Source organism: Nicotiana tabacum, chromosome 2 (genome assembly GCF_000715075.1).
Source record: "Nicotiana tabacum cultivar K326 chromosome 2, ASM71507v2, whole genome shotgun sequence".
In the NCBI taxonomy this organism is placed as follows: Eukaryota; Viridiplantae; Streptophyta; class Magnoliopsida; order Solanales; family Solanaceae; genus Nicotiana; species Nicotiana tabacum.
Genome location: NC_134081.1, coordinates 20,783,849 through 20,855,937, shown reverse-complemented (window position 1 = coordinate 20,855,937; position 72,089 = coordinate 20,783,849). Strand labels below are relative to the sequence as shown.

The 72,089-nt window shown below is 38.9% G+C and overlaps 2 protein-coding genes and 2 non-coding genes across 6 annotated transcripts; 3 read left to right on the top strand and 1 right to left on the bottom strand.

The window, feature by feature from the left end:
• Positions 1–29,119: 29,119 nt before the first annotated feature.
• Positions 29,120–29,193, top strand: TRNAV-CAC (transfer RNA valine (anticodon CAC)). Its single transcript has one exon. It is a non-coding gene; the product is annotated as a tRNA-Val (tRNA).
• Positions 29,194–29,216: 23 nt separating this feature from the next.
• On the top strand, positions 29,217–36,973 carry LOC107787905 (PRA1 family protein A1). Of its 3 annotated transcripts, XM_016609519.1 has the most exons (9): positions 29,217–29,301; positions 29,421–29,612; positions 33,030–33,070; positions 33,165–33,243; positions 34,664–34,750; positions 34,825–34,913; positions 35,039–35,110; positions 35,209–35,334; positions 36,633–36,973. In XM_016609519.1, exons 2-8 carry the CDS (start codon positions 29,455–29,457, stop codon positions 35,310–35,312), a joined length of 630 nt encoding a protein of 209 aa, XP_016465005.1. In that variant the 5' UTR covers positions 29,217–29,301; positions 29,421–29,454; the 3' UTR covers positions 35,313–35,334; positions 36,633–36,973. The 3 variants fall into 3 exon arrangements, with proteins under 3 accessions (XP_016465005.1, XP_016465006.1, XP_075087674.1); XM_016609520.2 differs by lacking the exon at positions 29,217–29,301 and having other exon boundaries at positions 29,308–29,612; positions 36,639–36,973; XM_075231573.1 differs by lacking the exon at positions 29,217–29,301 and having other exon boundaries at positions 29,308–29,612.
• Positions 34,083–34,200, top strand: LOC142173866 (5S ribosomal RNA). Its single transcript, XR_012703228.1, has one exon. It is a non-coding gene; the product is annotated as a 5S ribosomal RNA (ribosomal RNA).
• A 4,919-nt stretch (positions 36,974–41,892) lies between the features above and the next one.
• On the bottom strand, positions 41,893–53,857 carry LOC107787906 (uracil phosphoribosyltransferase). Its single transcript, NM_001425858.1, has 12 exons — positions 53,594–53,857; positions 53,232–53,315; positions 52,947–53,025; positions 48,626–48,684; positions 48,297–48,374; positions 47,962–48,043; positions 47,553–47,601; positions 47,287–47,348; positions 43,316–43,383; positions 42,691–42,746; positions 42,551–42,598; positions 41,893–42,481 (listed from the first exon to the last, which is right to left on the bottom strand). The coding sequence occupies exons 1-12, from the start codon at positions 53,765–53,767 to the stop codon at positions 42,430–42,432; spliced, it is 891 nt and encodes a 296-aa protein (NP_001412787.1). The 5' UTR covers positions 53,768–53,857; the 3' UTR covers positions 41,893–42,429.
• Between the last annotated feature and the right edge of the window lie 18,232 nt (positions 53,858–72,089).

Here is a 72,089-nt window from a genome sequence, read left to right as displayed (position 1 = left end):
ATTATTCCCAAAAACATTCAAGTCACATTGGTTAGGACCGTACATTATAACAGAAGTGACCCCCTATGGTGCCATTGAAATATAGCGTACAGATGGGGGAGACAAATTTAAAGTAAACGGTCATCGTTTGAAGCCTTATATCAGCAGATTCTTCGACAAACAGGCGTCAACAATCCTTTTTGCCTAATTTTTAAAATAAGTCGAGCTGACGACATTAAACTCAGAATTATTTTCTCTCCCACTCTTTAATCTTTTAAGTAATTATTAGTAGTAACATATAATATTTCCTTTCTAGTAAATATATATAATATTTTTTTTCTTAAAAAAATAATAATTACATGTTTTATATTATATATATGTGTGTATGTAGTATGTGTTAATATATTTTTCCATGATAAAGAAGCACTCCCATGATTTCGACAATGAAAGTTTTCTCTTATCATGAAAAAGAATATTTTCTTTGCCATAATCTTGTCTTTGTTATATGAGAAAAACCTTGAGAAGCCAAGAAAAAGGAAATGAGGCCAGAATCAAAAAAAAATCAGGGAAGCTCCTTTATCTCCTTTTTTCTACTCATCATGAAAACATAATATTATTTAAATTAGGGGGTAGGGGAATATATTTGTTATATATGTGTTTCTTTAAAGTTTTTTTTCTCTGTTAAAAGCAAAAGGTAAAAACAAAAGAGTATATGTTACAACTTAAAATATGTTTTTAGTAAAATTATTTTTAAAAAATGAAAAACTTGATAAAATTTGAGTTGCCTTATTCCTAAGGCGACTTGTTTCATGTACTTTCATGGATTTCTTGTTTGGTTCTTTGTCATGGTCGTAATATTTTGAACCGAACATTTTTTTTAGGACTTTTAGTTATTTAATTTGTTTTGGTAAATAAGTTGGCTAAACTTGATTTGACTTGAAAAGCATGAGACTTAAAAAAAAGACGAAATTGATTAAGTACCATTCATGGGTTTTATGATTACCTTTCTAAGCTCATACTTACTTATTGGTGATTGAAATCATAATTTTCGTTGGTTCCAAGTGTATTGTACGGTTAGCTTATATTATCTAGTTCTCTTTCTTATTTGAAAATTTAGAACTTGCCTTGAATGTGGTTTGAAGCAAAACTCTAGGTATATCTTTGAGTTGAGAAATGAAAGTAGGCCTTCTTTTTTGAGCCACAGCCTAAATTAACCTACCTTGATGATCTTTATCCCTAGTTAGCCAGTTGAGCCTAGATAGATTATTATTATTTTTGTTGGTCGGCAAGCTTTATCCCTTAGCTTGTTTGTTGTTACGACTTATTATTTGTTCGCCCAATTCCCTTTGGTCACTTTAAGAGTTTATCTAAATATAAAAATCTAGGGGCAAGGTGTAATTGTGAAAAGAACTGGCGAAATAATAATTGTTTGAACTTGTCAATCTTTTGAGATGTTGCCATGAGAACTGAAAAAGATAGTTGCTTCTGAAATTCAAAAAAAAGAAAAGAAAAAAAGATAGCAACAAAGAAATGTTGGCATCTCCAAAAAACAATTGTGAAAAGGATGAAACAAAATAGAGGATTATTGTTTAAATGATGAAAAGTTAAAATTAAAATGGTGTATGCAACTTGAGAAATGATGAAATTATTTATGCACAAGAAAAAAATCCAAGCAAATGGCCCACTCGCCGATTTGGAGGATTACTTTTCAGCAGACTTTACAACTACAAGTACATGCAAGATGCCAACTTGGGAAAATATATGTGAGAAATAAGTACTTTTTCATCTATAAATAGTGTTACATTGAGTTTCTCAAAAAAGAGAAAATTGAAAGGAGAGCTTTTTCTTTTCCTTGCTTCTTTCAGTACTTTTTTTTTCTTCTTTTAGCTATTACAATGTCTTCATTTCTAGTTTCGAATAAATTATAATGTTAGAAATTACTCTAACACCTATTTTTAATTAAATAGAGGGAATTATTCTCTTGAATATTTCTTTCTATTTTCTTATTTAACGGGCAAGAATATTTTTGTTGTCAGTACTAACTCCATTATGGAGTAGCTTTTCTTGTATTGGAAGAATGACGGATCTTAATATTTCTATATAATAGTAGAAATTATCCCTCAATTTTACATGTTTGAGCTGAAGTTTTTTCCATTTAAATTTTATCTGCTTTATAGTTAGATGTTATTTAATTTGTTAACATCTATCTATTTCGTACTACATATTAATTTCTTACTAATTCTGTAATTGAAAGAGGTGGAAGAGTAATATAGTTAATTTTGGTATTGATAGATGTTAACTTTTATTTAGTGACATCTAACTCTTATATGTTAAAATTAATTCTACACTTATTTATAATCGAAAGAGGCAAATATTGTAGTAATCAGTTATAACAAGTAGGGTAACGGAAATGGACTTACTAAAAAGAGCAAGTTTTAGTTTAAGCATATATTTCTGGCTCTTTAATATTACTATTTTGACGATTAATTTGTATAACCGAGAGGATTGCAATTAATTATTCAACTTAAATAATAATATATAAATATAATCGTGAGAGGCATTTATACATTTGTGAGAAATAAAAATTGAAGGATAATTTTATCTATTATTATTATATAATAGAAATATTATGTGAAGTTATGATCCCAACACATTTTTATTATATTTGTGAAAAAATATATATTTTCTATTGCTCTACTCATGCATTTTTAATTAGTTAATTCACAATTCAACACTTTCTGGTTTTCTCAAATAGTAATTAAAATAAAAAACGTCTGTAGAATAGATAAATAAATCTCTGTGGGTTCGACATATTTCTATACTACAATTTGACAGAGGGCCGCCGTACGTTCTTTTGTACGAGTCGTTGTGAATGATGTTGTACCTGGATGCTTGCATCCGTAATTTCTTGGCTTCGTTTTTATCAACTGGAGTGTCACGACCCAAAATTCATTAAAGGTCGTGATGGTACCGGACACCCATGTCAGGCAAGCCAAAAATAAATACTTAATTTGGTTCTCATTTTAATATTTTTGAAATCATATTTCCTTCAATTAAATGGTAAAAGATGAAATTTATAAAATAAATAATAATATTGTTAACAATTCCAATACAGCGCAACCCACAATCGCCCAAAATCCAGTGTCACAAGTGCATGAGCATCAACTAGGAATATAAAATAAAATACAACATCTGTCCGGAATACAAATTGGACAAAAAAATATAAATACTTTGAAGGAGACTCTGTTGGCTGCGGACTCATAATATGGAATGGAGCTCACCTTAATCCCCGTAATAACCGCGCCTCTGCACCTATAAGGCCACTAGATATATATGCACCTGCATAAAAATATACAGCAAGTGTAGTATGAGTACGTAAATCAACGCGTATCCAGTAAGTATCTCGCCTAACCTCGAAGAAGTAGTGACGAGGGGTCGACTCCGACACTTACTAAGGGCCAACAATATGATAATATAAAATTCTAATTAAGCAAGATATATATAACAATAAAACTCAGAACAAGAGATAACTGAACAATTCATCACCATATTTAAGAACCCATATCACTTCCTTCATTTTTAAAACAAATGATCTTTCAAATAAATAATTTATACCAATTAAAAAAAAGGACTTCCAGTACTATTATCACGCACAAAATTCCACCGAGGACGTTCGGCCCAATCCAACATAAATATAAAATGTGCACTGTCGATGGTCGAACGGCACGAACCATAGATGTATCTATTAACCTGCCGAGGCGAACGGCCCGCTACCATGAGAGTAGTAGAAAGAAATACCCCGCTCGCGGATCTTACTTGTGACGCGGTCAAATATAAATTATCAATAAATCATAACTCTTTCATGATTCTTTTCAAAATAAAGACAATTCAACTTGAAGCTTTTAAATCCTTAAAATCCTTGGCTTAGTTCCATTTAATACAATTAATAAATATAATCAAATAACGGTGTCTACAAAGCATGGTGTAAGCCTAAAACTATCCGGGCATAAACAAGAATAGTAGCTACGTACGGACTCTCGTTACTTCATGCGTACGTAGCCCCCCACAAATAACAACACATATTAATTAAGTTCACCTATGGGGTAAATTCCCTCTTACAAGGTTAGAAAATAGATTTACCTCGCTCTGAAGTTCCATCATCGGCTCCCAAGCCCTTCCAATAACTCAAACAGATGCTCAACGCTCCAAAACTAGTCAATAAACATACAAATCCATAAATACACACTCTAATACTTATTATAATCCAATTTATAATGATTCTTAACTCCGCTTGAAAAGTCGATAAAATCACCCTCGGGCCCACGTGCCCGGATTCCGAAAATTTTCGAAGATAAACCTTACCCATATCACCACAAACTCAAATACATAATTTATTCCAAGTTCCACCTCCAATTTCGTGGTCAAAATCTAAAAATAAAATTTCTAGATTTTCTACCAAAAACTCCATAATTTCTACCAAATTTTCGTGCTTAAATCTTCATAGAATCCATGTATTTGACTCAAAATAGGTGGGAGTTACTTACCTCATAATAGATAATGAAATTCCCTCTTCAAAAGCTCCAAAAATCGCCCAACCAAAATGAAAAATGGGTGAAATGAACCCAAACCCCGCTTAAAAGCATTCTGCCTAGCCCGACTTTCGCACCTGCGGCCTTTTTGTCGCATCTGTGGTTTCGTTGGTGTGGCCAAAACCTCGCACATGCGCATTCCCTCTGCCTAGCACGACTCCGCACCTGCGCCTTTCCTTCCACATCTGCGCCTTCGTAGGTGCGGACATACCCTCGCACCTGCGCTCCCAGACTCTTCTCTCACTCTCGCACCTGCGACGCACCTCTGCATCTGCTACCTCGCATGTGCGGATAACCCTTCACACTTGTGGTCACTGCCCAGCTTCACCCAAACCGCACCTGTGACCATTGGCTCGCACCTGCGGCCCTTTTTGCGCAGGTGCGATCACACTAGATATCAACTGCCTCATCTTTTCTTCCAAGTCCAAACTCGATCCGTTAACCATCCAGAATCCAGCCGAGGCCCTCAAGATCTCAACCAATATTACCAACACGTCCCAAAATATATTACGAACTTAGTCGAGCCTTTAAATCACATCCAACAACATCGAAACTACGAATCACCCTCCAATTCAAACTCAATGAATGTTAGAACTTCAAACTCTTACAATTGATGTTGAAACCTACCAAATCACATCCGATTGACCTCAAATTTTGCACACAAGTCATAATTGGCATTACAGACCTATTCTAACTTCCGGAATCGAAATCCGACCCTGATATCAAAAAGTCCACTCCCTGTCAAACTCTCCAAAAACCTTCAAATTTCTAACTTACACAAAATAACGCCGAAATGACCTACGGACCTCCAAATCCACTTCCGGACACACTCCCGATACCGGAATCAACAGACGGAGCTATTCCCAGATCAGAATCCCAAGCGGACATTGATAACATTGAAATGCACTTCAACTCAAATTAATGAAATTCTTCCAAAATTCTAACTTCCATAATAGGTGCCGAAATGCTTCCAGGTCATCCAAAACTCGATCCGAACATACGGCCAAGTCTAAAATCATCATACGAACCTGTTGGAACTTTCAAATCCCGATTTCGAGGTCATTCACTCAAAAATCACATATTAATCACTCTTTCCAACTTAAAGCTTCCGAAATAAGAATTTTCTTTCCAAATCAACCCCGAACTTCTCGAAATTAAATTTTGACCACGCGTACAAGTCGTAATACCTGAAGTGAAGCTGCTCAGGGCCTCAAACTGCTGAACGACATGCTAGAGATCAAAATAACCGGTCGGGTCGTTACATGGAGTATTCTATCCTACAAGTATGTAACAATACGGTTGCGCCGGTCCAAAGTCAGGTTTATGGTTCTTACCTCGATTAGGTCTATTGATGAATTGAAAAGATGGACTACGCTTCTGTCTACGTTACATTCTCTCCCACTTAAACATATGTTAGTCCTCGAACATGCTATGAACTGCTCTGGAGTTGTCTGAAATCATTGTTTAGCACCTCGTGTACCTACTCGTGCTACCACAACCCAGCTGAGCACATTAGCTCGAGCCAATCCGAAGATCTTTCTCTTTATTTAGTTAAGTAAGTCTTAGAGTCAAATTCCAACATCCAGAATTCTCCACCATGCCTGTTTCCAACATACGAACACCGTATCAATCACTACACGATATACCAATACGCGATTGTATACTCTCACTGAATTCACACCATGCACCGTATTATTCACATGACCATAATAACATCCTCTTACGACAATAGCCGAAATCCCACGAATCTGATGCTCACAACACACCTCATGACACAGATAAGTCTTGTTCCAATTCTTGAAATGCCACGACAAAGAAGATGTCTAGAACTCATAGCCACCTACCGAATTACAATTTATGGAGTCTCTCCTCCCGGCAAGAACCATCACCTTATTCTGGACTGAATAACAATATTTACTCTTTAATATGCTTTATATAAATCTGATCGCACTGATCCCAGGTCCAAAAATCGTATCTCACCCAGTACAAGTCGTTCCGTTAATAAGCCACCACAAACGCTACCAAAGGTATCATATGATTCCACCATGTGCCAACAATCCATAAACTCGAATGTGGCACATAAGGAAACGAACTCTGGAAAGAACTACTCAACTAACGTAACTAATTAAACAACCGAAAAGGTGTTATGAACCTTCCCCAGGAACTGAGAAGCAAAACACACAAAAATAGGTATAGGGAACTGTACTCAACATCACACTATTGCGGCATGCAACCCTATCCGCACATGATACCCGTGGCGGCGTGCCACCCCATCCAAACAACGTATCCGTGGCAGCGTGCCACTCGGTCCACACATAATAATCTAAGGAAAACATACCTCGAGCCGTAACGCTCATACTCATGAAATCCCCAAATATCAACCATAAGCATGCCAAGTGCATAATACAAATCCTGGGGAGACAGGTGGCGTCATATGCTATAAAACTCAAGCACAACTAAGGTGCGATATATGATCTGTATCTCGAGAGCCATCCTGCTCACATAATGCCACAAACTACGGGATCTCAATACGAGTGCGAATATTCAAACCGTCTCACAACCCACATGGCACAATAGAGTATTACATGAAATAGCTGACGACAGAAATAAAATCCAAGATCCGAAGATCCCTCCGAAAATGACGCTATGCTAAAATGAACACATCCGGCCTGATATAGAGCCTACGTTCACAATTAGATCCATCCACGGATCTCAAGCCGATTAAGATCATACCGCACTGGGCTAATAACCTTTCAAGGATCCACAATAACCCTTTTTCCCATGACACACAAGAACAAATGTCAATCCGGAACAAACTTCCACAGTCCACAATCAAATGAACCGAGCGCCCATTAGGCATAAATTCTCACATTAGCGATAGTATCACAATCTTCATACTTGGTTTTAAATCTTTAATCAATCAGGTGACTATATGTCACATCTATACAATCTTCCCGTGGGATGCACTCCCACGACTTTCCGCAATAGGTAACAAATATGCACCTCCTTACAGTTGGCCACTTTAATGTTGTAAAGCAAATCAAGAATCCGCAATTAGTACGCAAAGCCTACTATACATGACACCGATCTAAGGTGACGCTAAAGACAATACCAGCTTACTCTAAACATCTGAATCCTTTCTCGCTCATCCGAGCTCGTGACATTATTGTCAACACCGAACCGTAACCTTGATGCTCAGCTTCCAATTCCCATGCTACTCACTGTACCTAATCATGCCAATGCGCAAGAGTACAAGAATTTCATCATAACTCCTGAAACACTAATAAAATACACACTTTATCATATAAAACCTCTCACTTGACTCATTTCAGGAGAACCATTGCAATATGTGACTGAATTCTCATAACCGCAGAAAATACAACCCTAAGTAGTGGTCTAATCCACCATGTCCCTTCCGGGATCCATTTTCACACAACATGCCATATGAATCGAATACCTCCCAAATCAACCAAGTTGTGGTGGCGCTCAAGCCCAAGTGTACAACCACAAACCATATGTATAACTTCACGCTGGAGAAACTGGTCACTGCCATAACCGTGCTGATTCGACCATTACCAACCGAGCCACTTCTTCTAATTTACTCCGGACTTGCCTTCGGAATAATAATAGCTCCATTCAAAACATCATGAACCCAAATCCGCACTCATCCTGAGTGACCTTATTTCACGAGATCACATTCTCTCCAAAACCCACGAACCATCACATACTTTCCTTGTGCGTATATTCGCATCTTCAACGGGTACACTCATTCTGATAATTTCCCCATGATTCTGAAGTTGTTTTCTCCCATTCTTCCGCTGCTATACCACATACCAAAGATAACATAGAACACTCCAAGCCTCTTTTCATAATCCGCTGCAAAATCTCAATACTTAATTATACTACTGGCTCAAAATCCTTAGGCACCGCACTTTAAACCCACTTGAACCATTGTTGAGAGTCATCCACTCTGATTTATTCCCAATTATGATCAAACTCCAAAGCCATGTTAGCACATGAACACCCTCTCAAAGAAGTAACTGGCTGAATTTCTTTCCTTATACATCACCTCCACACGAAGCATAGACTCTGAGTCTTCCCAAACCTGAACATGAACCGATAAGGCAAAAGATAGCACACATTCCTCAAATTCTTTGCTCAAATTACCACTGATGCTTTCTTTTCCCAGTCATAATAACCCACCAATACACCGATAGCCAGAAACCGCACAAGTTGACAACTACGCAATCCAATCATAAACGGTGGGGTTCTCCTACTTAACTTGAATCTACCATTGCATAACTCTGGAATCTACCAAGATTCCTTCTTCCTTACTGACATGACCTTGCGCAATCGACCCATCAAATTCCTCAAAATCTTCATGTTAAGCATTTCATGAACGCCTTGAATCACTAGCCACATTTACATATTCGACCTCTTACCGGATAGCCAGTAAAATTCTTTGTAGAAGTTTCATCAACACCACACAACAGTTAACCTGCTCACCAGAAATAACCCACATGTGGAAATTCCATGCTGACATCTTCCAACAACGCTGCACCGAGTACAATTACTATAAAATCCTTAAACTAACCTGAGCCCGTGCTCATTCACTAGCCGTACAAGCACATTCACTCCTCATTGACAACAACTAAACGTGCGACGATACATTCCAATCCAAAGTCATGTTGTATCCTTTTTCATATCATGCAACTCTTTTTCGTCGTATTCAACCCTTCTCCGTATAGCAGCCAATATTCCAAATTAAGTTTTTAGACTTAGTCATTGTCCACCATAAGTTCCAAATCACTCTAAAATATTTCCAAGGCGTATAGTCATCCTACCACATAACCCATATGCTACTCTGCCACTCTCCCATTTTGGTCAAACCCTCTTTTTTAAGCAACTACCCGATAGAAGTTTCTCACACTTGGCCTTTTAGAAATTTAACCACAGCAAGACACCTCCCACATGTTCTTCCTCATCCTTCGCTGCCCAATTGTTGCCTTAAATCAAAATCTACCTCTATAGCACTTGAACTGATCGATCGCTACCAACAGTAAACCTTTTCGAAGATCATCTTCCTTGAGCCCTCAACACCTGTGCCACCGATTAAGTCCTGAACCATCGCACACTATGATCTCTGACAGCCGCTTCCCCGGCACTATTCACAATATTCTTCCCCAAAGGCGATTTGAAGAGGGCTATAACACCGATGAACTTAACACATTCAATCAAGGATAACGACACCACATCTCTGATGAAGATTCCATCATACTTGAAAATACCAAGTCTCGTTACTCCATCAATCCAACCCGAACATTCTTAGTCCGACTGTCTTTCCCTCCACTGGAAATAAAACACTGAACCTCTGAATCACGCATTGAGAAAACCTCCTTTCAATTCATTCACTGCCCCTACACATAGACACGTATCGTACCATTACTTTAATACTGTTCGATAATAACTCACGAACATCATAAAAATTGGTGCATAGCCCCAAAACCATCACAAAGCTACTGAGCTGAGATGACAGAACATCATTCCACAAGGCGACGACATAGCCCAATCAAATACGCAGGGAGAAATATCCTGCACCACATCCGCAGTACCATTAAAATTCCTTGATTTCTAAATTTATAACAAGCGCTTCACGTCGCACAAGATTGAATAGGAAGGAAATGAAGGTATAAGCCTCAAAGGAATCGAATCACACGATGAGGAATCAAGAAGGGAAGTGCTCCTCACAGTCCTGTAGCCTCTCAAAGATAAGTACAGACGTCTCCGTACCGATCCGCAAGACTCTATTAGACTCGCGAGACCTAAGTGAACCTAGTGCTCTGATACCATATTGTCACTACCCAAAATCCATTAAAGGTCGTGATGGCGTCGGACACCACAGTAAGGCGAGCCAAAAATAAATACTTAATTTGGTTCTCATTTTAATATTTTTGAAATCATATTTCCTTCAATTAAATAGTAAAAGATGAAATTTACAAAATAAATAATAATATTTTTAACAATTCCAATACATTGCAACCCATAATCGCCCAAAACCCGATGTCACAAGTGCATGAGCATCAACTAGGAATATAAAATAAAATACAACATCTATGCAGAATATAAATTGGAGAAAATATAAATACTCTGAAGAAGACTCTGCTGGCCGCGGACTCGTAATATGGAATGCATCTCACTTAAGTCCCCGCAATAACCGCGCCTCTGCGCCCACAAGGCCACTAAACATATATGCTCCTGCACAAAAATGTGCAGCAAGTGTAGTATGAGTACGTAAATCAATGCGTACCCAGTAAGTATCCCACCTAACCTCGAAGAAGTAGTGACGAGGGGTCGACTCCGACACTTACTAAGGGCCAACAATATGATAATATGAAATTCTAATTAAGCAAGATATATATAAAAATAAAACTCAGAACAAGAAATAACTGAACAATTCATCACCATATTTAGGAACCCAAATCACTTCCTTCATTTTTAAAACAAATGATCTTTCAAATAAAGAATTTATACCAATTAAAAAAAGGACTTCCATTTCTATTATCACGCACAAAATTCCACCGAGGACGTTCGGCCCAATCTAACATAAATGTAAACTGCGCACTGTCGAGGGTCGAATGACACGAAACCATAGATGCATCTATTAACCTGTCGAGGCGAACGGCCCGCTCCCATGAGAGTAGTAGAAAGAAATACCCCACTCGTGGATCTTACTTGCGACGCGGTCAAATATAAATTATCAATAAATCATAAGTCTTTCTTGATTCTTTTCAAAATAAAGACAATTCAACTTGAAGCTTTTAAATCCTTAAAATCTTTGACTTACTTCTAAATATGGTGTAAGCCTAAAACTACCCGGACATAAACAGGAATAGTAACTACGTACGGACTCTCGTCACTTCGCGCGTACGTAGCCCTCCACAAATAACAACACATATTAATAAAGTTTACATATGGTGTAAATTCCCTCTTACAAGGTTAGAAAAGAGACTTACCTCACTCTGAAGTTCCATCACCCGCTCCCAAGCCCTTCCAATAACTCAAACCGATGTCCAACGCTCCAAAACTAGTCAATAAATGTGCAAATCCATAAATGCACACTCTAATACTTATTATAATCCAATTTATAACGATTCTTAACTCCGCTTGAAAAGTCGATAAAATCACCGTCGGACCCACGTGCTCGGATTCTCAAAATTTTCGAAGATAAACCTTACCCATATCACCACAAACTCAAATATATAATTTATTCCAAGTTCCACCTCCAATTTCGTGGTCAAAATTCAAAAATAAAATTTCTAGGTTTTCTACCAAAACTCCACAATTTCTACCAAATTTCCATGCTTAAATCCTCATAGAATCCATATATTTGACTCAAAATAGGTGGGAGTTACTTACCTCATAATAGATGATGAAATCCCCTCTTCAAAAGCTCCAAATATCGCCCAACCAAAATGAAAAATGGGTGAAATGAACCCAAACCCCGCTTAAAAGCATTCTGCCTAGCCCGACTTTCGCACTTACAGCCTATTCGTCGCATCTGCGGTATCGCAGGTGCGGCCAAAACCTCACACCTATGCATTCCCTCTGCCTAGCATGACTCCGTACCTGCGCCTTTCCTTCCGTTTCTGCTCCTTCACAGGTGCGGACATACCCTCGCACCTGCGCTCCCAGACTCTTCTCTCACTCTTACTCTCGCACCTGCGACGCACCTCCACATCTGTAACCTCGTAGGTGCGGACAACCCTTCGCACCTGCGGTCACTACCCAACTTCGCCCAAATCGCACCTGTGACCATTGGCTCGCACCTGTGACCCTTTTAGCGCAGGTGCGATCACACCAGATATCAGGTGCCTCATCTTTTCTTCCAAGTCTAAACTCGATCCGTTAACCATCCGAAATTCACCCGAGGCCCTCGGGACCTCAACCAATTATTCCAACACGTCCCAAAATACATTACGAACTTAGTCGAGCTTTTAAATCACATCCAACAACATCGAAACTACGAATCACCCTCCAATTCAAACTCAATGAACTTTAGAACTTCAAATTCCTACAATTGATGCCGAAACCTACCAAATCATGTCCGATTGACCTCAAATTTTGCAGACAAGTTATAATTGGCATTACAGACCTATTCTAACTTCCAAAATTAGAATCCGACCCCTATATCAAAAAGTCCACTCCCGGTCAAACTCTCCAAAAACCTTAAAATTTCTAACTTTCACCAAATAACCCCGAAATGACCTATGGACCTCCAAATCCACTTCAGGACGCGCTCCCAATACCGGAATTACCATACAGAGCTATTCCCAGACTCGGAATCCCAAACGGACATTGATAACATTGAAATGCACTTTAACTCAAGTTAATGAAATGCTTCCAAAATGTCAACTTCCAAAATAGGCGCCGAAACACTCTCGGGTCATCCAAAACCCGATCTGAACATACACCTAAGTCTAAAATCATCATAAGAACCTGTTGGAACCCTCAAATCCCGATTCCGAGGTAATTCACTCAAAAATCACACCTTAGTCACTCTTTTCAACTTAAAACTTCCGAAATGAGAATTTTCTTTCCAAATCAACCCCAAACTCCCCGAAATTAAATTCCGATGACGCGTACAAGTCATAATACCTGAAGTGAAGCTGCTCAGGGCCTCAAACTGCCAAACGACATGCTAGAAATCAAAATGACTGGTCGGGTCGTTATATGGAGTATTATATCCTACAAGTATGTAACAATACGGTTGCGCCGGTCCCATGTCAGGTTTATGGTTCTTACCTCGATTAGGTCTATTGATGAATTGAAAAGATGGACTACGTTTCTATCTCCGATTATAACGTTTTTTGTGGTTGCGACTAATTTTGAGAGGCCGTCCACCTCGGTATTTTGTGCTCGGAGGATCTGGTCGAGTTGACATTCGTCAAACTCGGGTAGCAGCTTGCAGATTTCAGTCTGGTACTTTAGCAACCTTTGTTCCTTGATTTGGAAAGTCCCTGTGACTTGGTTGATCACGAGTTGAGAATCACAGTGCAGTCTTAGCCGCTTCGCTCTATATTTGAGTGCTAGTCTTAATCTTGCAATTATGGCCTCAAACTCGGCCTCCTTGTTAGTCATGTACGGGCATCTTATGGACTGGTGAATCACTTTTCCTATTGGAACTTTGAGTACGAGTCCTAACCCGGACCCTGACGTATTAGACGCGCCGTCAGTGTACAGACCCAAAGGTCTTGTGTTTGGGGAGAAGCGTGGTCGGCTTCTTGTTCGACTTCGGGCATTATTTTTGCACTGTAGTCGGCGATGATGTCAGCAAGGACTTGTGAATTTATCGATGTTCACGGTCGATATGTGATATCGTGCTTGCTCAATTCGATGGCCCATTTGGCTAACCTGCCCAATAGCTCGGGTTTATACAAAATGCTGTTTAGGGGGAAAGTCGTGACGACCGAGATGGGGTGGCATTGGAAATATGGTCTAAGCTTTCGTGAAGCTACGACTAAGGCCAGAGCCAATTTTTCGAGGTAGGGGTATCTTGTCTCGTCATCGACTAATGTTTTCCTAATGTAATAGATGGGAGACTGCGTACTTTTATTTTTTCAGACCAGGACCGCGCTCACAGCTACTTCAGACACGGCGATATAGACGAGGAGGTGCTACCCCGGTTCTGGTTTTGAAAGCAGTACTGTCGATGACAAGTAAACCTTTAACTCATTCAGGGCTTGGGCACGCTCAGGGGTCCATTGGAGGACATTATCCTTTTTTACTACGTCGAAGAATTTATGGCACCTATCAGATGATTGCAAAATGAACCTTGATAGGGCGGCGATATGGCCAGTCAACCTTTGAACGTGTTTTTTTGGTGGTCAAGTGCTCCAGTATCCCTTCGATGGCCTTGATTTGGTCGGGATTGACCTCGATACCTCGCTGTGACACTAGGAAACCTAACATTTTTCCTAAGTCCATGCCGAATGCACTTTTTTTGGGGTTCAGTTTCATTCCGTATAACCTGAGTATGCCAAAGGTTTCTCTCTAGTGGTCGATATGATCTTTTTTCCATTTGGATTTGATCAGTATGTCGTATATATAGACTTCCATCATTTTGCCGAGTTGGTCTTTGATCATCCTCATCACCAACCTTTGATAAGTCGCCCCCGTATTTTTTAGCCTGAAGGGCATGACCCTGTAGCAGTACGTCCTTTGATGGGTGATGAATGTGGCTTTTTCCTGATCCTCTTCCTCCATGAGGATCTGATTATAGCCCGAGTAGGCGTCCAAGAAGCTTAGCAGTTCATTCCCAGCCGTTGCGTCGATGAGTTAGTCGATATGGGGTAATGAAAATGAATCCTTGGGGCATACTTTATTCAGGTCAGTGAAATCTACGCACATCCACCATTTGTCATTCTTCTTTTTCACCATGACCATGTTGGCAACCCATTGGGGGTATTTCAACTCTCTAACGGAGCCATTTTCCAACAATTTTCCACCTCTTCGCATACTGCGTCATTAGTTGCGGAGTTGAACTTACGCCTAACTGTCACCTAGTCTCTATGACTAGGTAAGCCTAACATTTGTTCAGAATAATAGAGTATAAACTGAACTCAAGCCTCAACATATGAAATATATATAAAAACTGCAATTCAAATAATTATAACTCCCAAAACTCGGTAGAAATAAGTCACAAGCTCTAAGGAGAAAATGCCAAGTGTCTTTATACATCAAAGTCTAATGAACATAAAGAAAGTAACATCATAAAAATAGAGGGGAACTCCGAGGTCTACGGACGCTGGCAGATATACCTTGAAGTCTCCACATACGGTCTAGCTCACTGGTACCTGCTCTGGTAAGCAGTACCTGGATCTACACAAAAAGATGTGTGGAAGTGTAGTATGAGTACACCATAACGGTACCCAGTAAGTATCAAGCCTAACATCGGTAGAGTAGTGACAAGGTCAGGTTAGGGCCCTACTAGAATAAAAGGGAAAACAAAGCAGAAGATATAACAATATAATGAAATGACTTAGAATTGAACAACGAGAAATTACAAAAGGTAACAACACAACAAATAAGGGTAAACAACTGGGGCGCTCCCGAGGTACCGCCTCATAGTCCCAAATGTAAATACGCAACAGGGGGAGCTCCCGAGGTACCGCCTCGTAGTGCCAAAAGTAAATATGCCACAGTGGGGCATTCCCAAGGTACCGCCTCGTAGTCCCAAAGGTAAATATACAATAGGGGCGCTCTCGAGGTATCGCCTCGTAGTCCCAAAAGTAAATACACAACACATAACCTATGGAACAACGAATTTATAGCAAGGAATCCTACAATTGAAGACTGAATATAAGAATCAAGGAAGAAAGTAATTCAACTAAGCATTGTTGCACAAATTACAAGTAAGAGTTAAGACACATAGACATGCAACACTAGGCTAAACATGGTGACTACACAGACTAGAGCAAATCAGTTAAGGATTTAAAAGAAAACTACTCAGAAAGAACCGGATAGTTTTTAACATTTAACCCAAGTACGCACTCGTCACCTCACATACGCGGCCTTCATGTATTTAAAATATCATAACAGTAACAAAACCTAAGGGGGAGTCTCCTCCCCTCCCCCCACAGGGTTAGACAAGTCACGTACTTTAAACCAAGCTCAATCAATCAATAAGAATGCCTTTCCCTCAACTTTTTAACTCCAAACGGCCCAAATCCAGTCAAAAGCAATTACATACTATAAATACAACTATAAAAAACTAATTTAAATAATGATACTATGACTTTATCACAGAATTAGAAAATCATCCCAAAACATCGACCCGGGCCTAAATCTCGGAACCGGGTAAAAGTCACAAAATACGAATACCCATTCGATATTGAGTTCACCCATACCAAAATTACCCAAATCCGATACAAAATTCTCGATCAAAACCTCAAAATTCGGCCTAAGGATTTTTCCACCTTTTTCACAAATTTCTCAACTTAAATCCTTAATTAAATGAAGAATACATGATAGATTAGTGAAAATTAATCAAAAATGAGTGTAGAATCCTTACCCAAATATTTCCTCTGAAAAAGGCTCGAAATTTTGCCTCAATCCGAGCTATATATCTCAAAATATGAAAAAATGGCAAACAATCGATTTAATATAATCTGCCCCGTGCTTTTACTTATGCGGATCACTTGACCGCATTTGCGGTCCCGCTTCTGCGGATTTTCCATCGCTTCTGCGATCCCGGACCTCCAGCCCACTTCCACATATGTGGTCTCTCATGCCTAGATACGCATCCGCATCTGCGGACATACCTCTGTACCTGCGCCCCCAGACTTCCTCTCCTAATCTCGTACCTGCGCATATTCATCCGCATCTGCGGAAGCGCTTCTGCGATCATCCTTCCATAGAAGCGGCTCCGCTTCTGTGGCCTACACGTTGCATTTGTGACCACTGACCACCCCTTTCAGTTTCGCTTCTATGCTTGTCCTCATGCTTTTGCGGGCCCGCACCTACGGTCAACTTGTGCATGTGCGGTTATACTAGAACTGGTGCACTTCAGTCATTCTTTAAGCTTCAACTTGATCCGTTGACCATTCAAAACCACCCCGAAGCCCCCGGGGCCTCAACCAAACCTTCCAAAAGGTCCTAAAATATAATACAAACTTAGTCGAGTCTTTAAATCACATCAAACAACGCTAAAAACACGAATTGCACATCAATTCAAGCCTAATAAACTTTAGAACTTCAAACTTCTACATCCAACATTGAAACCTATCAAATTAAGTCCAATTGACCTCAAATTTTGCATACGGACCTACTCCAACTTCTGAAATTGGAATCCGACCCCGATATCAAAAAATCCACTCCCGGTCAAACTTCCGAAAATCATCCAATTTTCCAACTTTCGCCAATTAACGCTAAAATGACCTACGGACCTCCAATTCAACATCCGAACATGCTTCTAAGACCAAAATCACCCTACGGAGCTAGTGGAACAGTCGAAACTTTATTTTAAAGTCGTCTTCACACAATTCAAACTATGGTCCCTTCCTAGAACTTAAACTTCCAATTTAGGGACTATGTGTCGCATTTCACTCTGAAACCAAAAACAAATCCTCCCGGCAAGTCACGTAACCACAAAATGAAATCGAGGGAGCAATAAATAGGGGTTCAGGTCTAATACTCTCAAAATGACCGGCTGGGTCGTTACATCCTCCCCCTCTAAAAACAAACGTTTGTCCTCGAATAAATATAAAGACATACCTGAAGTGGTGAAAAGATGAGGATAACGGCTGCGCATATCATGCTTGGTCTCCAAAGTTGCCTCCTCGACCAGATGACCCCTCCACCGAACCTTCATAGAAGCGATGTTCTTTGACCTCAATTTTCGAACCTGCCTGTCCAAAATGGTCATTGGCTCCTCAACATAAGATATATCCTTGTCCAACTATACTGACCTGAAGTCTAACACATGCGACAGATCGCCGTGATACTTGCGGAGTATGGAAACATGGAATACTGGATGAACTATAGAGAGACTAGGTGGTAGTGCAAGTATGTAAGAACACCTCTCCAACCCTCTCAAGAATCTCAAAAGGCCTGATATATCTAGGGCTCAACTTGCCCTTCCTCCCGAACCTCATAACACCCTTCATGGGCGAGACCCGGAGCAAGACCCGCTCCCCAACCATGAATGCAACGTCGCTCACCTTCCGATCCGCATAACTAATTTTCCTGGACTGGGCTGTACGAAGTCGATCATGAATCAATTTAACCTTTTCCAAAGCATCCTGAACCAAGTCTGTACCCAATAGCCTAGCCTCACCCGGCTCGAACCAATCCACTGGATACCGGCACTGCCTGCCATACAAAGCCTTATACGGTGCCATCTGAATGCTCTACTGATAACTATTATTATAGGAAAACTCCGTAAGTGGCAGGAACTGATCCCAAGCACCCCTAAAATCCATCACACATGCACGAAGCATATCCTCAAATATCTGAATAATGTTCTTGTATTGTCCGTCTGTCTGAGGGTAAAATGTTGTACTCAACTCCAACCGAGTACCCAACTCACATTGTATGGCTCTCCAGAACCGTGATGTAAACTACATACCTAGTCAAAGATGATAGATACCAGTACACTATGAAGCCTAACAATCTCGCGAATGTAAACCTGAGCGAGCTACTCTGAAGAGTAAGTAGTAACCGCAGGAATGAAATGAGCTGACTTGGTCAATCTATCCACAATCACCCAAACTGCATCGAACTTCCTCTGAGTCCGTAGGAGTCTAACAATGAAATACATAGTGATCCGCTCCCATTTCCACTCTAGAATCTCTAACTTCTAAAGCAATCCACCTGGTCGATGATACTCATACTTCACCTACTGACAATTTAGGCACCGAGGTATATATTATCCTACGTCATTCTTCATCCTCCTCCACCAATAATGCTTCCTCAAGTCCTGATACATCTTTGTGGTACCTGGGTGAATGGAATACCGCAAACTGTGAGCCTTCTGGAGAATCAACTCACGCAACCCATCTACATTGGGCACACGTAGCCTGCCCTGCATCCGTAGTACACCGTCATCTCCAATAGTGACCTCCTTGGCATCGCCGGACTAAATAGTGTCCTTAAGGACAAGAAGATGAGGGTCATCATACTGACGCTCTCTGATACAATCATAAAGAGAAAACTGAGAAACCACACAAGCCAAAACCCTTCTCGGCTCGGAAACATCCAATATGATAAGCTGGTTGGCCAAGGCCCGAACATCTAAGGCTAAAGGTCTCTCTATTACTGGTAGCTATGCTAAACTGCGCAAGCTCTCCGCCTTGCGACTCAAGGCATCAGCCACCACATTGGCCTTCTAGGGATGATAGAGAATGGTGATATCATAATCCTTAAGTAGCTCCAACCATCTTCGTTGCCACAAGTTAAGATCCTTCTGTTTAAACAGATGTTGTAGACTACGATGATCGGTGTAGACCTCACAAGGGACACCATACAAATAGTGTCGCTAGATCTTGACGCATGAACAATAGCTGCTAACTCGAGGTCGTGGACATGATAGTTCTTCTCATGCACCTTCAGTTGTCTAGACGCATAGGCAATCACCCTATCATCTTGCATCAACACAGTGCTGAGACCAATGCGAATACACCGTATAGGACCCCGAACCAGTAGGCAACACTAACACTGGGGCTGTAGTCAAAGTAGTCTTAAGCTTTTAAAAGCTTTCCTCACACTCATCGGTCCACCCAAACGGAGCACCCTTCTGGGTCGATCTGGTCATAGTTGCAGCAATAGATGAGAAACCCTCTACAAATCGACGGTAATACCCAGCCAAGCCAAGAAAACTCCGGATCTCCGTAGCTGAGGATGGTCTGGGACAACTCTGCACTACTTCAATCTTCTCCGGATCTACCTTGATCCCCTCACTCAATACTACATGACCCAAAACTGCCACTGACTCTAGCCAGAATTCACACTTCAAATTTTTTTCATACAACTTCTTTTCCCTCAAGGTCTGAAGCACAGTCCTTAGATGCTGCTCATGATCCTCCCGGCTCCGGGAGTATACCAGAATGTCATCAATAAATATAATGATGAATGAGTCAAGATAGTGCTAAAATACATTGTTCATTAAGTGCATGAATATTGTTAGGGCATTAGTCAACCCAAAAGACATCACAAGGAACTTGTAATGACCATACCGAGTCTTGAAAGCAGTCTTCGAGATATCTGGCTCCCAAATCTTCAACTGATGATAGCCTGAATGCACGTCGATCTTAGAGAACACTTTGGCACCCTAAAACTTATCGAATAGGTCATCAATATGTGGCAATGGATACCTGTTCTTCACTATAACCTTGTTCAACTGGTGATAATCAATACACATTCGTATAGAACCATCCTTCTTCTTTACAAACACAGGAGCACCACAAAGCAACACACTAGGCCAAATGAAGCCTTTATCTTGCAACTGTTCCTTTAATTCTTTCAACTTTCATGGGGCCATACGATAAGGTAGAATAGAAATGGGCTGAGTGCCCGGTAACAAATCAATGCCATAGTCTATATCTCTGTCGGGCGGCATGCCTGGAAGTTCTACTGGAAATACGCCTGGATAATCCCTCACTACCAGAACTGACTCGACGGTAGGAGTATAAGCACTAGCATTCCTCACACATGCCAGATACGTATCACACCCCTTCTCAATTATCCACTGAGCCTTTAGAAATGAGACAACCCTACTAGTAACATGATCTAAGGTACCTCTCCACTCTAGTTGCGGTAGACCTAACATAGCCAACGTCACCGTCTTAGCGTGATAATCAAGGATAGTGTGATAGGGCGACAACCAGTCTATACCCAACATAACATCGAAATCCACCATACTGAGCAATAATAAATCATCTCTGGTCTCAAAACCACTAAGAACAATAAAACACGACCTATACACACGTTCAACAATAATGGAATCACCTACGGGTGTAGACACATAGACAGGAGAACACAGAAAATCACGAGATACACCCAAATATAGAGCAAAATAAGATGACACATAGGAATAAGTGGAGCCTGGATCAAATAAGACTGATGCATCTCTATGACAAGCTAGAACAATACCTGTGATGATAGAATCGGATGCAACTGCCTCCGTCTTAGCAAGAAGGGCATAATGTCTGACCTGGCCTCCACCTCTAGGGCGAACTCTACCTGTCCGACCTCTACCTCTAGCTGGCTGTGCATGTGGGGTAGTAGCTGGTGCTGTAATCATAGCCTGAGGAACCGGTGGAGCATGCGATGCTTGAGTGGCCAGTGGAGGTGCACCCTTCCCGAGTCTGGGGAAATCCCTCACCACATGACGAGTGTCACCACACTCAAAATAAGATCTTGGAGGATATGGATGTTGTGGCTGGCTCGGGCCTGATCGGCTGGACTAACCGCTTAAAGCACCCCATGCAGGATGTGCACTAAACAATGACGGTGCATAATAAGGAGCCTTCTGCCTAGGAGTGGCCGGAGCACCGCTAGCGGCTAAAAGTGCTGAATGAACGGGGCGAGCCACATAGCCCCTACCATGACAAGTTGCAGCTGCGGCACGAGTACCACTATATGTGCCAGATTCTCGATACCTCTTGGCCTCCATCTCCTCTCTCTCCTGAGTCAACATACCCTCCAATCTCCTGGCGATCCCCACCACCTGTTAGTATGTGATGTCCATTTCTAACTCTCGGGCCATGCTAAATCTGATACTAGGGTTGATCCCCTCAATAAATTAATGAACCCACTCCCGAACAGTAGCAACTAAGGCCGATGCATGCCTAACCAAATCACTAAACCGGACCACATACTCTGACACGGTCATAGAACCCTGGCGCAATTTCTCAAACTCTGCGCCATGCATCTCTGAGACTTTAAGGGACATATTTCCTTAAGAACATATCTGAGAACTGAGTCTAAGTGAGTGAAGATGCCTTGGCTGGACTACCTAACTCATAAACTCGTCACCACTGATAAGCCGCCCCTCTAAGATAAAACGTAGTGAAAGAAACCACAATAGACTCCGCAACACCCATAGTACGGAGGATACGGTGGCACTCCTCAACAAACCCTTGGCATCCTCTGACGCCAAGCCACTAAAAGTAGGAGGGTGGTACTTTTTGTACCTCTCGAGCCTGAGCTGCTCCCCTCAGAAACTGCTACCCTGACCTCGGGCTGAACTAGAGCTACCGGCTGCATCGGTATGACCTCAGGAACCTGGTCGACCTGGACCCGCTACTTTGGGGCGGCGGGAGTTTGTGCTCCTCCCCTGGCTTGAGATGTGGCAGGAGCAAGTGGTATCAATCCTGCTGAGCCAAGGTGCCGAACATGCTCAGAAACTGGGCGAGAGTATCATGGAGGGCTGATGCAGTAACATGCGTCTCAGGTGCATCTGCTCTAACTGGAGCTACTGGTGGCTCCTTTATAGCAGCTCGTGCTGGTGCTCTGGCTGCACCACATGGACGTTCTCGGCCTCTACCCCGACCCTGGCCTCTCATGGCTCCACCAAGGGGTGCGGGTGTCTGGTCATCTGATCCGGTTGTACGTGTCCTCACCATTTATGAGAGAATAGAAAGCCACAAGTTTAGAATTCTGAATTCAACAAGTTCGCATGACAAGGAATCAAAGAAGTGAAATTTTCCTATCAGTTCCATAGCCTCCCGAAGATAAGTACAGACGTCTCCGTGCCAATTCGCAAGACTCTACTAAACCTGCTTGTGACTCATAATACCTATGAACCTAGAGCTCTGATACCAACTTGTCACGACCCAAATTTCCCTCTGTAGAATGTCGTGACGACACCTAGTCTCAACGACTAGGTAAGCCTATCATTTGTGTGGAATAACAGAGTATAAACTGAACTTAAGCCTCAACATATGAAATATATATAAAAAATGCGATTCAAATAATTACAACTCCCAAAACCCGGTAGAAATAAGTCACAAGCTCTAAGGAGAAAATTCTAAGTGTCTCTATACATCAAAGTATAATGAACATAAAGAAAGCAACATAATAAAGATAGAGGGGGACTCCGAGGTCTACAGACGCTGGCTGATATACCTTGAAGTCTCCACGTATGGTCTAGCTCACTGGTACCTAGTCTGGTAAGTAGTACCTGGATCTGCACAAAAAGATGTGGGAAAGTATAGTATGAGTACACCACAATGGTACCCACTAAGTGCCAAGCCTAACCTCGGTAGAGTAGTGATGAGGTCAGGTCATGGCCCTACTAGAATAAAAGGGAAAACAAAGCAGAAGATATAACAATATAACTAAATGACTAAGAATTGAACAACGAGAAATTACAAAAGGTAACAACACATCAAATAAGGGTAAATAACGGGGGCGCTCCCGAGGTACCGCCTCGTAGTCCCAAATATAAATACGCAACAGGGGGAGCTCCCGAGCTACCGCCTCGTAGTCCAAAATAAAAATATGCAACAAGGGGAGCTCTCGAGGTACCGCCTCATAGTCCTAAAAGTAAATATGCAACAGGGGCGCTCCTAAGGTACCGCCTCGTAGTCCCAAAGGTAAATATACAACATGGGCGCTCCCGAGGTACTGCCTCATAGTCCCAAAAGTAAATACACAACTTATAACCTATGGGACAACGAATTTATAGCAAGGAATCCTACAGTTAAAGACTTAATACAAGAATCAAGGAAGCAAATGATTCAACTAAGCATGTTGGACAAATTGCAAGTAAGAGTTAAGACATGTAGACATGCGACATTAGGATAAACATGGTTTCTACACAGGCTAGAGCAACTCAGTTAAAGATTTAAAAGAAAACTACTCAGTAAGAACCGGATACTTTTCAATATTTAACCCGAGTACGCACTCATCACCTCGCATACGCAGCCTTCACGTATTTCAAATATCATAACAGTACAAAAACCTAAGGGGAGTTTTCCCAACACAAGGTTAAACAAGTCACTTACCTCAAATCAAGCTCAATCAGTCAATAAGAATGCCTTTCCCTCAACTTTTCGACTTCGAACGACCCAAATCTAGCCAAAATAAATTACATACTATAAATACAACTATAAGAAACTAATTTAAATAGTAAAACTATGACTTTAGCAAAGAATTAGAAAATCACCCCAAAATGTTGACCCAGGCCCACGTCTCGGAACCGGGTAAAAGTCACAAAATACGAACATCCATTCGATATTGAGTTCACCCATATCAAAATTACTCAAATCCGATGCAAAATTCTCGATCAAAACCTCAAAACTCGGCCTAGGAGTTTTCCACTTTTTTCACAAATTTATCAACTCAAATCCTTAATTAAATTAAGAATACATGATATATTAGTGGACATTAATAAAAAATGAGTATAAAATCTTTACTTAAATGTTTCCTCTGAAAAAGTCTCGAAATTGCCTTCACGTCGCATCTGTGACCACTGATCACCCCCTTCAGTTCTGCTTCTGCACTTGTCCTCACACTTCTGTAGGCCCGCACTTGCGGTCAAACTTGCACAGGTGTGGTTACACCAGAACTAGTGCACTTTAGTCATTCTTTAAGCTTCAACTTAATGCGTTAACCATCTGAAACCACCCCGGGACCTCAACCAAACCTACCAACATGTCCTAAAACACAATACTAACTTAGTCGATCCTTTAAATCATATCAAACAATGCTAAAAACGTGAATTTCCCATCGATTCAAGCCTAATAAACTTTAGAACTTCAAACTTCTACATCCAACACCCAAACCTATCAAATCAAGTTCGATTGACCTCAAATTTTGTACATAAGTCATAATTGACATTACAAACCTACTCCAAATTCCAAAATCAGAATTCGGCCCTGATATAAAAAAGTCCACTCCCGGTCAAACTTCCAAAAAATCATCCAATTTTCCAATATTCTCCAATTAACGCTAAAATAACCTACGGACCTCCAATTCAATATCTGAATATGATCTCAAGACCAAAATCATCCTACGGAGCTATTGGAACTGTCAAAACCCCATTCCAGAGTCGTCTTCATATAATTCAAACTACGGTCCCTTCGTAGAACTTAAACTTCTAATTTAGGGACTATGTGTACCATTTCACTCCGAAACCAAAAATAAATACTCCTGGCAAGTCACGTAACCACAAAATAAAATAGAGGGAGCAATAAATAGGGGTTTGAGTCTAATACCCTCAAAACGACAGGCCGGGTCGTTACACTAACCTGCCTCACCGGGGGGTGGAATGGATCAACGTTTAATTTGTGTGTGGCGATCTCCTTTGGGATACCTGGCATATCTGATGGCTAAAAGCAAACAAGTCTGCGTTAGCAGTTAAGAATTGACGAAACTTACATGGTTCCTGAAGTATGCAATCGATGTAAGCTTTCTTGCTGTAGTCGTTGTTGTCTAACTGAACGAGGTCGAGGTCCTCTATGGTCAATCCTACAGCTTCGACCGTATCAGGGTCTCTGATGATGTCCTCACTATCATCGCACATCGACCTCTACCCTACTAATTTCTATGCCTCTTTTTCTTTGTCATTTGTTTGTTGGATGGTTGTGCAGTCTAGGATGATGTGGTAGCATTCCTGGGATGTGTGTTGTTCCCCTCGTATACTGAATATTTCCCATGGAGATGGGAATTTTATGACTTGGTATAAGCTGGAGGGGATGGCTCTCATAGTGTGTATCCATGGTTGCCCTATTATAGCATTGTGTGTTGTGTCTTGGTCCATGATATGGAATGTGGTTTCCAGAGTGACGCCACCGGCTAGGACGGGGAGTGTGATCTCGCCGGATGTTTACTCAACTGCATTGTTAAAACTCGTTAGTGTGATGCAGCATGGTACTATCTTATCCTCGAGTTTCATTTGTGCAAGTACTCGAGGGTGGATAATGCACGCGCCGCTTTCATCGTCTAATATGTCTCACATTGGTATCTAAAATTCGTAAATTGATAACAAGGGCATCATAGTGAGGGAAAGCCAAACCGTTGGTATCTGACTTATCAAAGATGATTCTTTCATCGAGTTCATCATACCGTTCGTAGGTGATTATCCTTTTGAGCTTGTGGTTTGTGGTGAACTTCACATTGTTGATAGAAGCATCGTCGCCGCCACCAGTGATCATGTGGATGGTGCGGGTTGGCAAGGGCGGTTTCGGTGGTCCTTGATATTGTTCACGTCCTCTGGTAAAATTTGTCCTTCCCCGATCGCTCAGCAACTCTTTGAGGTGTCCCTGTCGTAGCATGATTACGACCTCCTATCTTAGGGCGATGCAATCCTCGATTTTGTGTCTCCGCTCTTGATGGAACTCGCAAAGGACGTCTGATTTTCTGGTATTCGGGTCTGACCTTATCTTTGTGGCCACTTCACCTTCGGTCCGAGCTTCTACAAGGCGTAGACTAATTCTGTAGGCGACACACAAAAATTGTGAGTGGATAGTAAAAGGGGAATACCTCTTTCGTTCCGGTGAGCCCATATTCTTAATCGGGACAGGCCTTCTTCATGACGGGAAGAGGGTGCAATGACGGTTCTGACATATGGTAGATGTCGTTCCCAATTGGGTCGTAAGGCTGCAAGATATCTCCTCATATCACTTCTTCGATCTTTTCTAGATTCGACTTGCACCAAGGTCAGTCGATGGGTTGGCCCATTGAGGTCGTCCTCATCTGCTCGGACTTTGGCGCAATATGCGTTGTGTATTTCATCCTATATAGTTGAGGGGTACTTCATAAGCCGACTTAGTAACTTTCTTGTTACCCTCGAACCATTTCTGCTTAGCCCGTTTTGAAAAGCTGCGACCACCATCCCTTCCGATACATTCGGCAAGGTCATTCTTACTCGGTTGAACCGGTCGAGAAAATCTCTCAATCCCTCTCCCGGAGAATGTTTAATAGCAAATATGTCGTTTACTCTCGCCTCTGCCTTTTTGGCCCTAACGTGGGCCGTTACGAACTTATCGTCTATTTCTTCGAAGGTTTCAACAGAACGTGCATGCAGTTGTGAATACCATGTTAATTCTCCTCTCGTGAGGGTCTCGCCGATTTCTTTTAACAAAATGGAGGATACTTATTCCTTGGCGAGGTTGTTGCCTTTCACGGTGGTGACGTAGTGAGTCACATGGTCTTCGGGGTCGGTCGTGCCATCGTATATTTTTAGATAGGGCGGTATTTTAAAGGTCTTTGGAATGGCATATGGGGCGGCATCATCACTGTACGGCTGCTCGATGAACCAACCGACATCTCTCTTCGGCAAGAGCTTAGGGGCACCCGATATCTTATCAACCCTTTCTTGGTGTCATCTTATTTGGCCCCGAAGTGCTTTGTTCTCATTTTCCATTTCCTTCATCCTTTTCAAAATGGCTGCGAGAGTGTCATCACCTTCACTATAAATGACATTGTGAGTGATACCTGTCATTGGAGGAGGATGGAATTGACTGTGCTGCTCGTCCACTGGTGGTATAACGCAAGTCCTTGCATTTTCTGTAGCCATGTCTCGAACAAGCTTATGAAGGACGCTGGTCAGTGTGTCAGTTAGCCAAGCCTCAAGGAGCTTTTTTATTGCTGGTGGCGCCTCCTCCGTCACGGATGTGGAGGCTCCCTTACCAAGAGATTTTGTGATGCTGCAGTGGGGAGGGGGTGACCCACCTTGCCTGGGTGAGGCATTGGGTGTTGTGTTCTCGTCCACTGCTTCACCGCTCTCATGGATGATGCTCATGAGGTTGGTTGGGAGGTCGCTCATTATTCTTATTCTTTCTTCTTTGTTACCTGCCATATTAGATCTTTGTATAGAAAGAGAAAAAAAGTTTGTTCTTGTTTTTTTTTTAAACGCTAGTGATTCGTGTTAGTTATAGATCTAGAAGAAATTAGAAATTTAACTAGGAAATCTCTACAGACGGTGCCAATTTGTTTGACTAAAAAGTATAATTTTCTGTTGGAACCATTATATTTATGTAATAACGGGTTAAACCTAGTTAACGATAATATCTCTAGATGCGAATCTTGAAAACATGTATAAGGTGGGACAAATTTGATAAAAGGTTGTCAACAATATGCATTAACTATTCTAAAAAGTTTGAGCAATAATGTAGCAATAACTAGAAATAAATAGTAATAAATGACATTTAAGTAAATAGGAGAAGTGATTCATACAATAAACAATGAGATATGTGATTATTCCCCCTAACAATGATGAGTGACAGAAAGATCTTAGAACATTCGAAATATTCTCGGATCTGATGGAAATGTGAAGAATGATATGAGAAATAATCTTGATAAAAAAGTAGTCTTTATATTTTTACAAGAGAGAGAGGGAATATCTTTGTGCAAAGTCTGCTCTTATTACCATGAATATCACATGCCTCTATTCCTTATCTATTTTCCTATTTATTTGGGACATACCCCCAATAAATCCTAATAGTACAAGTACAAAGAATATCCAATGGAATATTCACTTTAATATCTTGCCCTAATAAACAAGTCATTACAGCTCTTTTTGCAATGCTCGACATCGACCATCTTTTGCATCTCGACCACGGGTTTCGCCATCTCCTGGTCTACCTCGACTGACTCTTTTCTCGAGGTTACTTAATCCCAAGTACTGAAATAAATTTCGACCTATACATATACCAAAAAATAAGTAGCCGAATCAAAGTCCAAAGTTGCTCAAACCGACAAAATATGTACTCTATCTCAATGTACAAAATAGCGACACATAACATTTAAAGCTACATGGCATCCTAAAGCTCCAAATTCTGAATCTGCCTTTGTCTGAAGGTATAGAAAAATAGTTATGTGATTACAATTTGAACTACTGTAAGCTCAACTTACTGTTTAATTAGTTTTATAATCCATATTCCTAACCTAAGATCATTGTAATGAAAAAAAAAAAGAAGAAGGAGAAGCTCTAAATTGGCATGGATAGTGTAGAGGACAAATATTCTACTGTCGATAGGAGGCTTGGAGTGCTTGGTTATAGTCATAATTTTCTTCTTAACGATAAAAAACTGTTACTTGCCAGCACTGTCTGGGTGGTGTAGTTGGTTATCACGCTAGTCTCACACACTAGAGGTCCCCGGTTCGAACCCGGGCCCAGACACTTCTTTTAGTAAAATTTATTTTCCACAACAACACTCCCTTTAACACCTCTCTTTTTTTTGCTCTCTCCTTTGCTTCAAGTAATCGTTTACCTAAGGACGTTTACTCGGTTTGTCATCCTCAAAAACAGAATCATTTTCATTTGCCATTTACACATTCCAAAAATCACACACATCATCTTCGTAATTACGCTCTCCTTTCAATTATTGTTTTTTGTTTTTTGCACAGCATATCTAGGGTTTCTCGTTGAATCGAAAGGCAAATGGATTGGGGCACGGTGACCACAGAGGATCTGATCGAGGCTCTACGGGAAGTCGACTGGTCATCTCCGCCGCGTCCCCTCTCTGAATTCTTCTCCCGATTCACTTTCCCCAGATCCTCCTCCAAATGGAATAGTCGCCTCAAGTGCAATCTTTACTAGTACGCTTCTATTAATTTTGAATGAGCGAATTAGCGTTTCACATGCAGAATAGTTTCTACCTAAAATTTTCCAAACTGTTTTTATTTTTTTAATCTATTGAATTCACTAATTAGCGTTTGATGAGTAGTTTAATTGCTAAGTTTTTCGAATTTTTCTGTCAATTGCACGGATTAGAGTTTGATAAGTGTATTAGGTGCAATCGATTAAATCTTCATCAAAAAAGTTCTTCATCAAAAAGGTGAAATCCATTAAATGAGCGAATTATCTTTTCATAAGTAGATTAGTTCCTTGCTAAAATTTCTGAGATGTTCTTTTTTTAATCAATTGAAGGCGCGGATTAGGTTTATAAGTTGATTATTGATAGATAAAATTTTCGGAGATCTTATAATTTTTGCTCAATTGAATGCACGTTTGATAGGTTTACTGGTAGCTAGCTTTTTTCCGGATGGAAATGAATAGTGTTTCAGCATCCGATTTGAATGAGCTAATTAGCTTTTCATAAATAGATTACTTACTTGCTAAATTTTTCTGAGATAATCTAATTTTTTGATTAATTGAATATGAAAACTAGAGTTTGATATGTTGATTATTGCTAGGTAAAATTTCCGAGCTCTTATAGTGTTTTAGTCAATTGAATGCATGCTTATGCCTGATGGTGGTATATTAGTAGCTAGTGTTTTCAGATGAAATGAACATTGTTCAGACTTCAGATACGTAACTTACTTCGAAATTGAGTTTTCGTAGAGGTTCTAAGTAATGATCAATCAATTGCATGAATTAATGTTTGTTTAGTAGATTAGTTGCTGGTAAAACATCTCTTAGTTTCTTACATTCTAATAAGTTGAATGCACGAATCAGTGTTTGATAAGTTTTGAGATAGCTACTTTCAGACGGAAATGTACTGTCAGAAGGTACGATTTCATGTGTGTTGTCATCAGAATTTTTTCTGAGAAAGGTAACAGATTTTTATAAATAATCAGAAAAGAAGTCTTTACCACAAAGACTGTGCTAAGGGAAACAAAGTTACAGGAGTCCCCAAAAAGCAAAAACCCAAAAACGCAGTCCTATAATAGTTACAATGACCCAATGATGTCAACTACTGAATCTTCATCTTCTGCTAGGGCCTCTTTACTCCAGAAATTAAACAAAAATATACAATTCATCTTAATTTTCTGTTCAGAGTTAGCTCATCTTGAAAACACCTCAGATTTCTTTCATTCCATATTGTCCGCCAGATGCATGCAAGGGATAATTTTACACCATCTCTTCTGCTTCACCATGTTACCTGGATCATTCCAACATGTTAGCAGCTCAGCAGTTTTCCTAGCCATTGTCCATCTGAGGCCTTTCATACTCATGAAAAGCTGCCATAGAGTACTAGTAATTTGCAATGAAGAAACAGATGACTATTTGTTTCAACCTCTTCCCCACACAAAAAACATTTAGAACACAGCTGCGCCCCTCTCCTCATCAGACTGTCATGTGTTAGGACAGCCTCTTTTACTACCAGCCAGCAGAAATATTCCACTTTAAATGGTGTTCTCGCCTTCCAGATCTGCTTCCAGTTTCATGTTACAAAAATGCTGTTTTTGGCTTGTTGCTCAGACCTGTTCAATATACCATATGCATATTTCAAGAAAAAATACCCCTGCTATTCCTTATCCATGTCAGTCTGTCCTCTTGCCCACAATGCCTTTAAAACCATCCAAAAGTTTGTAGAACTCGATCACTCTAGTCACTTCCCAATCATTTAGAAGTCTTCTGAAGTTCAAATTCCAACCTTGGAGACTCCAAGTCTCAGGCACAGAAGCTTGAGGTTGATTCACCAAATTGAATATGTCTGAGAAGGAATCTTTAAGAGGTTCATTGCCAATCCAGTCATCATTCCAAAAGGAAGTCTTGACACCATTGCCAACCTTCCTATTGGTATAACTATTGAACTTTGGCCAAAGAGATCTTAGTGATTTCCATACAGAAACCACATAAGAATTAGATACTGTCTTAGTGCACTACTGACCCTCAACACTATACTTTCCACTGACTACCCTTCTCCACAGTGCTTGCTCCTCCAGATTGAATATCCATAGCCACTTCATCTGTAAACTCTTGTTATGTTGTCTCAGATTTATTATCCCCAGCCCCCTTTCCTTCTTATCAACTGTCAGAGTCTTTCATTTTACCAGGGGGTAACATTATTCTCCTTGTTCCTCGACAAATAAATTTTCTCCTTAAAGCATCCAGCCTCTTCTCAATTTTCACTGGTAGAGGAAAAAGTGACATCATATAGGTGGGAGGGAATCCAGCACACTATTCAGTATTCACTAGGGTAATCCTCCCATCCAAAGAGAGGTAGTTGCTCTTACAGTTGGATAGCTTCTTTTCACATCTCTCCAAAACCCCATTCCATATGTCTTGTGTTTTGTTTTTTGCTCCCAGTGGTAGGCCCAAATATATAGTTGGTAGCTGCCCCACCTCACATCCGAGGGATCCAGCCAAACTTTGAATTTGTGGCACTTCATTCACTATAATAATTTGTGACTTTCTCCAGTTGACATGAAATCCATATATAGCTTCAAAAATAGTTAAAATCAACTCAACTTCAGCATCACAGAATAGCACTGAATCATTAGCTTAAAGAAGATGTTTGACTTACAAATTGCTCCTTTCATTATTTAGCACCTTAAACCCCCTTATCCAACTCTCATGGTTTGGCTTTTCGTCATACAATTCAGCCCTTCCATAGCAATATTTAAGAGGAAAGGCGAGAGTGGGTCCCTTTGTCTTAATCCTCTTTGTGATGGAAAAAAAACCCTCAGGAGAACAATTGACTAGAATTGAGAACCTGACATTACTGATGCAGAAACCTATCCACTCCAGCCATTTTCTTCCAAAGGCCATGTCCTTGAGAACACTTAGGAGATAATCCCAGTTCATATGATCTTAAGATTTTTCAATATCAATTCGCATAAAACCCCAAGAATCTTACTTCTGATTTTAGAGTCAACACTTTCATTTGCTATCAAAGCAATCCATAATCTCCCTACCTTTTATTAAAGGCCATCTATTGGGTATCTACCAGTTTGTGAATCACCTTCTTAAATCTCTCTGTCAACACCTTGGAAATGATCTTTGTACTCACTTCTTATGAGACTTCTTGGTTTGAAAGTTGGTATAATTTGGTATAGAACAAAACCTGGAATTTAAACTAGACTGAATTATAAAGATTTCTTAGTACTTAAGTTTGTAGTTCATCTCTCTCTCTCTCTCTCTCTCTCTCTCTCTCTCTCTCTCTCTCTCTCTCACTTAAAAAAAATAAAAAAAGGTTGTGAGGTACTTATTGGTGCTGTAGGGTTTCAAACTTGTGAAGAAACTATACTAATTCAAGTTCTTTGGATTTTCTCTTTTAAATTGTGCAGCTATCGGACAAATTACTTCATTATGATTGTGACTATTCTTGGTAAGAAGCAAATAATCGTGTATTACTCACTACTCAGTATAGATATGATGTTTTTGGACTTACGAATTAACTTCAGGTGTGTTTTGTATTGCAGCACTGGGGTTTCTTAGGAGGCCACTTGCTATTGTTGCTGCTCTTTTGACAACTCTTAGTATTGCTTTTCTAAATGACAGGTAATGTACTTCTTATTTACCGTTATATACATGAGTAAAAGGTTGATGCATAAGGTTTTTGGTTTCCTATAAGAAATATTGTGATTAGATCAAGGTTATAAACCAGGTTTTCCATTATTTTCCTATATAGGGAACATGTAACTCTTAGTTCGGGATTTTTTTTTTTTGGGGGGGTGGGGGGAGGATATTTGCCCAAGCTACCTTTTTTCTTTTTTTTGGTTAAAGGAATATGTCAAGGTTACTCGTAAAGGCAAAAAGGTGAAAACAGGGATATATGTCTACGCTGTGGTTGTAGAAGGCTTGCTTGGACTCCCATTTAGGTTCCCTTTTCCCTTTCCATGACTAGGTTAACAGGTTCTATAATAAGTCTTTCTCTGGGAAAAAAGAAGTCCTTGGCCCAAGTTCCCTCAACACCTATGGTGCTTAAGTGAATATGCAGTTTAGAAGTCGTAGCTCTTTTTGCAGTTTACTTTTTTAAAAAAAAGCCATACCTTCTTTTGCTCATGCAAAAGGAAAAATGGGATGTCATACCTCTTTTTTGTTATATTTCTGGTCATATCTGTGAAAATTGACTTGAACTAACTTATCAAAAATAATAAAAATTAGTTTGATCTAAACCTGATGCATTTTAAAGTTAATACTTTGGGCTCTAAACACCCTTCTTGAATTTCTCTCCGATCTTGAAGGATTGAGAATAACGTTTTTAGTATAGAGTTATTTCCTGGGGACTTATTGATCTCTAAAACTCAAATGAGGGGATACTCTTTATATTGTGTGTCCTACAAGAAAATAGAGTACTCCAGATGCAGAGATGCTGGATAAGGAACTAACATCTCACAGGATGCGATCATACCAGCACTAACGCACCGGATCCCATCAGAACTCCGAAGTTAAGCGTGCTTGGGCGAGAGTAGTACTAGGATGGGTAACCCCTGGGAAGTCTTCGTGTTGCATCCCTCTGTTGAGGCAAAATTTATATCTTACCCTTATCAAAAAGGAACTAACATCTCACTTACCCTTGAGCAATCTGGCCTTCAAAGAAAGAAAAATGATTAATGATCTGGATTTTTTTGGAAGTCTCTACTTTTACTTGGATGCTCTATAGGAATTAGGAAAGTAGTTTCCTTTTTCTCTTCCTGGTTGATAAGTTTTCCCTAGGTTGCCTTTTAGCCTCAAGCAAAACGAATGAACCTTAATGTACAGTTGATAAACTTTCTGGTAATTGGTCGATGCTTTAAGGAATAACTGTTTTCTCCATCAAGCTGTCTTCTTTACATTGACTGCAGATTATCTGTTAGCATAGAAAAGCATGTGAAACACAAATCGTCACCGGCAATCTTATTTTTGAGTTTTAAAGTAGTAAGTTTATTTACATCTTGTTGCTGCATCTTTTTCATGTTGCTAATGATTTTTCCAACAGTTTCGCAGGTACTTTTAGTGAAAAGGTGACAAGAACTGTCAGACAGTTTTCTCCTCATTTAGCTGCAAAAATGAGGCCTCCACTCACGTGAGTCTGCATAAATTTGAGGTTTAAAAGCAAACCGGATGCACTACTGATACTGAAATATTGACCATTTTCAGGCCAGTTATTCGAGGACGTCCATCTGCTAAACGAGCAATTTACATTTGTGGAAGGCCTCGTTGGGTGTTTGTCTTGGCATTCTCTCTAGGTATTGGAAGCTTTAGGCTCTTCTATCGCGTCACTGTTTCTTCCCCTCTGTGGTTTATCTTTCCTATTGAAACTTCAAGAGTTTTGAGATGAATTGGTGTTTTCTCCCTTTTCTACATTTTGCAGCAAGTTTCACCCTTTGGTTTGTTTCCTGTGGCCTCTTGACTGTCTTATGGGCATTGGCTATAGGACTTCTTTGTAAGTATTCTCTTTCTTGTTGTGAAGTGTGTTATTCCAAATCCTATGTTTCAGCATGAATAATGACTTCTCTCTGTCTTCTCTCTCTCTCTCTGCAGCCACTCTTCTTCATGCAAGCTTTAGGACACCTAATTTGAAGGCTCGCCTTAATACATTTCGTGAGGAATTTCGAGCTGTTTGGCGCAACTATAGTGAGCTGTAGCTTCAGCAGAGTTCCATTTCGTGTCAGTTACTTTCCTGAGATCTGCCATTTTGTTTATTCATTCTCTTTATGGTTGTATGCGCTGTTTGTTTTGTTGCCTAGTGTTTGTAAGTTAACATGGTCTACTCATGCTTGAAATAATTTTCCTTTTACTTGCTAGTACAATTTTCTTTTCTTCAATGAGCTATTAACTCTGTATTTCCCTTCGCTAAAAATAAAGGACAATATTTGTTGAGCCGTTGTCTAAATACTTCTGCTGAGGAAATGCTATGCCTCTCTGTTCACTTTCCTCGTGCACTTGCATATCCTTGTTTGGAAAAGAATCAAAGAAGTTAAGTTGTCAAACCTACCTCAGGACTTCTCAAACATTGAGGTTGCGATTGACTCAACTGAAGCATTAGTAAAGGCAAGGATTATGTAAACCTAAGAGAAGACTGGATCTGCAGGCAGTAGAAAGTGCACTTTGAGGAAAGTAGTACTAGTTTTATGAGACTGCTCTTGGGGTTTGAACTTGTTGTGCGAAGAAAATATTCAAATGAAAATTATCGCGAGAAACTACACACTAAGCTTGTCTCTGGCAAAAATAATAAACATATTTTGGAGAGAGCTTGTCCAAGAGATTCTTGGAGCTTAAGAAAACAAAGTATAAGGTGCTTTCTTGGTTGTTCTTAATTATGTTCAAAGCATGATGAGTTACTGTATAATTTTATGCAGACTGATGAACTGTTATTGCATCTTATTGGCATTTTATCTGTCTGCTCTAATGTATTATTTATTGGCTTCATTTTGACTTTATGGTTGCGCTATCCCTTGTCACTTCAAGCAGGAAGTTTTTTGTTTCCTGGACCTTTGTTTCAACGTTCCTCTTTAATTGTGGAACATTATCATATTTGTTTTGGGTATACCTCAATCCCTCCAAAGCTTAATTAATATAGCCTTCAGCATCTTTTGCTTTTTTCTTTTTGCCCCTTTTTGGTGAGAATTCTAAAGGTCATTGGATAGTTTCAGGCTTCTATCGTTCTTTACCAAGAAATCTTGTGCAGTTTGGCTTTGAAAAACCATTATTAAATCACATTTACGTCAAAAGCATAGAAGCATGAAAATGACTAGCTCCTAGATTGGCCTCTCTCGTTCTGTGATTTTACCAGCAATCTATAGGCAGTTTAGCTTTAAAAGCTGTTATTAAGTCATAGTTATCGTCTAAGCTTAGAAGCATCAAAGTTTAATAACTCCCAGATTCAACTTAGTTTTTGTTGAATTGTCTTTTATGATGACGGTTGAGTAGGACTTGTTGTAACTGTCTCTTTTCTATTTGTATAGGAGCAGCAGTTCTGCAAATTTGCTGTCATGTGCGGATCTTTAATATGGTGTGCTGATGCAATATATAGTTTTCTTTGACCCGGCAGCTGAGCTCTCAAGTATCATTCTGCAATATCTTCGGATCAGCCACGGGTTGTAAATTTCCTTGATTCTTACTTTTACGGTACTGATTTCTACGATTCATGTACGTTTGAAATGACTACTGGATTTAGGTGCATAGTAGGAATTCCCTAGAAAGTTGGGGTCTGTATTAGGAGTCCATTATTAATGCCTTTGCGAAACTCCTTGTTACTCTTAATGTTCAAAGCTGCAGTAAAGCTTCTAGTGAGTTCTGTCTTAAAGTTTTCGCCCGATCTACTATTAATATTCCCAGGGGTGTCTTTTTTCCAAAAGGAACTTTTTCAAATCGCCTTGTGGGTTAACGATTATGATCTTGTTTTCGACAGCTGCCTGCCCGTATTCAAACTGAGGATACATGTTTTGTCAGATTACTTGTTATTCTGTGAAACTTGAAAGGAGATTCTCTCAGGGGTTGGGGCTGCTCTCCTTTTTTATGGTTTCGTTCTCTTTAACTTGCCAACTTCTATGCCAATTGCGTGTTTTGAAATACCAATAAAAAAAGGAGTATCCTGGTGATAATCTCTGGAAAAAATTCTATAATGTGAATGGCTGACTTTAGCTAATTTAGGACATTGATTATCTCTTCGTGTTGCAGCAGCTGCAAGAAGCTACCCGTGTACTTAGAAAAGTTTAAAAAACATCTAGGAGTTTTGGAACTGTTATAAATCTGGAACCAGCTGCATTAGAAATTCAAGCGCATGATCCATTCCAGTTTCATTTCTCAAATATAGAAAGTTAGAAACATTGACCTAAATCAGCTCGACATTGAGAAATTTAAGTCAGTTTCGTTTGTTTTTCTTTTTCAGATTTCCAATGCACTGTGATGTATAAAATAAAAAATGAATAATAAGAGGAACATTAAGGCGTACAGGTTGAAATATTCCCTCCTAGTAAGTTGAGAAGTCACTCCCTAAAGTGAACTTTGAAATGAAAAGTGCCCATGCATTTGGCTGGCTAACCATGCAAAACGAAGATGCTTTCTAGCTTTTCGTCACTATCTTATTACTATCCAATTATTTTCCCTATGTGACTTAGCTGTTAATAGATTGTACGCATCCAGAATAATATCAGACACAGAATCACTTGTAATCTTGCGAACTTTGCACTAAAGTGTTACATTACATGCACCAACCTAGCATGCTTACTGACCATGTGGGAAATTTAACATTAAATCAACACACACACACACATCGTATATGTATTGCAAAGAACTTGCTTGTCAGTGATTGGCCATCAGCCAGTGGCAAAAGGTAAATTTCTAAGTCTCAACTGTTTTTCCTAGTATTCAATTTGAAGTGTACAATTCGCTGTTTTAGAAAAGGCTTTTTAATGAACGTTACCTTGAGGCTGTAAAGTGTAAACATATTGTGTCAATCCAGAATCATATCGGACATACTATCGCTTTTAATCAGCTGGACTTCGCCCAAAAGTAGTACTGTAGTAATAAATTACATGTATAACCTAACTAGCATGCTCAGTTGCTGACCATGTGGGAAATTTATTAAAGGGCCTTACTATGAAAAGCATTGAGGATCCATTCTGTATCCCATTGTTCACTAATGCAAAGTATGAAGGTAGAAAGATCGGAAAAACACCATTTATCATAAATCAAACACAATCAATTAAATTCCATATCAATATCCTAATAACTTTTATATGCGCAATAATTTATTAAACTCTTATTACCATACCAAATGACATGTAAGTATAAATTAAATAAGTAATAGGAGACTTCAGGAATGCTTCTAGATGAGCGAAAAGACTACAATCGCCTCTTTTTCTTGAACTTTACGCTTAGCAACTCTTACGTTCAAATCAGGATGTTGTTTAATTGGACTACAAATTACAAATGTCTGAAAAATTCTATTGCTATTTCACGAGGCAATCCACATCAAATAATGAAAGAAAATGATCCACAATAATGATAGAATCTCCCTCTTTGAGCGTCTCTCAACAAGTAATATTCGCCCACGAGAAAATTCTCACATAAACAAAATTGACTACAAACTTCAAAAATGTCATGGGCCAAAAATATCCCGAAAAAGTGGGATTTAATCATAAATAAGGGGAAATAACGTAGATTTACTATTGATCAGTCGCTATTCATTTTTAATTAATACAGGCTGGTCCATGTTGTGTTGGCTTCTTTCAAACTCAGATCATATGTGCACCACTATTTCTATCAACCAAACTGCCTCACCCTTTTTCCAACTTAATTAACTTCCAAAAATAAAAGATCCCATATTCCTTTTTTGTATTCCTCTTCAAAAACCAACATTCTTTTCCTTATTTCCCCCCCTAAAAAGCTACTGGTCTCATATATAGTTCCAAGAAACATACTACTAAAATCCTTATTTTTTTGGATTAGCAAGTGAGTTCTCTTCAATTGATTCAAGGACGTTCATCATTCAGAGATCCCCAAAGGGAATAAATATTGAAGGAAGATTGATTTATTATGGGAAATTACATGAAATATATACAAGCTATAGCTTCTGTATGGGTTATTATGTTACTGTTAGGTCTCCTATGTTGTTGCCTTAGCAGCAAACCCCGTTTTCAAGGTGACAAAAGCAGTAGCACTGGTGGTTGCACTTGTGATGGTGGCTATGGCGGTGTCTGACCACAGGCGGAGTCAGAATTTGAAACTTATGGATTGAGAATTGAAGTCTTTTTAGGTTACTGAGGTCTAAATTAATAGTTTGCACATATTCAAATATAGAATTTTTTAGATTTGCTATTAGCTTTGGGTCAGTGATTATGAGTAAGAAATTAGAAAATTCTTGATTTATTGAGTTCGTTTAAGCATAGTTAACATAGTTTCGCTCTTCTTATAAATCATTCATGTCTTTCATTTCATATATAGTTATTCTTTGAGTGAATGTTAATTGCAGTGTCATCCTTTTTGTGATTACGGATTAAATTCAAATCAGAGTTAATAAGTCATGAGGGGTCCTATCCAACCTTCAACTGTGGCCTAGTAATGGCAAATTAGAATATGTATATATTAGTTGTCCATTTATATATATATATATATATATATATATATATATATATATATATATATATATATATATATATATATATATATAAACGAAATTACAAAAAAGACTTTTGACACTTATAGTCTAAAACAAATCATAAATACTTATCTTGCTATAGATCATTGAAAATAAAATATGAATTATAAAATTAAATTATTTTTAAATATATAAAAATGACATTTTATGACATCCTCATAAAGAGTAGTATTATTTTTCTTTTAAATGGTAAGAGGGGAGGGAGAGAATCAGAGAATGCAAACGATTGTTACTCTTTCTTTCCATTTACACGATAGTATTATTTCCATGTTAGACAATCCCAAAATTAATTATACATTTCTATACTTGGAAATAATTTAACTTTAAATATTTCGCTTTACCTTTACGATATACTTTTATTGCCAATAAAATCTCATGATATATTTAAAAACACAAGTTTCAAAAATCTTTCTATAATTTTTAAACTACATGCCAGCCAATACATGTACCTTAATAGAGTTTTTTTAATAGTACAACACTTATTAAAGATTATTATCATAAATTATACTGCTATTATTTTTAATTTATTTCAAAAATAAAAAAATTAATTTACAATTAACATATTTCAAAGTTTTTAAAATAAATAGGATCCACGAATTAAGGATTTGTTTTACCTTATTAATTTTTTTCCTTTCTCTATATTCATTATTATATAGTCAGACCTCTCTATAACAACATCCTAATATAATAGCCATTTACTATAAAAGCAAGTTATTCTCGAAATTGATCTTTATATTATGTTATAATATATTTTCTCTATAACAACACTTAGGGAGGTTTGACTGTATAGCAAATTATTGTATAATACTTCATCCGTTCACTTTTACTTGTCCACTTTGGACGTTTTACGCCCCTTAAAAAATAATAATAATTGCAGTATGTATTTTACCATATAATAATGATAGCATTGTATACAGTCTTGGGAAATATTTTGAAAATGAGTATTTAGTGATAAGGGTAAAACAAGAAAAAAATTGTCGTTATCTTGATTTGGTAAAATGGACAAATAAAAATGTATATATTTTTAATATAGTGGACAAGTAAAAGTGAACTGACGGAACAAATGTTTCAAAAAGTTAATTGCCGGTAAAATAGGGAACAACTTTGGTCATTTAAGATTGTAGTTCCTCATCATTCTTAAAATCATTTCCTCTTTCTCTCCTCATTTACTTATAATTATACCTTTACTATACCAATTATATAATTAAATATTGCTAAAGAAATATGCAATATAATCGAATTATTCCCTAAATATATGTACAATATATACCAATTATATACATTATACAGTTATTATATATGCAAAGTTCCAAGTTTGTTGGATTTATATTAGTCTTATTTCCAATTGTTTGGACACACTTCGTATATTATTGTACCTGTTATATTCAAAGTTTATTGTAATAATTTCGTTCTTGTTGATCTTATTTTTTTAACTGTTAGTTGTGGTATATATTAATATACCTATTATAAAAAATTGCTATATTTTTTTTATTTTATTTTATAGTTTGAGTTAGAATTTATACGAGTAATTTGTCTATAACTAAGAGATAAAAGGAGATATTCCATAGAGATGTAAAGATCAGTCATCTTTTAATACAAGTTTAACGTCTGAAACCAATTAATACAAATTTATTTGAAGTTATCTTTAGGTGTTGTTATTTACGTGAGTTGGATTCCTTAATTTAAAGAGAATCTGTTATGGTAGGTTGATCTTTAGTTGCCATGTATTGTTAATCACTTAATCCTACTATGATTTTCTAACATTTCTATAAATATTGCACAATTATATTTTTTTACCATAAAAAATGAAGCACTTCAACGGAATGACATTTTTATTTTAAAACGTTTCTTCTAGCAGTATCAAACGACAGGACAGGATGAGCTTGAGTAGAATAATTCATTAATATTTCATTCTGTCTTTCTTGGAACTAAACGTAACGTTACAGATTAAACTGCACAAACAATTATAAGTTTTATAGTAGTGTCAAGACTAAGGCAGCAATCATTTAATTGTGTATGCGCAAGAGTTTAGTTTTATTGTCTGTCAAAATTTATACGCTTTATTTGAAATAACAAATTAATTCCCTTTAAGATTTGCATACAATAGTACACAATAGAGAAACATAAACAAAGAGCACATCTACTCTTATGTTAAAATCAAATAACGTTACATTTCCTGAACTCTCAATACTCCCTGAGAATCAACAAAGTATCCAATCGAATAACCACGTTCCAAAGCATCACTGAGATTAATTTGATCGATTAATTGTTTGTAAAATACATAGACACAAAACTCCTGCAGAAAAATGATGAGACTGCTAAAACCTTGGCTCAGAAAACTGGCATCCTATATTACTTCGTTTCAATCTATTCTGAACTCTACTTCACATATTCTTTAACCCGTCCTACTGCCAAAAAATTGAAAGACACAGGAAAATAACTTTGGCAGGTGTTTTCCATATAGGTATTTGGTACCTCAAGGTTCCAAAATTGGGAAACAATGATAAACAAGGTAGGGATCAAAGCCTAACTCCTGAAATCACAATGCGTATTTCACTTCTAAAAAATGATATGGCGAAGTAATGGTATGGCACATTACTTTATGTGCCAAAGCTACGGTCTCCAGCATCTCCTAATCCAGGGATAATAAACCTGAAAATTTATCAATCAGAAAACAGTAATGACCTGATTAAGGTAAAAGGTTGTTTGACGATTTGTTACCCTTTGTCGTTAACAGTTGGATCAAGTATTCCAGCATATACGTGTAATCTGGAAAACCAAGAAACAAGAAATCAGGATATCTACTGAAACACAATCAAATACATAAAATACGTAAACTTTCGAGTTATTAAACTTGTTACCCTGGAAATTTCTCACTGAGCTTTTGGAGAGCAGGAGGAGCACCAACTGCACATATCTGAATGATACAGTTCGTGTAATCAGCAAGTTGACGAGACAAATATAATTGAGACATCAAACTAACACTCGTTGAAGAAATGTTCATTCAGGGTATTTCCAGTTTTGGGAAGCATCGACTGTTGAACCGACCTAAACTCATATAGAACCCCCATTTTTTTTACACATTGCAAGATGAGGTTTTCTGAAAATGCATAGCAAAATCTAGAACTGCTTCACAGACCAAAGAGAAAGGCAGTCACAACTGAATATTTAAACATGCAAGGTTTGCTGCAAAAAATATCAGTCTCTATTTCTGGAGCACCATTGACAAGCCTCTCTCCCTTGTACCCGTAATTTTCTTTGTTTTTCTTCCCATAATAAAGAAAGTTGAGTGGAAGTTTCGAATACCAATATATATTTATGTCTGCATGCATGTGTTTCTTAAGATCCTTAACATCCAACAGAACATTCTTCAAATATCATGTTGATATCACACAGGAAAAATTAGCACCCTTCACAGTGTGTCAACAATAGCAAACAAACATTTTAGCAAATAAATGTATTGTCAACCCCACGTTGATAACTTACAACTTTAATCTGACTATTGTCAACCCCACGTTCCTTTATAAGGTCAATGGCTGCAACTATTGTACCACCTGGAAATATGACGAAAATCCAGTCAGTTGAGAAAATAATCAAGTGACAATATCCTTTAAAAGCATAAAAACTGAAGGGTTTATAGCTACTACGACAAGAATACACGTGTTTGTCAGTACATACTATGAGACACACATCCAACTACAAAAACTGATATAAAGGAAAAGACAAATGTTTGCCACTAAAAGTTAGACCGGCCTGATAAGGACTCCTTGGTGAAGATATCATGGGAAGTACTTCCTTCACAAGAATCGCAAAGAAGGCACATAGCCATGAATACTTGCAAAGATAAAGGTTGTTACAACCCCAATGGATCTTAGTTACTAGCTCTTATTAGAGAACCTAGACTCCAACTCCTAACTAGAAAAGGAGAGGGAAATTGGTAATGGTGTATCACTGCAGCAGAACTATTTAAGCTTGTCTGTTATAAGAAATATGTGCTCCTTTACTCCAAAAAATGGCTAAGAAGGAAGCGAAGTTAGCGGTTAAGGCAGTTAAGACTGCAGCATTTGAACGCTTGTATGAAGAACTTGGAGGCAAATGAGGGGATAAGAAGCTATAGAGAAAGGAAGGCCCGTGACCTGAACCAAGTAAAGTGCATCAATGACGAGAAAGGCAGAGTTTTGTTAGATGAGGCACTTATTCGACGGAGATGGCATATTTACTTCCATAAACTCTTGAACGAAGGGGGGAATAAGAACATTGTGCTGGGTGACCTGGAACACTCCAAGAGTCGTTGAGACTTTGGGTATTGTAGGCGCATAAAAGTTGAGGAGGTAGAGGGGGTTACGCATAAGATGAGCAGGGGAAGAGCAACCGGGCAAGACGAAATCCCGGTGGAATTCTGGAAGAGCGCAGGGCGGGCGGGCTTGGAGCGGCTCACTAGTTATTTAATGTCATTTTAGGACGAAGAAGATGCCTGGAGAATAGAGATGGAGTACGATGATCCCGTTGTATAAAAACAAGAGTGATATTCAAAATTGCAAAAACTATCGAGGTATCAAGCTACTAAGCCATACTATGAAAGTCTGGGAGAGGATGGTGGAACTAAGGGCGAGGAAGATTGTGTCTATTTCCGAGAACCAATTCAAATTTATGCCAGGACGTTCGACTAGGGAAGCTATTCACCTTGTTAGGAGATTGATGGAGCAGTATAGGGAGAGGAAGAGGGATTTACATATGGTGTTCATCGACTTAGAGAAGGCTTCAATAAAGTGCCGAAGGAGGTTCTGTGGAGATGTTTGGAGGCTAGAGGTGTTCTTGTTGCATACATTAGGGCTATTAAGGACATGTATGATGGAGTTAAAACTCGGGTGAGGACAGTGGGAGGGGACTCGGAACACTTCCCAGTTGTGATGGGACTGTACCAAGGGTCATCCCTCAACCCATTTTTATTTGTCTTGGTGATCGATGCACTAACTCGCCACATTCAAGGGGAGATGTCGTGGTGCATGTTATTTGCAGATGATATTGTATTGATTGACGAGACGCAAGACGGTGTTAACGAGAGAGGTTAGAGGTTTGGAGGCAGACCCTGGAGTCTAAAGATTTCAAGTTGAATAGGACAAAGACAAAATAGTTGGAGTGCAAGTTCAGTGGTGCAACTAAAGTAGTGGATGAAGACGTGAGGCTTGATTCACAAGTCATCCCTAAGAGAGAAAGCTTTAAGTACCTTGGGTCAGTTATACATGGGAATGGAGAGATTGACGAGGATGTCACATATCGTATTGGAGCGGGATGGATGAAATGGAGGATCGCTTCCGGTGTTTGGTGTGATAAGAATGTGCCACCAAAACTTAAAAGTAAGTTCTATAGAGCGGTGGTCAAACCGACTATGTTGTATGGGGCTGAGTGTTGGCCAATCAAGAACTCCTATATCCAGAAGTTGAAGGTGGCTGAAATGAGGATTGACATGGATGTATGGGCATACCGGGTTAGATAGAATTATAAATGAAGCTATTCGGGACAAGGTGGGCGTGGCCCCCATGTAGGACAAGATGCGAGATATAATTAGGCAAGACACGATGATGCTCCAGCTTACTGAGGACATGACCTTGGATAGGAAGGTGTGGAGGTTGAGAAGTAGAGGGATAGGTAGCTGAGCGTTGTCCTTGCTTTGTACCAGTAGCTTTAGTGCATTACTTAGTGTCAGTTTTGTATTTTCTTATTCTTAGATTTCTATTATTACTTGTTGCTTTTGCTTTGGTTTTTTAATTGCATTACTTAGTAGACGTTTGGACATAAAAATTATAATATTTGAAAAAAAGTAGTATTTGGAGTGAAGTTGAAAAATGGTATTTGGAATTTGAACTTATGTTTGGACATGCATTTCACTTGAAAATATGTTGCAGTTTTGTGAGTGAGGAAAAACTTTTGAAAATTTGAAAAACTCATTTTCGAAAAATTTCCAAAAACTTGCAAAATTTCATTGACAAACACATTTTTGAAAAAAAATATTGAAAAAAAGGAAAAACATTTTATGGACAAATAGGGCCTTAATGTTAATCTTGTATTTTCGCTTCGGTTTTCTAATTGCTTTGCTTATTGTTACCCTTTCCTTTTGTCTTTTGTGTGATAAAATATGCCACCAAAACTTAAAGGTAGGTTCTATAGAGCGGTGGTCAGACCGACTATGTTGTATGGGGCTGAGTGTTAGCCAATCAGGAACTCCGATGTCCAGAAGTTGAAGGTGGCTGAAATGAGTATGTTGACATAGATGTGCGGGCATACCAGGTTAGACAAAACTAGAAATGAAGCTATTAGGGAGAAGGTGGGCGTGACCCCTGTGGAGGACAAGATGCGGGAGGCGGGCCTTACATGGTTCGGGCATGTGAAGAGGAGAGGCACAAATGCCCCAGTCAGGAGGTGTGAGAAGTTGATCTTGGAGGGCCTAAGGAGAGGTAGAAGCAGGCCGAAGAAGTATTGGAGAGAGGCGATTAGGCAAGACATGGCGATGCTCCGTCTTACTGAGGACATGACCTTAGATAGGAAGGTGCGGAGGTTGAGAATTAAGGTGGAGGGTTAGGTAGCCGAGCGTTATCCTTGCTTGTACCAGTAGCTTTAGTGCATTACTAAGTGCCAATCTTGTATTTCCTTATTCTTATATTTCTGTTATTACTTATCGTTGTTTTCGCTTCGATTTTCTGATTGCATTACTTAGTGTTTGTTTTGTATTTTCACTTCGATTTTTTGATTGGTTTGCTTGTTGTTGCCCCTTCCTTTTATCTTTCTTGAACCAAGGGTCTACCGGAAACCGCCTCTCTGCCTTCTTAAAGGGGGGTAAGGTACACTACCTTCCCCAGACCCCACTGTGGGATTACACTAAGTTTATTGTTGTTGTTTAATCCAAAAAATACTACAAACAAAAACCCATGAGGCCAGCCTATAATTGTGTATAAATTCAGCTTAATTGCACTTCAGCAATTTGGCAATGCTACACAGAACACAATTTAGAGAGTGAGATAACAATATAACTGGAGACTGGAGTAGAGGAAGCATAGTTCAGGACAAGAAGCTTTGAATAAAGTTTTGACGAAAATGTTATGATTCTGCATGAAGTGGAAATTTATGCCTTACCTAACAGTTATTCGTTAGGTTAAAAACAGTGCTTGCTGATTTTGCATCCCTACAGGGAGTTAAGGGGACAAATTTGTATTGACAAGACAGAGAGAAGTAATATAACTATATAAGTATGATAATAGGCAGCATCTATCTTCTACGGGTCAATCCATCCGCAATGCTCAACATAAACTTTTTTGTGGATAAGTAAATATTGGTAGAATCTGACCTTTTAGCTAGAGTTGAAAAAAACAGAACGGATATGCGGCAAAATGTATTAGGGAAATTCACGAGTTTCTTAAATATGAAAATTACAGAAATAAAGGGGAAAAAGATGTTGGTACCAGTTGCCAGCATTGGATCCACAACAATCACACGAGAACCTTCAGGAAATTTATCAGGCAACCTACAGAATGGATGAAAAGTGTTAAAAAAAATTTACCTCATAGTTCGTCGGCCAAAAGAACAAGAACACTCCAAGCTCAAATAAAATAGGAAATGGCGCAACAATTTGTACTTATCGTGCGAAGGCAGGTCATACTTCATACAGAAACCAAGTGCCAAATTATACAATAGTAAGCAATAGTCCAGCTTCAACAAAGATACTTACTTGTTCAAGTATACAGAGGGCTGAAGTGTTTCTTCATTTCTGCTTATTCCTTAATTTGAAAATGAACAGAAAAATTAGCATTGTGACAATAGACAAATGGAAAAAACACAAAAAGAACAAAGTACAGGACAATATTTGGAGCTTAGATTGACATAGTTTTAAGCATGATTCAAAATGAAACTTTGTTTCAAATGGCAGGGGGATCCTGTGCAAATAAGTGAGCATTATCATGTACATGAAACTCTTATGAAGCAGTAGGCTATCATGCCATTATAAGTGCAATCACCTTAAGATTCAATCACCAAATTTATCTATAATTGATACTCCAATGAATATCCACACATACAGCTAAGGAAGATGAGAGATTATAGTTTCCAATGCTAAAAGATGATGATAAACTTGTCTTTACCCAGATGATAAGTTTTTGTTGCAGGAAGAATTGATGATGCATGCTCTGCAAGAGCCAGACCAGCTCTCAAGATGGGAACAATCTGTAAACCAAGGTAGTAGGTGCATGAATGACCATGGCGTGTTTTCAAATTAATCTTTTATGAAAGATTGCTTCTCACAAATATATATGATAAAAACCACAACCATCAGAGTTGTCTAGTTATTAGGTTTCGTAAAAAAACCAAACTTGGTAACCATGTCATGAACCAATTGAGAGGCCGGAGAAGAAAGAGGCAATTTGAAAGGAATAGCCGAATAGTTGGACTACAAAGATGCAGAAAATTTAAAGCTTACTGCAACAGGTTCCCTTGGATCAACGAACTCCACAGATGCAACACCCATTGGTGACTGGATCTCTCCTGTTATGATAGGCTGCAATGATGATGATAATTATTTTAAGTCAACATTTGGCAAAGGAAGATTGTTCATTAAGACCATCGGCATCACTATAGCTTAGTTGTAGATTAGGGTGGTTTTGTTTTACTTCAATTGCAAGAACATCAGAACAGAATAAAGTCATGTTCAATTTGAACATCTAAATTTGCTATATTTAATGAATTTAGACTTCTACATTAATAGAGTTTCATGCATAATAACCAAAAACAGATATTATCATAACTCACCAGCCAATCTCTTGAAGCTTCATACATAAGCAATCTACCAAGTTCAGACATGGCATTCCCTACAAGAAAAATATCCAATTGATATATCTTTGATCAAAATTCAAAAGGACAGCCAAATGAAATATAAATGCATATATTAAGAGGGATGTGCGTCCGCACAATATTAGAAAAGGTTGCATCGGACAAAAAGTGCAAGTACCACACATAGAATACATGCCTGAGATAGTTCGGCCATGTCTTACATAAACCTCAAATATAGAGTAATTGGTAGGTGTGCGACATTATTGTTTAACCCTAAAAATAGTTTTTACGGTCAAAGCAATTAATTTTATGTTTTGGGGCACAAACAACCGATTTAACTCACTTTTTCAAATATAAACAATATAAAAAGGAATGACAATTGAACAAAATAATTGAGAGATAAAAGAAAAGAGAAATCTTATTGATGTTAGTAGGACTTCTTCCGCGTAAGCTAAATATTGAATTGCCAGAAATAGAACAATGAGATTCAACAATGCAATTGAGAGAATAATTGAGTAATTTTTGGATGGGGATACAATGTAAGGAATAGGGGTTTAAATAGTATTTCTATCCGTAACTGATTGCCTTGTCCCCCTGCACATTACTGTCATTCATTATACGCTACACAACTGATGCGTAATCGATGGCGTAATAATGGAAAATCCCGTGTTATATGATTCTTTCTTTATTCGTGATTATGAACGATCTTTCGTAACAGACCCGTGCCTTTTTCTTCATAATCAGTTCCGGGACTAATAGTTACGATACTAATATTAGCTCCGAATGTATTTTAAACATCATTCTTCAATAACTTTGCCGACATGTGTTGTAATCTAATTGATTCACGTGGCAAGGTTATTTTCAACTAATACAGATAGTTCCCTCAATCTCTGGATAATCTCAAATGAATATTCGGGAAGTGGTAAGTTATTTATAGCGGGAATGTTTGCCGCCTCTTCCCGAGATTATAACGACGTGCTGCAGAAGTGAAGAGACATGCGCCGCCTTCATTTAATGCTCGGAACATGTGGCTCAATATGATTGGTTCTGAGATTTGCAGCAATTTTCTAGACATTGACGACTATGTGACAATCCCATAATGACGTAACTCTTTCCTATAAATACGAAACCATAAACCTTCTTCTACTTTTGCCTTATTCTTAGAAATTCACTCTGCTTTTTCGTTCTTTGCTTTCAACCACCTCTTCTTCTCTTTCTGCTTTTTCGTTCTTTGCTTTCATCCCTTGCTTCTACTCATCATGGTGTCATATTGGATAAACTTCCTAACGTAGTAGCTCTAGCTAGGTCCAGGAGAAAAGGAAGAAGACTCCGTAGCCTTGGCTCCATAGTAAGTAGAGGCGGCACTACTTCCACTAAGGGAAATTCTTCCAAAACTTCTTCTATCTCCAAAACATCTTTTAAGGGCAAAACCAAAGCGAAAGATACCCCCAAAAACTTTGGTTGAGCCTTTAATCTCTGAAATTATACCGCAAGCATTTTCTTTTGCAGCCGACTGTGCTGAGTGGAATAAGAAGATTAGTCAAAAGGATGTTCGTAATGATCCAACTGACCATCACCCTTCTCTTATCAAGTCATGCCATCTCTCACTTGTTCTCAAGGAGTGCCATTGCAAATCAAATTTTCCAGTCGAAACTCCTTGTAAAGACGAACGAATAACTAGTTACCGCGAAGGTTATTCATTCGTGTATACTTATTCGTTCACCCTCGAGTTCCAACCTGCAATAGTCCCGGTGATCATAGAGTTTTGCCGAAACTTCAACTTTTGTCTTGGTCAGATAGGCCCGATAATTTGGAGAGCAGAGGCGTGCCTTCGCTATTTGTCAAGTTTAGTTTCGGCAAATTTCACTCTTTGCAAACTAAATTTCATCATTCAATACCATTATAAATGAAAAGGCAGGAAAATACGCATGATAGACAAGCTTACTGTGGATCTTCGCTTTCCAACCAAATGTTTAGGAAATGAACTTCCAAGTTCTTTGCTCCATGGGAGCGGAAGACAACATTAATGCAACCCAATCATGGAAACTCAGGACTTCCCCGGATATTTTTATGGTCATTGCAAAAGATTTATAAAAGAGTATGTGAGCATTCTAAATGAAACAAAAGCAATTTAAGGACGGTGAAGGAAAATTACATATGTGATTCCACTTCTCCGGAAATGGAAGATTATCGTGTCCTACTAATTCTTGGGTAGGAACAGCTACGAACCTGCTGTACCACCCCTATCATGATCATCTTCGAGATTGACGATAACTCGTTTGCTTCGTGTCGTGAGAGTAAATACACCGGCACGAAAATTTTTGGGAAAGTATAAATGGAGAAGATGGCAAAGAGTGAAATTTGCCGAAACTAAACTTGACAAATAGCGAAGGCACGCCACTACTCTCAGAATTACCGGGCCTATATGACCACAACACAAATTGAAGTTTTGGCAAAACTCTATGATCACCGGGTTTATTGCAGGTTGGAACCCGAGGGTGAACGAATAGGTATACACGAATGAATAATCTTCGCGGTAGCTAGTTATTCGTTCGTCTTCACGAGGAGCTTTGACTGAAAAATTGGATCTCAAACGGCACTCCTTACAAATAAGTGAGATGGCATGACTTGATAAGAGAATGGTGTCCTTTTGACTAATCTTCTTATTCTACTCAGCACAGTCGGCTACAAAAAAAAATTCTTGTGGTTAATTTCAGAGACTAAGGGCTCAGCCAAAATTTTGTGGTATCTTTCGCTTTGGTTTTGCCCTTAAAAGAAGTTTTGGAGGTAGAAGAAGTTTTGGAAGAACTTCCCTCAGTGGAAGTAGTGCCGCCTCTACTCACCATGGAGCCAAGGCTATGGAGTCTTCTTCCTCTTCTCCTAGACCTAACTGGAGCTACTACGTTAGGAAGTTCATCCACTATGACATCACGATGAGAAGTAGCAGGGTTGGAAGAAGCTGAAGGTTTGGAAGCCATTAGAGAGATAAAGAAAGAGGAAGAAAGAAAAGAACAAAAAAACAGAAAGAGAAGAAGGTGGTTGAAAGCAAAGTACAAAAAAGCAAAGAGAATTTCTAAGAACAAGGCGAAGGCGAAAGAAGGTAGAAGAAGGTTTTGAGGGTTTATGGTTTCGTATTTATAGGAAAGACTTACGTCATCACAAATCGTCCTTATGGGACTGTCACTTCAAAGTTACAGAGCCGTCAGTGCATAGAAAACCGTTGCAAATATCAATTAGATTACAATACGTGTCAGCAAAGTTATTGAAGAATAACGTGTAAAATACATTCGGAGCTAATATTAGTACCGTTACTATTAGTTCTGGAACTGATTATGAAGGAAAAGACCCGGGCTTGTTATGAAAGATCGTTCATAATTATAAATAAGGAAAGAATCATTTAATACCGGATTACACGGGATTCACCATTATTACGTGATCGATTACGCATCAGTTATGTAACGTATAATAAAAGCAATAAATGACAGTAACATGCAGTAGGTTGACAAGGCAATCAGTTGCGGATAAAAATACTATTTAAACTCGTATTCCTTACATTGTATCCCCGTCTGAAAATTACTCAATTATTCTCTCAATCACATTGCTGATTCTCATTGTTCTATTTCTGGCAATTTAATATTTAGCTTACGCGAAAAAAATTGCTACTAACATCAATAAAATTTCTCTTTCCTTTTATCTCTCAATTATTTTGTTCAATTGTTATTCTATATTATTTATATTTGAAAAAGTGAGTTAAATCGGCTGTTAGTGCCGCAAAACATTAAATTAATTGCTTTGACCGTAAAGACTATTTTTAGGTAAATAATTATGACAATTGAAAGTGCCAAAATGCAATGTGGTAGGCCTAAAATCAGTCTTAGATAAACTTTACACTCAAATTTAAAACGAATAAATTGAATATTCAATTAAAAATAGTTTTTAACAGTTATATAGATACCGGCAACTACACCTTAATCACAAATTACACATTGATATATTATTAAAAATATAAAAACATTAACATTTAAAAGTCAGTTCCTTTTACATTTAATTTCACATTTATCCATTAAAAGAGACACTATATTTCACATTTAGGAATAAATTTCAAACAATGCAACTAAATCTTTTCAGCACATAATAAAGGGTGATGCAAAATTCAGTAACAGACTCAAACTTCACCCCTCACATATTATCTTTCTTCATATCCAGTTCAGAATAATTTTTTGCAAATTTTAATTCCAGCATTAAAATCTATTGAATGAAAAAAAAGGAAGCTAAAATAAATTAGAAAAACTTCACATACTGAAAATGGGGCAAGGCGTCTGCTCATTTCGAAGAACTGAAACCCAGTGCTTAATCAGAGGATGTGGTGGAACAAACACCTAAAAAAACCCAAAACAATCAATTAAACTAACATCACCAATTAAATAAAATTTGCTTCTATATTTATTTACTAAAAGAAACATTTTGTCCCATCATCAGAAAAAGTTAAAAGAAAATCCAAAACAAAAGATTCTACTACATTATTTATCAAAACACAATATTCTGAACGACCAAACAAAGCGTTAAAGGAGTGAACTTTACTTACCAGCATTCTATTACCACTCATCGCTTTGTTCTGCGCCGCCATTGAACAAACCACTCTCCCCTTTCGTGTATGCGAATTACAAATCTGCGCTCAAAATAACAAAATCATAAAATTTGTATCATAGATTACTATCCCAAGATTACATGTATCTTCATATGTCATAATCTAGTTGCGCATTAATTAGTAATCTAGTAAAAATGAAAACGACATGTTAAAATGCACCTATAATATACAAAAATCTTTACAATGACCGTGCAAAAACCTCGCAAATGGGTATATACCCGTAAATAGTGCATATTTCCATAAAAATAAAATATATAAAAGTGGTACAAGGGATTGTTAAGTGCGGTTAATTAAAGTACCTTTTTGTAGGGAAAATTGAGGTTTTGCCGATAGTGAGAGGCGGCAGGGGAAGAGGGTAGTAGTGAGAGAGAGGGGTCGGGGGGTAGATGAAGGTGGGGGTAGGGGCGAGGGGTATAAATAAGGGAGTGGTGGCACGCCATTGGTAAAAAAAGGTAAGCTGAGAGCTGAATCATTTTAGGTGGATTGGGTATCTTCTCAATTTCCTGATTCTTCGGGACTGGTGAAGAAGGCTTCTCTACAAACAAGCTAACGGTGGGGATGCTCTGTTTTTGGGGTTTACGGTTTACCTCTATTTTTCATCTATAATAAATACACTGTCGATCGTTTGTTAAGAAGTACAAGAAGGTATAGTGCTGCAATAAAAATTTAATGTCACTTTAATATTTTATTTGGTTAGAAAACTTAGTATAAATTATTTCGAGATTAAAATTAGTATCGGGATAACTTATACCTTGTAGAGGGTAGGGTAATTAGTGCCGGGATAACTTATACCTTATTCTTAGAAATTATGCAATTGTCATTTTTAATACAACATACCAAACAGTGGATAAAAAACAATACCAGGATAACTAATCCCAGCATAACTAATCCCAACATAACTTATTCCAGCATAACTTATCTCGGCATAAACCGTATTCAAACCAAACGATCACAAATCACTTACACCTGGTTTGGATGGTTGTTACCTATTGTATTCAGTGGCGTACACAGAATTTTTCGTAAGCGGTGTCATATTTTGTAATAGGTGAACAAAGAAGTGAACAAATGAATAACTATAATAACATCATATTTATAAAAAAAAAATTCAAAACATTACTATAAATCTCTACAACGAGTTTTTAGTTTCTAAAATATATTAATGATAGTCTCGTTAGAAATACTAGTACCAAATATGTCTTTTTCCAAGAATGATTTGAGTATATTTATTGTCAACAAGTGATTTTTGTTGTTGCTTAATTTTGTTAGAGGTTAGTGGTTCAAGCCTCACTAATACATAATATATTTTAATTCTTCTTTAATAAATAATGTCTCAAAAACAATAAAAACTTGTGTGCCGCCAAAAGGATTCGAACTCCTGACTTCTACTAAGAGGTTGAAACGCTTAACCAGCTGGGTAACGAACTATTTTATTTCAAGTGGTGTCACCTGTATCCTTTTCTATGTATTATCTGGTTTTGCTTATATATATATATATATATATATATATATATATATATATATATATATATTTTTTTTTTTTTTGGTGCGAATGAAATATATATATTAATTTAACTAGTGCGTACAGAGAGGTGGTGCATAGGTAGCACCCTATTACAAAGTATTATACTATTACAAGGTACTAGATTACTACTAATATTTATGTTGTTCATGGTATTCCTAGTGGAACTATCATCACAACAACAGTTCATAGTTGAAGGCGGCTGATGGAGAGTACAGTTGGCATCTTGCAAAACATTCCCTTGACTTGTTCGTGGAGCTATTATACCTTGCATGTCTTCTTCAAAAACTTTTTCAACAAAAACTGGGATAACTTCAAAAACGCTTGGCACATAGTTGTTCCCAAAATTATGGCCTACCTTTGCTAGTTGATCCGCTACCCTATTTTGTTCTCTGTATGCATGATGAACTACTAGCTTACCTAGCTGCCCCAGGAGGTACCTGCAATCATTTATCATGTTAGCAAACGAAATATTATCAAATTGTAACATTGTGATAATCTCCCTTGTATCCACCTCCACCTCCAGTGGCACTAAATTGTATTCATATGCCAATTTGAGCCCATGAATCAATGCGTATAATTCTGCATAAATGGATGTGTCCCTTGGGACATTTCCTGAGAAACCTAATATCCATTTAGCTTTGTAATTCCTAATTATCCCTCCAATGCTATCAGTTGTGGCTGAGTGTGCTCCATCTATGTTTAACTTGTAAAAGTTTTGCTTTGGATGACTCTACTTTAGGTTGGTTGTAGTTCTTTTCTTTCTTTTGTGAGAAGATGCTGCCAAATATGAGAATTCAGTTGCTTGCTTTGTTGTATATCTAACACTAACGTTATCACGGGTCTATGTTGTAGATATTTCTATTTCGTGTAATCCAAATATTCCACAGACTTATTGGTAATGTCACGCCCCGAAATCGTGGAGCGCGACCGGCGCTCAACCAAGTAAACCCACTCGAGCAAGCCTAATTTTTATTAACCTCTCATCATTACTCATGCATGATTTACCATAACATAATAAAATCTTGACTTTCATATTAAATACACTTGGCTCAATGGCCCATATTTTCTTTCTCGTGGTGGTTATACAGCTCTATAAATAGCTGTAAATACTGTGAACATAAATACATGACAAAACTCAAATCTTTAATTACATGACCCACAATGTACATGGAGCTTCTATGACAATGGATACCTATATACATAAAATAAACTAGACCCAAAAACCCACTAGAATTGTAGCGGGCTCACCATAAGCTGAGTATTGAAGAAGATCCCAATCAAAGGTCCATATCATCATATAGAAGTATACCTGCATCCATTAAAAGATGCAGCGCCCCCGGCAAAAGGGACGTTAGCATTATCGAATAACACTAGTATGTATAGCTAAAAATCCTCTTTCAAAATAAATGCCCATATAAAAAAAGGCAACATATAGAAACAAATAGTCACAATCCACAATATCCAAATGTCGAGTTAAAAACATGATAATTTTCCAAAATACGAACTTCATATACGATTTTGTTTGGGAGATCATTAACACCGATATACCACTATTCACAATATCACTATTCACAATACCAATATTTACAATACCAGTATTTACAATACCGATGTTCACAATACTAGTGTTCACATATCATATTGTACACATATGCGTCTCATAGACCGTTCACAGTGTTCTCTTACACAATACAAGTACACAAATTCAAAGGCTTACAAATTCGACATGAATACGATGAATCATAGCAACAATAAATGGGCTTAGATAGCCGTCAACATCAAGAAAATTTATTTAGAGCTTCCATTAACATTTATAGATACTCAGTCGGGGATCCTCTATAACCACCTTCACACAAAGCGGCAATGTCGTCTCACCCCAACATAAACGGATGGAGGTGTATCACGATACCGCAATCTCTACACAAAGCGGTCATACCGCCTCACCCCAATACATGCAGGTGGAAGTGTATCACGATACCACAATCTCTACACAAAGCGGCCATACCGCCTCACCCCAATACATGCAGGTGGAAGTGTATCACAATACCACAGTCCCAACACAAAGCGGCTCTACTGCCTCACCCCAATATAAGCGGGTGGAAGTATATCACAATACCAAAATTCCAACACAAAGCGGCCCTACCGCCTCACCCCAATATATGCAGGTGGAAGTATATCATAATACTAGAATCCCAACACAAAGCGGCTCTACCGCCTCACCCCAATATATGCAGGTGAAAGTATATCATAATACCAGAATCCCAAAACAAAGCGGCCCTACCGCCTTACCCCAATATATGCGGGTGGAGGTGTATCACAATACCAGAATTCCAACACAAAGCGGCCCTACCGCCTCACCCCAATATATGCAGGTGAAAGTATATCACAATACCAGAATCTCAACACAAAGAGGCCCTACCGCCTTACCCCAATATATGCAGGTGGAGGTGTATTCCACAATACCACAATCCCTACACAAAGCGGTCCTACCGCCTCACCCCAATATATGCGGGTGGAGGTGTATCACAATCACAATACCATATATAAACACAAAGCAACATAGTTTGTCATTACATTTAACGTCGTAATTACTCATATCATTGGAATATGGCATGTTCATGTTCATGCTCATCATGGAAAAACACAACTCATTATATTAGCGCATGCATGGTAAATCAATAAGTCGATTTCAATGGCACATGGTCCCAATTCCTTTTCTTAAGGTTCATCGTCATTTATCAATGGACATCTCCCTTGCATCTTATTATTTACTCCCTTGACCTCTTGAGGTCATTATCTACGTTCATGACTCTTGGGGACTTAGAAATCAAAGTCATTTACATATATTATTTCATTGGCTCTCTTGGCTATACACAAGATTCTTCTTTCATGGCACAATGGCCGTATTGCATATTCCACACTTTCACCCCTTTCAATTTCAAAGATCACCATCAAATATTAACATATAGAATATTTCGAAAATCATATACTTCAAATCCATTTGAAATGGAAACTTCAAACATACACGGTTTCTTCCCAAAGAATGAGGCATATCAACCAGCAATTGAAACACACATCAAAATCATAAACAATCAATACACCATTTATTCTTGCAATACTCTTCCCCAGAAATGACAATGTACAATTTCAACACATGAGTATATAGAACTCAAATCACCCTGAATATATTTATAAAGCAAAGCATTAGCTAAAGCAGTCACTTATAGGCATGAATTGAGTACAAAAACTTTTAGGAAATTCTATTTTCGAATCCCTTTTTAAACAATTGAGTCGAGTCTCATTTCATATTCTTTATCACATCCTCTCAAATTATTTGCACTACTAGCCACAATCATAACTTAAATTCTTGGCACGTTTGCCACACTCTATATCCCCAATTCACTTATTTTACTTCCAACCATCTTTATAGATTATCAACAATAAGACATTTACAAATCAATACTTTAGGTACATCTATGAGCAATTAAAAGTCTTAGGAATATTAAGATTTTCTCACATAATATGGCCTCATAACCTTCATTTGGAACATGACTCAAAGACATAGCATTTTAATACACATATCATTCTTGAACACATTCCCAAAGGGTAACATAATGTGATAGGAACATTCGGGACAAGTTTTGATTACACAATTATCATCACTTTGCTTATTCGGGACAATCAAATTTATTAGGAATAACTCGGAACATAGAATAAGGAACTTGAGACAAACATACTTGGAACTTATGGGAATATCATGGAATTCGATTCCAAGAGAGAAAGTTTAGCCAACATACCTTGCTTTGAGCTTTCCTTAAATTACTACAACGTTCTGGAAATTCTAGCAATCCCAATCTATTTTGAGACATAACAAAATTGAACCATTATTAGGAAGATATTCATGGTCTCAGCTCATTTGAGCATTTTATCTAACAATATATGTGCAAATTGGTTACAAGATTCTTCCACAAGATTTCTTTCACTTCACAACCCAATCTTTACCCATTTGAGCTCAACAATCTCCCCATAAATACTTATTGTTACATGAATGTATAAATAATACTCTCACACCCAAGAATCATACTCCAAATCAACCATTTTTTACCCAAATTCGAAATTGAAAACTAGGGTATGGAACCTTACCTCTTAGATGAAGAACTTGAGGGATTTCTTGTTGGATTTCAAGGCTTGGACAAAATCTTGATGAACAAAGCACTTGAGCTTCTTCCTCTCTCTAGAACACTCTCACTTCTCTTTAACAATATCAGATTTTTGCTCCAAAATGAGCTTCAAGGCTTATTTATCGAAGTTGGGTCGGGTTATAACAATAAAAGAATGGATATTTCCGAAATTCCGGACCAGGCTACAGACCTGGCCTCGCCAGGCTAAAGCCTAAATAAGCCTTGCTTTTGGCTGGCCTCGCCAGGCTAAAGCCTGGTTAAGCCTGGCTTTTGGCTGGCCTCGCCAGGGTAAAGCCTGGTATTACCCCTGGCCTCGCCAGGCTAAAGCCTGGTTAAGCCTGGCTTTTGGCTGGCCTCGCCAGGCTAATGCCTGGTGTTATACCAGCCCCGCGAGCTACAGGCCAGCCTTTGGGTATTTGATCATAACTTCTTATAGGAATGTCCGAATGATGAACGGTTTGAATCGTTAGAAACTAGACTCAAAGAGCTTTAATTTGATAGGTAGATCACCTCATAAGTCGTTATAGTTTGGTAGCAGAATATGTTTGAAGTAGGATATTGTGCGAATTGAGACATCCTTTCCACTTAATGTATCCTACTTGTTCCACACGAATTCTTTCCATTCACAAAACTCCTTAGTATGTTTCAACACACCTTAAACATATACTTTTCATTTTGAAATAATGTGGTTCTATCCCATGGGTCTCCTATAATACTCTAACACGCTATTCCTTAATACCGTTGGCATACTTTAAAATATTAAATCATTAGAGAAATTTTTCCGGGGCCTTACATTCTCCCCCGCTTAGGATCATTCGTCCTCGAATGAGGATTAGAGTCTGCCATAGATACCCAATGTGACTTAAATCCTTATCTACACACCAAAGGCTCCAAAATTTGGCCAACTCCCTAAACTTTCAGAAATTTTGCCAGAGTCTGCCCTGTAATTGGGGCCTATCCACCTGGCAGAGAATCTCAAAAATCAATCCTAAACAACATATAGATAATACCATATTGCACCATATACATGAAAACAACAACCATGATTCTCTAAACCAACTCTATGACCTTGCTTACCTTGTTCGTATCCTTGACCTTTCCTTCTTCCATTACGAGGACAATTGGGCACCTCACACATTATGCCTGTTATGCGCATCATTCCTTTAATCCTTAGGCTTTTCTCATTTCGTAGCACGATATGCAAACATTCCTTGATGTTAACAAGGGAACTCTGAGACTAACTCGAAAACTTAACGCACGATCGATGATAGAAGAAGAGAAACATTTCCTAAATATCGTTGTAGCCTCCCTATTATAAGTGTGGCCGGCAATACACAAATAAGAGGGACTCTACTGACATTGTTCCATGACACCTTAGGACTCATAAACCATGCTCTAATACCAAGTTTTTCACGCCCCGAAATCGTGGAGCGTGACCAACGCTCAACCGAGTAAACCCAGTCGAGCAAGCCTAATTTACATTAACCTCTCATCATTACTCATGCATGATTTACCATAACATAATAAAATCTTGACTTTCATATTAAATATACTTGGCTCAATGGCCCATATTTTCTTTTTCGTAGTGGTTACACAGCTCTATAAATAGCTGTAAATACTGTGAACATAAATACATGACAAAACTCAAATCTTTAATTACATGACCCACAATGTACATGGAGCTTCTATGACAATGGATACCTATATACGTAAAACGAACTAGACCCAAACACCTACTAGAATTGTAGCGAGCTCACCATAAGCTGAGTAGTGAAGAAGATCCCAATCAAAGGTCCATATAATCCTGTAGAAGTATACCTGCATCCATTAAAAGATGCAGCGCCCCCGGCAAAAGGGATGTTAGCACTATCGAATAGCACTAGTATGTATAGCTAAAAATCCTCTTTCAAAATAAATGCCCATATAAAAAAAGGCAACACATAGAAACAAATAGTCACAATCCACAATATCCAAATGTCTAGTTAAAAACATGGTAATTTTCCAAAATACGAACTTCATATACGATTTTGTTTGGGAGATCATTAACACCGATATACCACTATTCACAATATCACTATTCACAATACCAATATTTACAATACCAGTATTTACAATACCGATGTTCACAATACTAGTGTTCACATATCATATTGTACACATATGCGTCTCATAGACCGTTCACAGTGTTCTCTTACACAATACAAGTACACAAATTCAAAGGCTTACAAATTCGACATGAATACGATGAATCATAGCAACAATAAATGGGCTTAGATAGCTGTCAACATCAAGAAAATTTATTTAGAGCTTCCATTAACATTTATAGATACTCAGTCGGGGATCCTCTATAACCACCTTCACACAAAGCGGCAATGTCGTCTCACCCCAACATAAACGGGTGGAGGTGTATCACGATACCGCAATCTCTACACAAAGCGGTCATACCGCCTCACCCCAATACATGCAGGTGGAAGTGTATCACGATACCACAATCTCTACACAAAGCGGCCATACCGCCTCACCCCAATACATGCAGGTGGAAGTGTATCACAATACCACAGTCCCAAAACAAAGCGGCTCTACCGCCTCACCCCAATATAAGCGGGTGAAAGTATATCACAATACCAGAATCCCAACACAAAGCGGCTCTACCGCCTCACCCCAATATATGCAGGTGGAAGTATATCACAATACCAGAATCCCAACACAAAGCGGCCCTACCGCCTCACCCCAATATATGCGGGTGGAGGTGTATCACAATACCAGAATCCCTACCGCCTCACCCCAATATATGCGGGTGGAAGTATATCACAATACCAGAATCCCAACACAAAGCGGTCCTACCGCCTCACCCCAATATATGCGGGTGAAAGTATATCACCATACCAGAATCCCAACACAAAGCAGCCCTACAGCCTCACCCCAATATATGCAGGTGGAGGTGTATTCCACAATACCACAATCCCTACATAAAGCGGTCCTACCACCTCACCCTAATACATGCGGGTAGAGGTGTATCACAATCACAATACCATATATAAACACAAAGCAATATAGTTTGTCATTACATTTAACGTCGTAATTACTCATATCATTGGAATATGGCATGTTCATGTTCATGCTCATCATGGAGAAACACAACTCATTACATTAGCGCATGCATGGTAAATCAATAAGTCGATTTCAATGGCACATGGGCCCAATTCCTTTTCTTAAGGTTCATCGTCATTTATCAATGGACATCTCCCTTGCATCTTATTATTCACTCCCTTGACCTCTTGAGGTCATTATCTATGTTCATGACTCTTGGGGACTTAGAAATCAAAGTCATTTACATATATTATTTCATTGGCTCTCTTGGCCATACACAAGATTCTTCTTTCACGGCACAATGGCCGTATTGCATATTTCACACTTTCACCCCTTTCAATTTCAAAGATCACCATCAAATATCAACATGTAGAATATTTCGAAAATCATATACTTCAAATCCATTTGAAATGGAAACTTCAAACACACACGGTTTCTTCCCAAAGAATGAGGCATACCAACCAGCAATTGAAACACACATCAAAATCATAAACAATCAATACACCATTTATTCTTGCAATACTCTTTCCCAGAAATGACAATGTACAATTTCAACACATGAGTATATAGAACTCAAATCACCCTGAATATATTTATAAAGCAAAGCATTAGCTAAAGCAACCACTTATGGGCATGAATTGAGTACAAAAGCTTTTAGGCAATTCTATTTTCGAAGCCCTTTTTAAACAATTGAGTCGAGTCTCATTTCATATTCTTTATCACATCCTCTCAAATTATTTGCACTACTAGCCACAATCATAACTTAAATTCTTGGCACGTTGGCCACACTCTATATCACCAATTCAATTATTTCACTTCCAACCATCTTTATAGATTATTAACAATAAGACATTTACAAATCAATACTTTAGGTATACCTATGAGCAATTAAAAGTCTTAGGAATATTAAGATTTTCTCACACAATATGGCCTCATAACCTTTATTTGGAACATGACTCAAAGACATAGCATTTTAATACACATATCATTCTTGAACACATTCCCAAAGGGTAACATAATGTGATAGGAACATTCGGCATAAGTTTTGATTACACAATTCTCATCACTTTGCTTATTCGGGACAATCGAATTTATTGGGAACAACTCGGAACATAGAATAAGGAACTTGAGACAAACATACTTGGAACTTACGGGAGCATCATGGAATTCGATTCCAAGAGAGAAAGTTTAGCCAACATACCTTGCTTTGAGCTTTCCTTAAATTACTACAACGTTCTGAAAAATTCTAGCAATCCCAATCTATTTTGAGACATAACAAAATTGAACCATTATTAGGAAGATATTCATGGTCTCAGCTCATTTGAGCATTTTATCTAACAATATATGTGCAAATTGGTTACAAGATTCTTCCACAAGATTTCTTTCACTTCACAACCCAATCTTTACCCATTTGAGCTCAACAATCTCCCCATAAATACTTATTGGTACATGAATGTATAAATAATACTCTCACACCCAAGAATCATACTCCAAATCAACCATCTTTTACCCAAATTCGAAATTGAAAACTAGGGTATGGAACCTTACCTCTTAGATGAAGAACTTGAGGGATTTCTTGTTGGATTTCAAGGCTTGGACAAAATCTTGATGAACAAAGCACTTGAGCTTCTTCCTCTCTCTAGAACACTCTCACTTCTCTCTAACAATATCAGATTTTTACTCTAAAATGAGCTTCAAGGCTTATTTATCGAAGTTGGGTCGGGTTATAACAATAAAAGAATGGATATTTCCAAAATTCCGGACCAGGCTACAGACCTGGCCTCGCCAGGATAAAGCCTGAATAAGCCTGGCTTTTGGCTGGCCTCGCCAGGCTAAAGCCTGGTATTACCCCTGGCCTCACCAAGCTAAAGCCTGGTTAAGCTTGGCTTTTGGCTGGCCTCGCCAGGCTAAAGCCTCGTATTACCCCTGGCCTTGCTAGGCTAAAGCCTGGTTAAGCCTGGTTAAGCTTGGCTTTTGGCTGGCCTCGCCAGGCTAAAGCCTCATATTACCCCTGGCCTTGCCAGGCTAAAGCCTGGTTAAGCCTGGCTTTTGGCTGGTCTCGCCAGGCTAAAGCTTGGTATTACACCTGGCCTCGCTAGGCTAAAGCCTGGTCTTACATCAGCCCCGCGAGCTACAGGCCAGCCTTTGAATATTTGATCATAACTTCTTGTAGGAATATCCGAATGATGAACAGTTTAAATCGTTAGAAACTAGACTCAAAGAGCTTTAATTTGATAGGTAGATCACCTCATAAGTCCTTATAGTTTGGTAGCAGAATATGTTTAAAGTAGGATATTATGCGAATTGAGACATCCTTTTCACTTAATGTATCCTACTTGTTCCACACGAATTCTTTCCATTCGCAAAACTCCTTAGTATGTTTCAACACACCTTAAACATATACTTTTCATTTCGAAATAATGTGGTTCTATCCCATGGGTCTCCTATAATACTCTAACACGCTATTCCCAAATACCGTTGGCGTACTTTAAAATATTAAATCATTAGAGAAATTTTTCCGGGGGCCTTACAGGTAAGTAGGTGTGCGGATTTATATTGTATGGTAATTTAAAACCTTTGTAGCTTATCAACTCATGCAACCAGTGTTGTGTGCTTGGCAAGTGCATGATTGCATTAATATGTTGAATGAGTCCCAATTCTTGTCAGTATCTCTTAGCATTTGTGCAATTAAGAAACAGGTGCCCGATACTATCGTCTTCCCGTTGACAGTAAGGGCAAGTGGCATCCGATATTATATATATTTTTCTAAGGAAATCTCGTGTTGGTAACCTATTGTGGTAGAGTAGCCAAATAAAGCTTTTGATTTTAGGTTGTATAGGAAGCTTCCATATCCAGCAGAATTTTGCTGAAGTATTAATGGGTTGTTGTAACTGATTTTTCAAAGTTGTATACATCGAATGGACAGTAAAATTTTCCATTGGTGTTAAGCCCCAGTAAAGTTGGTCTACATTATTTTCAAACTTTGATATATAAGTAGCTAAAATTAATTGTCTTATATCATCTGATAATTCGAAAGGTATTTTGGTCCAATTCCAACCAGTGTCATTGAGTAGAGAGGATATGTTAAAATTATTATGGCATGATGGTAAGGGTCCATGAATTAAGGAGCGAATATTTGTGCATGCCTTTATCCATGGATCATCCCAAAAGTTTATGTGTATACCCTTCCATATCCTCCATTTGATCCCCATTTGGCAGTGTTGCCAACCTCGTAAGATATTATTCCAGAATTTCGAGTGAATTATTGTTGTGGACTTATTAAGGTATGTATTAATAAGTAATTTTGCCCACATTGTTTGTATAATGACCCAACCGGTCATTTTTAACTTTTAGAACCACGTTCCCTAAAATAAAACTTTCTGTAGGTGCTTGTAATAATTTATGACTTGCGGAGATATTTGGTTCGGGATTTGGAAGTATTTGGGGTGAAACCAGAATACTTGGTTCCTTAAGTTGGCCTTAAAGTGCTAAGTTTGACTTCGGTCAACATTTTGTGAAAACGACCCCGAAATAGAATTTCGATGATTCCAACAGCTCGGTATGGTGATTTTGGACTTAGGAGCGTGTTCAGAATTTTATTTAAAAGTCCGTAGTTAAATTAGACATGAAATAGCTAAAAACAAAAATTTAAGTTTGGAAGTTTGACCGATGAGTTGACTTTTTGATACCGGAGTCGGAATCCAGTTCCGAAAGCTGCTTGGCAGTTTTATAAAAAGAGGACATTCGTCCCATTTGCCATTTTTGGCGAACTTGAGCTTGAGCAGAGGCGACTTTTGACAGATTTTCAAGGGAAAAATATTGGGGTAAGTGATTCTAACTTGGATTTGGTCTACATATACAACTGTATCATTATTTTTCACAATTTAATTAGTGTTTTGAGATTTGAGATTTGGAAAAGTTTAGAAATCTCATAGAAACGAAATTTTGAGATTTCGGTATCGATTCGGAGTCGGATTTGAGTGAAACTGGTATAGTTGGATTCGTAATTGAATGGGTTGTCGGATTTCATAACTTTCGCCGAATTCCGAGATGTGGGCCCCGCGGGCGAATTTTTAATTAATTTCGAGATTTTTATTAAAAATGTAGTATTTCCTTATAGAATTTATTTTCTATAATTTTTAGTGATTGTATCGAATTATTTTGGCTAGATTCGAGCCAGACAGAGTTGGATAATCGTGGAAAAGGCAAAATTGTGGATTAAATTGGAGCAAGACGAGGTAAGTCTCTTGTCTAACCTTGTGAGGGGGAAATTACCTCATAGGTGATTAAAATTAAATAATTGTTGCTAATTGTGGGGGGAGCTACGTACGCATGTGGTGACGAGAGTCCGTGCGTAGCTACTATTAATGCTAAAGTCCGGGTAGTTTAGGATACAGAGCATACCTTACTTGTGTAAATTGTATTCTTTAATTTATTTATATTAATTGATATCTATATGAATATATTGTGAATTGTTAGATAAAGATATTAAAAGATGGAAATCTCATAGGCTTGATTGTCTGTTTTAATCAATTAATTATTAAAAGAAATTATTCTCCTCCCAAATTCATCTTGTAATAAATACACTCTCCTTCCGGAGGCACATCAGAAAATGTCCTCATTTCTTGTAGAGCGGGCCGAACGCCTCGGCAGGATAGATGCATCTATGGATCGCGCCGCACATCCCTCGACACTGTACACGACACTCTGGATCGGGCCGTACGTCCTCGGCAGAAATCGTGCTTAATAATAATAATTATACAATACTTTAATAATTTATTTCAGCTTGTGAAGCTAATTAATAAATTGAAAAATCCTTGGAATTTAATGAATTATTATTCTTGCTTGTTAAGGAATTAATTGTTACTCCTGTAAATGAGATTTAATTGATAAATTGGAAATTATTTGAATCGAAGGAATTTAATTAATATATTGAGAATTGTTACATTTGAAAGAATTTGATTATTTCCGCTGATTAAATAAATTATTATAAATTCTGTAAATCATGCTGATTTAAAAATCCTAGTTTTATTTCAGTTATTATTATTGACCCATAGTGAGTGTCAAAGTCGGCCATCTCGTCTCTACCACTTCAAGATTAGGCTTGATACTTACTGGGTACACGTTGTTTACGTACTCATACTACACTTGCTGCACTTTTTGTGCAGGATCTGAGACAGGTACTAGTAAAGGACCTATCATCACATACCCACGTCATCCCGAGGCATAGTGGTGACCTGCCTTTCTGAGCCGTTCTGCAGCTACCGGTGTCTCTTCTTATATTTACATTCTGTCTATTTCATTTCAGACAGTATTTGGAGTTTTGTATAATCTACTAGATGCTCGTTCACTTGTGACACCGGGTCTTGGCACACACATTGGTAGAGTTTGGGTTTATATTTTCTTGGTTTTAAATTTTATCAATGTATGCTTAATTTATTAGTTGGCTTGCCTAGCTGTAGTGTTGGGCGCCATCATGACCTACAGGTGAAATTGGGTCGTGACAACATGGTATCATAGCACTAGGTTCACGTAGGTCTCATAAGTTATGAGCAGACCTAATAGAGTCTTGTGGATCGGTACAGAGACGTCTGTACTTATCTTCGAGAGACTATAGGGTGTTAGGAAACTACCTTTCTTCATATTCCATCGTGCAATTGATGTAGTACTAAATATCCTTCTCTTATTCTCTCACAGATGGTGAGAACATGCTCTAATGAGATTCCAGACCAGGGAAGAGCTACTCCCCCGGTTGCTAGAGGCCGAGAGAGGGCTCCAGCCCGTGGTAGAGGGCGAGGACGTCCCGGGACTATTCCGGTTATGCCGCCAGTAGATCCAGCAGAGAATCCCATTATTGAGGAGCAGGGTGAGGTACATGTGGCAGAGCCAGCTTCGGTGGACTTCACATCTGCACCGGGATTTCAGGATGTCATGGGTCGTATGCTGCGATTCATGGACAATATGACTCATGCCGATTTATTTCCGGCAGACCCAGCCACAACTCAAGCGGGCGGGGGAGAACAGACCCCTACCGCGCAGGCTCATGGACAGGAAGCTGCTGTATATCAGACCCAGGGTGCACTACCCGTGGGTGGAGTCCAGCCAGTGGCAGCAGCTACACCTGAGCCCAGGCCAGTTGTAGCCGCCGATCCTCAGAAACTATTGGACAGATGGACTAGACTACATCCTTCTGTCTTCGGAGGTGAGCGACATAAGGATCCACAGGATTTCATTGATCGTTGCAAGGATAGACTGTACAACATGAGGATATTGGAATCCCATGGGGTTGATTTTGCTACTTTTCAGCTAGAGGGTAGAGAACGTAGATGGTGGCAGTCTTATGCTCTTGGCAGACCAGCAGATTCTCCTCCCATGACTTGAGACAGGTTCACCCGTATCTTCTTGGACAGGTATATTCCACCCTCCTAGAGGGAAGAATTGCGGTTTCAGTTTGAGCAGCTCCAACAGGGTCAGATGTCAGTGACTGATTATGAGGCGAGGTTTTCTGAATTATCTCGCCATGCACTAATGATACTCCCTACTGAGGCGGAGAGAGTGTGAAGGTTTGTAGCCGGTTTACATACTGGTATTCAGGCCACTATGGCTCGAGAGGTTGAGATGGGTACTTCTTATGAGCGAGTTGTGGAGATAGCCCGGAGGATTGAGGGTGTACATCAGCGGAGCCGAGAGCAGATTATGAGAGATAAACGGTTCAGGTACTCTGGAGAGTTCAGAGGTGATCCGTCCGGGGGCAGAGGTCAGTTCATGAGGGGACAGTCCAGCAGACCCCCATATCCAGCACCACCACCTCCTCGAGGTGCTCCAGTGCGACCTTATCTCAGTGCTATCCCAGAGAGTTCTTATCGCCCACCAGCTATTCAGGGTTCTTTCCGTGGGTATTCCGGTCCCAGGGCCAGACACTTAGTCAATAACCCATCGCACCGAAGAGTTGTTACGAGTGCGGGGATCCCAGTCACATGTGGAGCTTTTGCCCCAGGCTTCGAGGTAGACCAGTACAGTAGGGTCAGCAGCTTATGCTTACCAGACCAGTTGCTCCACCAGTAGTCCGACCACCGAGAGGCGGAGGACAGGTGGGTAGGGGCCGTCCTAGAGGTGGAGGTCAGCCAGGCGGAGGCCAGACAGTTGGTGCTCCAGCTCGGTTCTATGCTTTTCCGACTAGACCAGATGCAGAGGCCTCAGATGCCGTGATTACACGTATTATTTCTGTTTGTGGCAAAGATGCCTCAGTATTATTTGATCCAGGATCTATGTATTAATATGTCTCATCTCTATTTTCTCCATTCTTGGGCGTTTCTCGTGAGTCCTTGAGTACTCCTGTTTATATGTCCACTCCTGTGGGCGATTCTGTTGTTGTGAACCGGATCTACACCGTTGTCCTATATTATTACATTCTGTGGTTATGAAACTAGAGCAGATATCCTATTGCTTGAGATGGCTGATTTTGAAATTATTCTGGGCAAGGACTGGTTATCTCCATATCATGCTATTCTTGATTGTCATGCCAAGACTGTTACCTTGGCTATTCCAGCATTGCCTAAGCTGGAGTGGAAGGGTTCGCCTGTTAGTTCATTTAATCGAGTTATTTCTTTTATAAAGGCTCAACACATGGTTGAGAAGGGTTGTTTAGCTTATCTAGCCTATGTTCGGGATACTACTGCAGAGACTCCTGCTATTAATTCAGTGCATGTAGTTCGGGAGTTCCCCGATGTATTCCCGTCAGATCTTCCAGGTATGCCACCTGATCGTGATATTGATTTTTGTATTGACTTGGCTTCAGATACCCAGCCTATATCTATCCCACCGTATCGCATGACTCCGACAGAATTGAAAGAATTGAAAGAACAGCTTGAAGAGTTACTAGCCAAAGGGTTTGTCAGACCGAGTGTATCGCCTTGGGGTGCACCAGTATTATTTGTGAAAAAGAAGGATGGAACAATGCGGATGTATATTGATTATCGCCAATTGAACAAAGTCACTATTAAGAACAAGTACCCATTGCCACGTATTGATGATCTATTCGACCAGTTGTAGGGTGCTAGGGTATTCTCTAAGATCGACTTGAGGTCGGGGTACCATCAGTTGAAGATTTGGGATTCGGATGTTCCGAAGACTGCTTTCCATACTAGATATGGTCATTATGAGTTTCTAGTGATGTCCTTCGGTTTAACTAATGCCCCGGCAGCATTTATGGATCTGATGAACAGAGTATTCATGCCATATATTGATTCATTTGTTATTGTCTTCATTGATGACATCTTGATCTACTCGCGTAGTAAGGAGGAGCATGAGCAGCATATGAGAGTAGTGCTTCAGACATTGCGGGAACAAAAGCTATATGCTAAGTTCTCTAAATGTGAGTTTTGGCTTGAGTCTGTAGCATTTTTGGGACATATCGTATCGGACGAAGGTATTAAAGTTGATCCCAAAAAGATTGAGGCAGTTCAGAATTGGCATCGTCCCACTTCGGTGACGGAGATCAGGAGTTTTCTGGGTTTGGCAGGTTATTATCGTCGGTTTGTGAAAGGTTTTTCATCTATTGCAGCACCTTTGACCAAATTAACCCAGAAGGGTGCTCCATTCCGATGGTCCGATGATTGTGAGGTGAGCTTTTAGAAGCTCAAGACATCATTGACTACAACACCAGTGTTAGTGTTGCCTTCCGGTTCGAGGATGTATACAGTGTATTGTGACGCTTCGCGCGTTGGCTTGGGTTGTGTATTGATGCAGGAAAGGCAAGTTATTGCATATGCTTCACGTCAGCTGAAGCCCCACGAAAAGAATTATCCGGTACATGATTTGGAGTTAGCTGCGATTGTTCACGCTCTTAAGATTTGGAGGCATTATCTTTATGAGGTGTCTTGTGAAGTTTACACTGATCATCGCAGTTTGCAGCATTTGTTCAAGCAGAGGGATCTAAATTTGAGGCAGCGTAGATGTCTGGAGTTACTAAAAGATTATGATATTACTATCCTGTATCATCCGGGCAAAGCAAATATGGTTGCAGATGCCTTGAGCAGAAAGGCGAAGAGTATGGGTAGTTTGACTTTCATTTCAGCAGAGGAAAGGCCATTAGCCTCAGATATTCAGTCCTTGGTTAACAGACTTGTGAGGATGGATATTTCAGAGCCCAGCCGAGTTCTTGCATGTGTTGAGGCCCAATCTTCACTATTTGAGCAGATCAAGGATCGCCAGTATGATGACCCACACCTGGTGGTTCTTCGTGAAACGGTACTACGAGGTGGTGCCAAGGAAGTCACTATTGGTGCAGATGGTGTTCTACGACTCCAGGATCGTCTGTGTGTTCCTAATGTGGATGAACTGAGGAAAATGATCCTGGAGGATGCACACAGTTCTCGATATTCTATTCATCCAGGTGCTACGAAGATGTATCATGACTTGAGGCAGCATTATTGGTGGCGACGAATGAAAAAGGACATAGTTGAGTATGTAGCTCGGTGTCTAAATTTCCAACAAGTTAAATATGAGCACCAGAGGCCAGGTGGCCTACTTCAGCAGATGACCATACCAGAGTGGAAATGGGAACGAATTACTATGGATTTTGTAGTTGGGTTGCCGCGGACCTTGAGGAAGTTTGATGCAGTTTGGGTGATTGTTGACAGGTTGACTAAGTCGGCACATTTTATTCCTGTTATGACTAAGTATACTTCAGAGAGGTTGGCCCAGATTTATATTCAGGAGATAGTTCGGTTGCACGGTGTTCCAATTTCCATCATATCAGATAGAGGCCCTCAGTTTACTTCACATTTCTGGAGAGCAGTACAGAGTGAGTTGGGGACCCGTGTAGAGCTCAGCACAACCTTTCATCCGTAGACCGATGGACAGTCAGAGAGGACAATTCAGATTTTGGAGGATATACTCAGGGCATGTGTGATTGACTTTGGAGGTCAGTGGGATCGTTTCCTGCCTTTGGCCGAGTTTGCTTATAATAACAGTTACCAATCCAGCATCGAGATGGCTCCA

Coding starts and splice junctions, on each gene's coding strand:
- LOC107787905 (XM_016609519.1), top strand. CDS start 29,455: ATGGATTGGGGCACGGTGACCACAGAGGATCTGATCGAGGCTCTACGG. Junction 33,071..33,164: donor TATGATTGTGACTATTCTTG/GTAAGAAGCAAA, acceptor TTTGTATTGCAG/CACTGGGGTTTCTTAGGAGG. Junction 33,244..34,663: donor ATTGCTTTTCTAAATGACAG/GTAATGTACTTC, acceptor TTTTTCCAACAG/TTTCGCAGGTACTTTTAGTG.
- LOC107787906 (NM_001425858.1), bottom strand. CDS start 53,767: ATGATTCAGCTCTCAGCTTACCTTTTTTTACCAATGGCGTGCCACCAC. Junction 48,685..52,946: donor GACGCCTTGCCCCATTTTCA/GTATGTGAAGTT, acceptor TTTTTCTTGTAG/GGAATGCCATGTCTGAACTT. Junction 43,384..47,286: donor GGATCCAATGCTGGCAACTG/GTACCAACATCT, acceptor TCATATTTCCAG/GTGGTACAATAGTTGCAGCC.